General features: G+C 38.3%; 1 protein-coding gene, 1 long non-coding RNA gene and 1 pseudogene across 3 annotated transcripts; all 3 read right to left on the reverse strand.

Annotated features, from left to right (window-relative positions):
• Nucleotides 1-794, reverse strand: part of Gm18199 (predicted gene, 18199) — a 1,836-nt pseudogene extending 1,042 nt beyond the window's left edge.
• Nucleotides 1,048-3,028, reverse strand: LOC108167406. Its single transcript, XR_001778038.1, has 5 exons — nt 2,957-3,028; nt 2,842-2,880; nt 1,565-1,691; nt 1,266-1,404; nt 1,048-1,127 (listed from the first exon to the last, which is right to left on the reverse strand). It is a non-coding gene; the product is annotated as an uncharacterized LOC108167406 (long non-coding RNA).
• A 23,734-nt stretch (nt 3,029-26,762) lies between these two features.
• On the reverse strand, nt 26,763-51,306 carry Gm10302 (predicted gene 10302). Of its 2 annotated transcripts, none has more exons than XM_017312412.1 (6): nt 51,110-51,306; nt 47,968-48,259; nt 39,085-39,897; nt 37,323-37,550; nt 31,563-31,686; nt 26,763-27,517 (listed from the first exon to the last, which is right to left on the reverse strand). In XM_017312412.1, exons 1-6 carry the CDS (start codon nt 51,304-51,306, stop codon nt 26,763-26,765), a joined length of 2,409 nt encoding a protein of 802 aa, XP_017167901.1. The 2 variants fall into 2 exon arrangements, with proteins under 2 accessions (XP_017167901.1, XP_001479019.1); XM_001478969.2 differs by having other exon boundaries at nt 26,763-27,667.
• Between the last annotated feature and the right edge of the window lie 14,300 nt (nt 51,307-65,606).

The raw sequence follows: 65,606 nt of genomic DNA on the forward strand, positions 1-65,606 counted from the left end.
TAGAACAAGCAACCATGTTGGAAAGTGACATCTAATTAAGAGTCAGGCAAAGTGATAAATCAGAGAAATATTTGACTAAATGAATCAGCGATGAGACAGGAAAGTGAGTCTACTTCAGAGCAGACAGAGTGTTCAGATGAAGTTTTGACCCGAACATTTTGACAGGCAGGTTCCAGAGAGAACAAACTAGATAGAGGTGAAGACAGAATGAACCAGAGAATGAGAAGCCAGAAGATTAGTACAGATTGCTAGAGTTACTTTGAGACCAAACAGAGCAATTGAGTCAGAGTGTAAAAGAAGCCAGTTTGAATCGAAGGAGTTTGAGCCGAAATAGCTGAGTTGAACATCCTGCCAGAGTTCAGAAAAAAGGTAGAAGAGGTGAGCTTATTCAACAGTAAGTCTCCATGGTTGAATCCACTCTAGGCCTTGATTAGATTGTACACAGGCTAGAAGCTTCCAAGACTAGGCCTTGCTTACCATTTGGAAGCTCACTGTCTCTGAGATGACAATTACATCAGGCAAATAGGAGTTACATTTACAATGCACACCATTACAATACAGGAACAGCTGTGTATCACAGGGTTGCAAGGCAATAGGCAAAACATTCAAGACTGACACCCAAGGGACAGTTCTGTTTCAGAATTAATACCTCCAAACATCAAAAACCACCACACGCTATGTACCTATAACATACCTGGAGTCAGGAATCTCAATGCAGGCACAGAGGGCTCTCCCCAAGACTCCAGCTGAGTCATGTCATGGATCCCAGAAGATATAAGTCCTAAAGTACATGATTCAAAAAAATGAGAGTTCTGCACTAAGTGATGCAACCCATACAGGAGAGAAGAATAAAGCCTAGTGAGAGTAATCCTTTTAAGGGTGTCTTGTAAAAATAAAATAAAATAAAATAAAATAAAATAAAATAAAATAAAATAAAATAAAACAAAATAAACTGAACTTACCAGTGCCAAATTCCTGTTACATTCAAACATAAGGCATGTCACCAGAAGTACTTGAGTCGCAAACATCCCAAATATTTAGAGTGTCATCAAGTCAGAGGGAATCTGACAGTGTTAAGTCTCTTGACCCCAGGCCAGATGTGTTTGTTTAGTCCATTAATTTCAACTCTCAAAAGATACAGCAAGAAGACCTTGGTAAGTCAGAGGACAGCCAGGTCTACATAGCACATCAAGCACAGCTAGGATTCTAAAGATAGACAGAAGTCTCAAACTACACACAAAAAATTTCTAACCCCAAATTGATACCTGTGTGCCTTTGATGCAATTGAGAGAAATAGAGCTGTTGTGAAACTTGACTTGGTTTTTAACCTGTATTTTATACTCCAAGACTGTGGCAGAAAGACTTGGTATTCATAGGCCAGCTGTCAGAAAGATGCGGCTCTCTCTAAAAAAACAAACATACAAACAAAACCAAAACCAAACCAAACCAAACCAAACCAAACCAAACCAAACCAAACCAAACCAAACCAAACCAAAACAAAACAAAACAAAACAAAAACCAAACGAAAGTCTAGACATGCTCATAAATGATGGTAGGGTCTTACCCATCAAAGACATGAGTGTTCAGATCTCTGACATCACAGTCTGGTGCAGGATCTTTTGAGAGTCATCAAGCAGTGTTCATTCCTCCCAGGAGAAGTACACAGCCACATCCTCAAAGGATAAACAGTCCTGAACAGTTCAACAGAAAGTTGAAATTATATGAATCCTCCTTGTCAGGTATTCCTGGTATCCTTATGTCATTCCCACTGAGCTTCCTACCTCAGAGGGTACCAGGCTGTGAACCTATTCTACTGATACCTAGTCTGTCCTTGAGGTCCCACCGACTACTGTGCTCATCACTTAGCAACAACAGTTGACATAGTGGCTTAATTACTTTTCTATTACTGTGAAGAGACACCATGACCAAGGCAACTTATGATAACAAGGAGTTTATTGGGCCTAACACCTCAGAGGGTCAATCTGTAACCTCCATGTCAGGGAGGATGGATACAGGCAAACACAGCACTGGAACATTTGCTGAGAGCTTACATCCTAATCCATAGTACAGTACCAGGCAGAGAGAGTTAACAGGGAATGGCAAGAGCTTTTGAGATGTACTAGCCCAACCCCAGTGACACACCTCCTCCAACAAGGCTATACATCATTAATATCTCCAAAGTGTTCCACCAATAAGGAACAAGTATGCAAGTCTATGACTGTTTGGAGGGTGAGTTCATTGAAACCATCACAGCTGGAGTCAATCCAAGCGAGAAGAATGTCCCTCCTTTCAATCTGAGAATTCACATGGACTCCTTCCAATCAGACACTAACATGGATTCCTCCCAATCATCTGTTTCACACAGACTACATTTGGGGCACTGTTGTCCACTCTGTCCCTGGCACAAAGGCCAGGAAGCCATGTGTCCATGACCTCAGGAAACACACTTCAGTCTTCACACTGAGCTTCCATTCAATCTCAGTATGCAGACTTAGCCCACAGATGTTGTGCTACTACAATTCCTACCTTCCACTAAAGCCAGCTGATCTCATGCATGCCTGAGCATTTCTAATCATCCCCAACCCATCTCACTTCCAGACCTGGTCTAATGTCATCACTGGAGATTTAAGACCTTTGAATCTTCAGCCAATGGTTACCATAAAGGGAAGCCTGTCCATGTAATCCCTGCTGTGGACGTGGGGACCTTTCATTCTGAGCATGTGCCAGGGAAATCCAATGGAAGGACAGAGACAATTCTAGCACAGAGTCCCAGGACTCCACAGTCCCAGAGTCCCTTATGTGTTAAGTGAGGAGTGTGATTCCTGGGCATCCTCCACTTACCTTTTCCTGGTTGGCAGGTTTCACTGAATACTGGGAAACCTGTAGAAAAACAAGATTGTGAGTAATAAGCAAGAGTGTTGGTATCCCAAAATTTCACCCAAGTCCCCTCTCATACATGCTGTCAGGTACCCACTGGGCTCCATCCTTTAATGGTGTCTCTTACTGGGTGACCTTGGACAAAGATTCAATCTCTTCTGTTTGTTATCTGAGGATAAAATTTACTGTTTTATTGCCGTGAAGAGACATCATGGCCAAGGTATTCTTACAATTAAAAGAAAGCATTTAACTGGGTGCTAGCTAACAGTTTCAGAGTGTTCATCTAGGATTAGCTTGGTGGGGAGAAGAGAGGCTTGGGGCCAGGGCAATACCTGAAGACTTTACATTCTGATCTACAGGCAGTAGCCACACACATACACACACACACACACACACACACACACACACACACACACACACATGCACTGGATTAGGTGTGGGCTTCTGAAACCTCAAAGTTCACTCCCAGCCACGATGTTTCTCCATCAGTACCTCACCTCCTAATCCTTCCAATTCTTCTCAAACAGTTCCACACCCTGGGGATTGAGCATTGAAATATCTAAGCCTATGGAAACTGTTCTCATTAAAACTAACATACCTTCCTATTCCAAAAAGAGACTCATTGGTCTGGAGAGATCACCCTCTTTTGGTGTTTTTGAAGATAGCAACTGTGCACTCATATACATAAAATAAATAAATCTTTAAAAAAACAAACAAAAGAGAATCACAGTCTCAAACTCAGTCCTATGTGTGAAGTATTTGGTACAGGCTCTTCCTGAGCACATGATTAATGCTTCTTTAAAAAGTTTCACAAATGGGTACATATGATTTCAAAATGTTGTTTTGTCTACCCACATTGAATTAAGACTTTGGAATTAGCCTTTATACAACATTTGCAAGGCAGAAGCAGGCAGACTTTGTGCGTCTGAGGCCACCACGATGTATATAGGCCAGCTAGAGTCATGGAGAGTTTCAATGGGGAGAGGGAGGATAGCTAATAACAAGGCAGACTACTCAAATGCTGAATGCAATCACACAATGGTAAAATCTTTCAGTAGTACTTAAAATTAGTAATATTAATTTTAATTACTAATATATCTTCGTAATATTATTTAAAAAATAAAATTTATTTTTCATTTAATTTTCCCCCACAGCTACACTTAGCTCAGCAGCACATCCTGATGCCTGAGTTTTTAAAATTCACTGGAAAGGTAGGTGTGTTTGGCTTCGATTAGGGCGCTTCCACCATGAACCAGAGTTCAGTTGGCAGCCCTTACCCAAAGGAGACCCTAACCCTCAAGAACGCAAATCTCTGTGAATTCGAGGCCAGTGTCGTGTAAACAGTGAGTTTGAGCCAAGATTAAAAATAAATAAATAAAGTAAAAATATAACAAAGTGTCCTTTTTCTCATCAATTGGGAGTTAGAGATAGAAGGATCTCTTTGAGTTTGAAGATAGTGTGGTACATAGAGAGACAGGACAGCCATGACTACATAGAGAGACACAGTCTGAGGTAGAGGTAGGGGGAGCGGGAGGGGGAGCGGAGAGGGGCAAAGTGAGAGGGGAGAGGGAGGGAGTGCATGAGCTCACAAGGCCCCCTGTGGGGGGCAGCAGTGGAGGAAAGTACAGAGAGGGTTGGAAATGGGCATACTGAGAGAATAAAATAACTCCATCCAAGATTTTAACACCACCATCACCCACCCTACTGTCATGCCCCCTTAGCCAGCAAGGAAGAAACCACACGGTGGGATTCTTCTCAACAGCCTTTATTGCAGGAATGCCTAGATGCCACTACAGAGACCACGGGAACCCTGGGAGGACTGCTTATATGAACCACAGCACAGGAGAAGCCTCTGTGTCCCCGTGGGATTTGTCAGTCTGCAGGCACCTAATTTGCATGCACCCGCTCCAGAAGGGTTGGTACCAGATTTGGGCTAGCGCCTGAGCAGTGGTGTTGTTTACCACAAAGGACACTGGAAACCGGCGCCATCTTAGAGTTGGCTTCCTACATCGTTCTCTTTTTGTTTAATAAAATGAGGCTGGTCTAGGCCTGGGCAAATCTGTCCATTGGCCATGGCTCCTGTCTTAGGTCCTACCTCTAATATCACTGCCTTACCAGTCATAGGGTTATCCTATCACTTCCAGGCCCCTTGTCTTAGGTTGGTCTGTGCACGAAAAAAGGTGCCCGTCTCTGGATACCATGAATCTGTGTGACTACAACTGCCAAATGACCTAGGGCAAACTCTTACTTTTTTAAAGAGACCAGCCAAATAGTGGGAGATGTGCCATCTGCAATTGCCAACAAAGTTTGGTAGACCACTGCTTTATGCTGAGCATGCTCTCTTTTTAGTTGACACAATAGCCAGATGCAGAAGACACACCCCATGAGGACCAATGCTCCCCAGGCCAACATTCCTGCCCACTCCTTAAAAAAAGAGAAGGCATTGGTGATCCAGGAGGTGAAGTCTCCCAGGGTAACAGGTCGAGTCAAGTGCCATTGAGTTTGGCAATCTGGAGGAGCAACTTTCTGGACAGCTGCTCTGCCTTGGCTGACCAATTTCCTTTAAGATAAGGAATTTTTGTGTCAGCCTTTCTGGTACCCAAATCGGATATTCTTTATCCTGTGGAAAAACACAAAAAGCTCCCCTAAATTTCAAAATAACGGGATCTGGGCCATGCCATTTACCACTTAAGACATCCTTCCATTTTACATCATGCTGAACTATAGGTGAAATCATGGCATGTCTGTCTGCAGCCGAGCGACCATGATCATTGAAAATTAAAAAAATTGACTCGAGCCCCAGGCTTCCTTGCCAGCGGAGTTGCCAGACATGTGCAAGGGCCCACACAGTATTCCCCACGGGATCCTAAGACCTCCGGTGAGTGGAACACAGCGCCAGCCCCAATCCAATCGCGCGGAACCTGAGACTGCGGTACATAGGGAAACAGACTACCCGGGCCTGACCCGGGGCAAAAGCCCCTACCGCTCCACTCGAGCCTCGGGCTTCCTTACCAGCGGAGTTGCCTGACACCCGCAAGGGCCCACACAGGATTCCCTACGGGATCCTAAGACCTCTAGTGAGTGGAACACAACTTCTGCCAGGAGTCCGGTTCGAACACCAGATATCTGGGTACCTTCCCTGCAAGAAGAGAGCTTGCCTGCAGAGAATACTCTACCCACTGAAACTAAGGAGAGTGCTACCCTCCCAGGTATGCTTATAGAGGCTAACAGAGTCACCTGAAGAACAAGCTCTTAACAGAGACAACTATAACAGCTAGCTTCAGAGATTACCAGATGGTGAAAAGCAAACGTAAGAATCCTACTAACAGAAATCAAGACCACACACCATCATCAGAACGCAGCACTCCCACCCCACCTAGTCCTGGGCACCCCAACACACCGGAAAATCTAGACCCAGATTTAAAAACATTTCTCATGATGATGCTAGAGGACATCAAGAAGGACTTTCATAAGTCACTTAAAGAATTACAGGAGAGCACTGCTAAAGAGTTACAGGCCCTTAAAGAAAAGCAGGAAAACACAGCCAAACAGGTAGAAGTCCTTAAAGAAAAACAGGAAAACACATCCAAACAGGTAATGGAAATGAACAAAACCATACTAGAACTAAAAAGGGAAGTAGACACAGTAAAGAAAACCCAAAGCGAGGCAACGCTGGAGATAGAAACCCTAGGAAAGAGATCTGGAACCATAGATGCCAGAATCAGCAACAGAATAAAAGAAATGGAAGAGAGAATCTCAGGTGCAGAAGATTCCATAGAGAACATCGACACAACAGTCAAAGAAAATCCAAAATGCAAAAGGATCCTAACTCAAAACATTCAGGAAATCCAGGGCAGAATGAGAAGACCAAACCTACGGATAATAGGAATTGATGAGAATGAAGATTTTCAACTCAAAGGGCCAGCTAATATCTTCAACAAAATAATTGAAGAAAACTTCCCAAACATAAAGAAAGAGATGCCCATGATCATACAAGAAGCCTACAGAACTCCAAATAGACTGGACCAGAAAAGAAATTCCTCCCAACACATAATAATCAGAACAACAAATGCACTAAATAAAGATAGAATATTAAAAGCAGTAAGGGAGAAAGGTCAAGTAACATATAAAGGAAGGCCTATCAGAATTACACCAGACTTTTCACCAGAGACTATGAAAGCCAGAAAGAAGAGCCTGGACAGATGTTATACAGAAACTAAGAGAACACAAATGCCAGCCCAGGCTAATATACCCGGCCAAACTCTCAATTACCATAGATGGAGAAACCAAAGTATTCCACAACAAATCCAAATTCACACAATATCTTTCCACGAATCTAGCCCTTCAAAGGATAATAACAGAAAAGAAGCAATACAAGGACGGAAATCACGCCCTAGAACAAGCAAGAAAGTAATCCCTCAACAAACCAAAAAGAAGACTGCCACAAGAACAGAATGCCAACTCTAACAACAAAAATAAAAGGAAGCAACAATTACTTTTCCTTAATATCTCTTAATATCAATGGACTCAATTCCCCAATAAAAAGACATAGACTAACAGACTGGCTACACAAACAGGACCCAACATTCTGCTGCTTACAGGAAACCCATCTCAGGGAAAAAGACAGACCCTACCTCAGAGTGAAAGGCTGGAAAACAATTTTCCAAGGAAATGGTCTGAAGAAACAAGCTGGAGTAGCCATTCTAATATCTGATAAGATTGACTTCCAACCCAAAGTTATCAAAAAAGACAATGAGGGACACTTCATACTCATCAAAGGTAAAATCCTCCAAGAGGAACTCTCAATTCTGAATATCTACGCTCCAAATGCAAGGGCAGCCACATTCATTAAAGACACTTTAGTAAAGCTCAAAGAACACATTGCACCTCACACAATAATAGTGGGAGACTTCAACACACCACTTTCATCAATGGACAGATCGTGGAAACAGAAAGTAAACAGGGACACAGTGAAACTAACAGAAGTTATGAAACAAATGGACCTGACAGATATCTACAGAATATTTTATCCTAAAACAAAAGGATATAACTTCTTATCAGCACCTCACGGGACCTTCTCCAAAATTGACCATAAAAATGGTCACAAAACAGGCCTCAACAGATACAAAAATATTGAAATTGTCCCATATATCCTATCAGACCACCATGGGCTAAGACTGATCTTCAATAACAACATAAATAATAGAAAGCCAAAATACACGTGGAAACTGAACAACACTCTTCTCAATGATACCTTGGTCAAGGAAGGAATAAAGAAAGAAATTAAAGACTTTTTAGAGTTTAATGAAAATGAAGCCACAACGTACCCAAACCTATGGGACACAATGAAAGCATTTCTAAGAGGGAAACTCATAGCTCTGAGTGCCTCCAAGAAGAAACGGGAGAGAGCACATACTAGCAGCTTGACAACACATCTAAAAGCTCTAGAAAAAAGGAAGCAAATTCACCCAAGAGGAGAAGACGGCAGGAAATAATCAAACTCAGGGGTGAAATCAACCAAGTGGAAACAAGAAGAACTATTCAAAGAATTAACCAAACGAGGAGTTGGTTCTTTGAGAAAATCAACAAGATAGATAAACCCTTAGCTAGACTCACTAAAGGGCACAGGGACAAAATACTAATTAACAAAATCAGAAATGAAAGGGGAGACATAACAACAGATCCTGTAGAAATCCAAAACACTATCAGATCCTTCTACAAAAGGTTATACTCAACAAAACTGGAAAACCTGGACGAAATGGACAAATTTCTGGACAGATACCAGGTACCAAAGTTGAGTCAGGATCAAGTTGACCATCTAAACAGTCCCATATCACCTAAAGAAATAGAAGCAGTTATTAATAGTCTCCCAGCCAAAAAAAGCGCAGGACCAGATGGGTTTAGTGCAGAGTTCTATCAGACCTTCAAAGAAGATCTAATTCCAGTTCTGTACAAACTATTTCACAAGATAGAAGTAGAAGGTACTCTACCCAACTCATTTTATGAAGCCACTATTACTCTGATACCTAAACCACAGAAAGACCCAACAAAGATAGAGAACTTCAGACCAATTTCTCTTATGAATATCGATGCAAAAATCCTCAATAAAATACTTGCTAACCGAATCCAAGAACATATTAAAGCAATCATCCATCCTGACCAAGTAGGTTTTATTCCAGGAATGCAGGGATGGTTTAATATACGAAAATCCATCAATGTAATCCATTATATAAACAAACTCAAAGACAAAAACCACATGATCATCTCGTTAGATGCAGAAAAAGCATTTGACAAGATTCAACACCCATTCATGATAAAAGTGTTGGAAAGATCAGGAATTCAAGGCCCATACCTAAACATGATAAAAGCAATCTACAGCAAACCAGTAGCCAATATCAAAGTAAATGGAGAGAAGCTGGAAGCAATCCCACTAAAATCAGGGACTAGACAAGGCTGCCCACTTTCTCCCTACCTTTTCAACATAGTACTTGAAGTATTAGCCAGAGCAATTCGACAACAAAAGGAGATCAAGGGGATACAAATTGGAAAAGAGGAAGTCAAAATATCACTTTTTCCAGATGATATGATAGTATATATAAGTGACCCTAAAAATTCTACCAGAGAACTCCTAAACCTGATAAACCGCTTCGGTGAAGTAGCTGGATATAAAATAAACTCAAAAAAGTCAATGGCCTTTTTCTATACAAAGAATAAACAGGCTGAGAAAGAAATTAGGGAAACAACACCCTTCTCAATAGTCACAAATAGTATAAAATATCTTGGCGTGACTCTAACTAAGGAGGTGAAAGATCTGTATGATAAAAACTTCAAATCTCTGAAGAAAGAAATAAAAGATCTCAGAAGATGGAAAGATCTCCCATGCTCATGGATTGGCAGGACCAACATTGTAAAAATGGCTATCTTGCCAAAAGCAATCTACAGATTCAACGCAATCCCCATCAAAATTCCAATTCAATTCTTCAACGAATTAGAAGGAGCAATTTGCAAATTCATCTGGAATAACAAAAAACCTAGGATAGCAAAAATTCTTCTCAAGGATAAAAGAACCTCTGGTGGAATCACCATGCCTGACCTAAAGCTATACTACAGAGCAATTGTGATTAAAACTGCATGGTACTGGTTTAGAAACAGACAAGTAGAGCAATGGAATAGAATTGAAGACCCAGAAATGAACCCACACACCTATGGTCACTTGATCTTCGACAAGGGAGCTAAAACCATCCAGTGGAAGAAAGACAGCTTTTTCAACAATTGGTGCTGGCACAACTGGTTGTTACCGTGTAGAAGAATGCGAATCGATCCATACTTATCTCCTTGTACTAAGGTCAAATCTAAGTGGATCAAGGAACTTCACATAAAACCAGAGACACTGAAACTTATAGAGGAGAAAGTGGGGAAAAACCTTGAAGATATGGGCACAGGGGAAAAATTCCTGAACAGAACAGCAATGGCATGTGCTGTAAGATCGAGAATTGACAAATGGGACCTAATGAAACTCCAAAGTTTCTCCAAGGCAAAAGACACCGTCAATAAGACAAAAAGACCACCAACAGATTGGGAAAGGATCTTTACCTATCCTAAATCAGATAGGGGACTAATATCCAACATATATAAAGAACTCAAGAAGGTGGACTTCAGAAAATCGAACAACCCCATTAAAAAATGGGTTCAGAACTGAACAAAGAATTCTCATCTGAGGAATACCGAATGGCAGAGAAGCACCTGAAAAAATGATCAACACCCTTAATCATCAGGGAAATGCAAATCAAAACAACCCTGAGATTCCACCTCACACCAGTCAGAATGGCTAAGATCAAAAATTCAGGTGACAGCAGATGCTGGCGTGGATGTGGAGCAAGAGGAACACTCCTCCATTGTTGGTGGGATTGCAGGCTTGTACAACCACTCTGGAAATCAGTCTGGCGGTTCCTCAGAAAATTGGACATAGTACTACCGGAGGATCCAGCAATACCTCTCCTGGTCATATATCCAGAAGATGCCCCAACTGGTAAGAAGGACACATGCTCCACTATGTTCATAGCAGCCTTATTTCTAATAGCCAGAACCTGGAAAGAACCCAGATGCCCCTCAACAGAGGAATGGATACAGAAAATGTGGTACATCTACACAATGGAGTACTACTCAGCTATTAAAAAGAATGAATTTATGAAATTCCTAGCCAAATAGATGGACCTGGAGGGCATCATCCTGAGTGAGTTAATACATTCACAAAGGAACTCACACAATATGTACTCACTGATAAGTGGATATTAGCCCCAAACCTAGGATTCCCAAGATATAAGGTACAATTTGCTAAACACATGAAACTCAAGAAGAATGAAGACTGAAGTGTGGATACTATGCCCCTCCTTATAATTGGGAACAAAACACCCATGGAAGGAGTTACAGAGACAAAGTTTGGAGCTGAGATGAAAGGATGGACCATGTAGAGACTGCCATATCCAGGGATCCACCCCATAATCAGCATCCAAACACTGATACCATTGCATACCCTAGCAAAATTTTATCGAAAGGACCCAGATGTAACTATCTCTTGTGAGACTATGCCGGGGCCTAGCAAACACAGACGTGGATGCTCACAGCCAGCTAATGGATGGATCACAGGGCTCCCAATGGAGGAGCTAGAGAAAGAACCCAAGGAGCTAAAGGGATCTGCAACCCTATAGGTGGAACAACATTATGAACTATCCAGTACCCCGGAGCTCTTGACTCTAGCTGCATATGTATCAAAAGATTGCCTAGTCTGCCATCACTGGAAAGAGAGGCCCATTGGAAACGCAAACTTTGTATGCCCCAGTACAGGGGAACGCCAGGGCCAAAAAGGGGGAGTGGGTGGTTAGCGGAGTGGGGGTGGGTGGGTATGGGGGACTTTTGGTATAGCATTGGAAATGTAAATGAGCTAAATACCTAATAAAAAATGGAAAAAAAAGAATTGGGAAAAAAAAAGAAAATTAAAAAAATTAAGGTAAATAAAGCTAAAGATAATTGTTCTTTGGGTGCTCGTCCATAGGCAATTCCCTCCTTTTGTTTTTGTAACAGTTCTTTCAAGGTGCTATGTGCTCTTTCCACAATATCTTGGCCTTGTGGGTTATAGGGAAGGGCTGTGGTATGACTAACTTCCATAGTTTCGCAGAAGACTTGGAAGGATGTTGATGTATATGCAGGTCCATTATCAGTTTTTAAATTAGATGGTTTTCCCCAAGCTGCCCATGCGTCTAAGCAATGGCTAATAACATTGCAGGTTTTTTCACCAGACATAGGGGAGGCATACATGATACCTGAACAGGTGTCAATAGAAACATGGACATATTTAAAATTTCCAAAGGCTGGAACACGTGTAACATCCATTTGCCGTATTTTTAGAGGTATCAATCCAAGAGGGTTAATCCCAACATGGGGAGGGTGATGAAAGTGCACGAATTGTGGGCATTGCAATACAACAGTTCGGGCTGAGGCCCAGAAAATATTAAATTTTTGCTGCAATGTTGCAGTGGGGACATTATACAATTGATGAAAACCTTTTGCAAGCTCTAATGGAGTAAAATGAAAAATGAATTCCATATGAGTACTTGCATCTACCAGGGTATTCCTTTCAGTCATAGGGCCTGGCAGAGTAGAATGAACCGGAATATGCTGGATAAAAAATTTACTTTTCCTATTCCAACAAGTTTTGTAATTCTAATAAGATGGTGTACACAGGGCTGGTGGGTCTATTGGGTCCCTCAATTTCTTTTTTTTTCTTCCATTTTTATTAGGTATTTAGCTCATTTACATTTCCAACGCTATACCAAAATTCCCCCATACCCACTCCCCTCACTCCCCTGCCCACCCACTCCGCCTTTTTGACCCTGGCGTTCCCCTGTACTGGGGCATATAAAGTTTGCAAATCCAATGGGCCTCTCTTTCAAGTGATGGCCTATTAGGCCATCTTTTGATACATATGCAGCTAGAGACAAGAGCTCCAGGGTACTGGTTAGTTCATAATGTTGTTCCACCTATAGGGTTGCAGTTCCCTTTAGTTCCTTGGGTGCTTTCTCTAGCTCCTCCATTGGGGGCCCTGTGGTCCATTCAATAGCTGACTGTGAGCATCCACTTCTGTGTTTGCTAGGCCCCGGCATAGTCTCACACGAGACAGCAAAATCTTGCTAGTGTATGCAATGGTGTCAGTGTTTGGAAGCTGATCATGGGATGGATCTCTGGATATGGCAATCACTAGATTGTCCATCCTTTCATCACACTTCCAAATTTTGTCTCTGTAACTCCTTCCATGGGTGTTTTGTTTCCTATTCTAAGAAGAGGCAAAGTGTCCACACTTAGGTCTTCGTTCTCTTGAGTTTAATGTGTTTAGCAAATTTTATCTTATATCTTGGGTATCCTAAGTTTCTGGGCTAATATCCACTTATCAGTGAGTACATATTGTGAGAGTTCCTTTGTGATTGGGTTACCTCACTCAGGATGATGCCCTCCAGGTCCATCCATTTGCATAGGAATTTCATAAATTCATTCTTTTTAATAGCTGAGTAGTACTCCAGTGTGTAAATATACCACACTTTCTGTATCCATTCCTCTGTTGAGGGGCATCTGGGTTCTTTCCAGGTTCTGGCTATTACAAATAAGGCTGCTATGAACATAGTGGAGCATGTGTCCTTCTTACCGGTTGGGACATCTTCTGGATATATGCCAAGAAGAGGTATTGCTGGATCCTCCGGTAGTACTATGTCCAATTTTCTGAGGAACTGCCAGACTGATTTCCAGAGTGGTTGTACAAGCTTGCAATCCCACCAACAATGGAGGATCATTCCTCTTTCTCCACATCCTCACCAGCATCTGTTGTCACCTGAATTTTTCATCTTAGCCATTCTGACTGGTGTGAGGTGGAATCTCAGGGTTGTTTTGATTTGCATTTCCTTGATGATTAAGGATGTTGAACATGTTTTCAGGTGCTTCTCTGCTATTCGGTATTCCTCGAGTGAGAAATCTTTGTTCAGTTCTGAGCCCCATTTTTTAATGGGGTTATTTGTTTTTATGGAGTCTACCTTCTTGAGTTCTTTATATATATTTAATATTAGTCCCCTATCTGATTTGGGGTAGGTAAAGATCCTTTCCCAATCTGTTGCTGGTCTTTTTGTCTTATTGACGGTGTCTTTTGCCTTGCAGAAGCTTTGCAATTTTATGAGGTCCCATTTATCGATTCTCAATCTTACAGCGCAAGCCATTGCTGTTCTATTCAGGAATTTCCCCCCTGTACCCATATCTTCGAGGCTTTTCCCTACTTTCTCCTCTATAAGTTTCAGTGTCTCTGGTTTTATGTGGAGTTCCTTGATCCACTTATATTTGATATCAGTACAAGGAGATAGAAATGGATCAATCCGTATTCTTCCACAATATAACTGCCAGTTGTGCCAGCACCACTTGTTGACAATGCTGTCTTTTTTCCATTGGATGGTTTTAGCTTCCTTGACAAAGATCAAGTGACCATAGGTGTGTTGGTTCATTTCTGGGTCTTCAATTCTATTCCATTGGTCTACTTGTCTGTCGCTATACCAGTGTCATGCAGTTTTTATCACAATTGCTCTGTAGTACAGCTTTAGGTTAGGTCAGGCATGGTGATTCCACCAGAGGGTTTTTTTTTTTCTTTGAGAAGAGTTTTTGCTATCTTAGTTTATTTGTTATTCCAGATGAATTTGCAGATTGCCCTTTCTAATTCGTTGAAGAAATGAGTTGGAATTTTGATGGGGATTGCATTGAATCTGTAGATTGCTTTTGGCAAGATAGCCATTTTTACTATGTTGATCCTGCCAATCCATGAGCATGGGAGATCTTTCTATCTTCTGAGAACTTCTTTAATTTCTTTCTTTAGAGACTTGAAGTTGTTATCATACAGATCTTTCACTTCCTTAGTTAGCATCACACCAAGGTATTTTATATTATTTGACTATTGTGAAGTGTATTGTGCCCCTAAATTCTTTTTCAGCATTTTTTTCCTTTGTGTAGAGAAAGGCCATAGACTTGTTTGAGTTAATTTTATATCCAGCTACTTCACTGAAGCTGTTTATCAGGCTTAGGAGTCCCCTGGTTGAATTTTTAGGGTCACTTATATATACTATCATATGTTCTGCAAAAAGTGATATTTTCACTTCTTTCTTTGCAATTTGTATCCCCTTGGTCTCCTTTGTTGTCGAAATGCCCTGCCTAGGACTTCAAGTACTATATTGAATAGGTAGGGAGAAAGTGGGCAGCCTTGTGTAGTCCCTGATTTTAGTAGGATTACTTCCAGCTTCTCACCATTTATTTGATTTTGGCTACTGGTTTGCTGTAGATTTATCAGGTTTATATGTGGTCCTCGAATTCCTGATCTTTCCAAGACTTTTATCATGAATGTGTATTGGGCTTTGTCAAATGCTTTCTCAGCATTAAGGAGATGATCATGTGTTTTTTTTCTTTGAGTTTGTTCATATAATGGATTACGTTGATGGATTTCCATATATTAAACCATTCCTGCATCCCTGGAATGAAACCTACTTGGTCAGGATGGATGATTGTTTTGATGTGTTCTTGGATTTGGATAGCGAGATTTTATTGAGTATTTTTGCATCGATATTTATAAGGGAAACTAGTCTGAAGTTCTCTATCTTTGTTGGGTCTTTCTGTGGTTGAGGTATCAGAGTAATTGTGGCTTCATAGAATGAGTTGGGTAGAGTACCTTCTATTTCTATTTTGTGGAATAGTTTGTGCAGAATTGGAATTAGATCTCCTTTCAAGGTCCGGTAGAACTCTGCACTAACCCATCTGGTCCTGGACTTTTTTTTGGCTTTTTTTTTAAAGGACTGCTTCTATTTCTTTAGGTGATATGGGACTGTTTAGATGGTCAACTTGATCCTGACTCAACTTTGGTACCTGGTATCTGTCTAGAAATTTGTCCATTTCGTCCAGGTTTTCCAGTTTTGTTGAGTATAGCCTTTTGTAGAAGGTTCTGATGGTGTTTTGGGTTTCTTCAGGATCTGTTGTTATGTCTTCTTTTTCATTTCTGATTTTGTTAATTAGGATGCTATCCCTGTGCCCTCTAGTGAGTCTGGCTAAGGGTTTATCTATCTTGTTATTTTTCTCAAAGAAATAGTTTCTGGTTTGGTTGATTCTTTGAGTAGTTCTTCTTGTTTCCACTTGGGCGATTTCGCCCCTGAGTTTGATTATTTCCTACCATCTACTCCTCTGGGGTAAATTTGCTTTCTTTTGTTCTAGAGCTTTTAGGTGTGTTGTTAAGCTCTAGTGTGTGCTCACTCTAGTTTCTTTTTGTAGGCACTCAACGCTATGAGTTTTCCTTTTAGAAATGCTTTCATTTTGTCCCATAAGTTTGGGTATGTCGTGGCTCATTTTCATTAAACTCTAAAAAGTCTTTAATTTCTTTCTTTATTCCTTTCTTGACCAAGTTATTATTGAGAAGAGTGTTGTTCAGTTTACACGTGAATATTGACTTTCCATTATTTATGTTGTTATTGCAGATCAGCCTTAGTCCATGGTGATCTGATAGGATGCATGTGGCCATTTCAATATTTTTGTATCTGTTGAGGCCTTTTTTGTGACCAATTATGTGTTGAGTTTTGGAGAAGGTACCATGAGGTGCTAAGAAGAAGGTATATCCTTTTGTTTTAGGACAAAATGTTCTGTAGATATCGGTTAAATCCATTTGTTTCATAACTTCTGTTAGTTTCACTGTGTCCCTGTTTAGTTTCTGTTTCCACAATCTGTCCAGTGATGAAAGTGGTGTGCTGAAGTCTCTCAATATTATTGTGTGTGGTGCAATGTGTGCTTTGAGCTTTACTAAAGTTTCTTTAATGAATGTGGCTGCCTTTGCATTTGGAGCATAAATATTCAGAATTGATAGTTCCTTTTGTAAGATTTTATCTTTGATGTGTATGAAGTGCTCCTCCTTGTCTTTTTTGATAACTTTGGGTTGGAAGTTGTTATTTTTAGATATTAGAATGGCTACTCCAGCTTGTTTCTTCAGACCATTTGCTTGCAAATTTGTTTTCCAGCCTTTCATTCTGATGTAGTTTCTGTCTTTTTCCCTGAGATGGGTTTCCTGTAAGCAGCAAAATTTTGGGTCCTGTTTGTTTAGCCAGTCTGTGTGGAGAGCTGTGCCTTGAGCAATTGCATGCGTGCTGTGAGCAATCGCCATTATAAGATGGTGCTGGCTTCCACTGTGCCTAACTAGTAAATAAGCCTTATGCGCAAGTGCAAGAGTGAAATCACGCCTAGTCACTGCCCATCTCGCGGCTAGTAATGGGTTGATGGGTGAGCAACGAATCAGGAGCTGTCACGCCACATCAGGTGCTGAAACGTCATGCTGCGGGCTATATAAGCAGCGCCATTTTCCCGGTTCGGGGTCTTCCCTCCTAATAAGTAAGCAATAAAAGCTTTGCCGCAGAAGATTCCGGTTGTCCTGAGTGTGTTCTTGCCAGCGGGGACAAAAGCTCGGGATAAGTCTGTTAGTCTATGTCTTTTTATTGGGGAATTGAGTGCATTGATATTAGGAGATATTAAAGAAAAATAAATGTTGCTTCCTATTATTTTTTTTTTTTTTTAGAGTTGGCATTCTTTTCTTGTGGCTGTCTTCTTTTAGGTTTGTTGAAGGATTAATTTCTTGCTTTTCTAGGGCTTGGCTTTCATCCTTATATTGTTTGTTTTTTCTGTTATTATTCTTTGAAGGGCTGGATTCATGGAAAGAATATATGAATTTGGTTTTCTAGTGGAATACTTTGGTTTATCCATCTATGGTAATTGAAAGTTTGGCTGGGTATAGTAGTCTGGGCTGGCTTTTGTGTTCTCTTAGTGTCCGTATAACATCTGTCCAGGGTCTTCTGGCTTTCATAGTCTCTGGTGAAAATTCTGGTATAATTCTGATAGGCTTGCCTTTATATGTTACTTCACCTTTTCCCCTTACTGCTTTTAAGATTATATCTTTATTTAGTGCATTTGTTGTTCTGATTATTATGTGTCGGGAGGAATTTCTTTTCTGGTCCAGTCTATTTGGAGTTCTGTAGGCTTCTTGTATTTTCATTGTCATCTCTTTCTTTTGGTTTGTGAAGTTCTCTTCTATAATTTTGTTGAAAATATTTGCTGGCCCTTTAAATTGAAAATCTTCATTCTCATCTACTCCTATTATCAGTAGGTTTGGTCTTCTCATTGTGTCCTGGATTTCCTGGATGTTTTGAGTTAGGATCTTCTTGCATTTTGTAATTTCTTTGATTGTTGTGCCGATGTTCTCTATGGAATCTTTTGCACCTGAGATTCTCTCTTCCTTCTCTTGTATTCTGTTGCTGATGCTTGCATCTATGGTTCCAGATTTCTTTCCTAGGGTTTCTATCTCCAGCTTTGCCTCACTTTGGGTTTTCTTTATTATGTCTAGTTCCCTTTTTAGGTCTAGTGTGGTTTTGTTCAATTCCATCACCTGTTTGGTTGTGTTTTCCTGTTTTTCTTTAAGGATTTGTAACTCTTTAGCAGTGTTCTGTATTTCTTCAGTGAGTTATTAAAGTCTTTTTAGATGTACTCTACCATCATCATGGGATACGATTTTAAATCCAGGTCTAGCTTTTCAGGTGTTTTGGGGTCCCCAGGACTGTGCAAGTTGGGAGTGCTGGGTTCTGATGATGGTGACTGGGCTTGGTTTCTGTTAGTAAGGTTCTTACGTTTGCCTTTTACCAACTGATAATCTTTGAAGTTAGTTGTTATAGTTGTCTCAGGTTATAACTTGTTCCTCTAGTGATTCTGCTAGCCTCTATCAGCAGACCTGGGAGACTAGATCTCTCCTGAATTTCAGTGGTCAGAGCACTCTCTGCACGAAAGGTCTCCTCGTGAAGGGAAGGTGCACAGATATCTGGAGTTCGAACCTGCCTGCTGGCAGAAGATGAAGGCCTGAAACAGGGCCTGTCCCAGAAGCTGTTAGCTTCTGTAGTCCACATTCTCACCTGCACAGACTAGTCTTGGAGAAATCTTGGAACCAAGATGGCTCCCTGAGGTGCTCTGGCAAAACCCTCCCTGGTAGGGCGAACACCTCTCCTCTGGCATGAAGTTGTCCAGATGTCTGGTGTCTGAAACCGTGTCTGTCTCAGAAACTCCGTGGCTTCTTCCTGTCTCAGAAGCTGTTAGCGTCTGTAGTCCATGCTCTTACCTGCGAAGACTTGTCTCAGTGGAATCCCACAGGACAGTGTCCTAATTGAGAAAGTCAGAAATGAAATGGGAGACATAACAACAGAATCTGAGAAATAAAAAAAAAAAAATCATCAGATGCTTCTACAAAAGCTTATATTGAACAAAACTGGAAAACATGGATGAAATGGACAATTTTCTAGATACATACAAGATACCAAAGTTAAATGAGGATCAAATTAACAATGTAATATTCCCATATCCCCTAAAAAAATAGAAACACTCAGTAATAGTCTCCCAAAGGAAAAAACCCCAGGACCTGATGGATTTAGTGCAGATTTCTATCAGACCTCCAAGAGGACCTAATTTCAATACCCCTTAAACTAGTCCACAAAATAGAAACAGAAGGTACTCCATGCAATTCATTTTATGAAGCCACAATTACTCTGATATCTAAACCACACAAAGACAAAACAAAGAAAGGGAACATCAGACCAATTTCCCATATGAATATAATGCAAAAATACTCAATAAAATTCTTACAAACAGAATCTAAGAAGAATCTAAGTACACATCAAAATGATCATCCATCATGATCAAGTAGGCTTCATCCCAATGATGGAGGGATGGTTCAATATACAGAAATACATCAATGTAATCAGCTATGTAAACAAACTCAAAGACAAAAATGACATGATCACCTCCATAGAGGCTAAGAAAGCATTTGGCAAAATCCAACACACATTAATGATAAAAGCCTTGAAAATATCAGGAATTCAACGCCCATACCTAAACACAATAAAAGTAATATACAGCAAACCAATAGTCAACATCAAACTAAATGGAGAGAAAATTGAAGCAATCCCACTAAAATCAGTCACTAGACAAGGCTCTCCACTCTCTCTCTACCTATTCAATACAGTACTTGAAGTCCTAGCCAGAGCAATCAGACAACAAAAGGATATTAAAGGGATACAATTTGGAAAGGAGGAAGTCAAAATATCACTGTTTGCAGATGATATGATGGCATTTATAATTGACCCCCAAAATTCAGCCGGAGAACTCCTAAAACTCATAAACAATTTCATTGAAGTAGCTGGATGTAAAATTAACTCTAACAAATCAAGTATCCTTTTTCTACATAAAAGATAAGTAGACTGAGAAACAAAGTAGGGAAACAACACCCTTCAAAATAGTCACAAATAATATAAAATAACTTTGTGTGACACTATTTAAGGAAGTCAAGTTCTGTATAATAAGTTCAAGTATGTGAAGAAGGAAATCAAAGATGATCTCTGAAGATGGAGATCTCCCATGTACATGAATTGGCAGGATTAATATACTAAAAATGGCCATCTTGTCAAAAGCAATTTACAGATTCAATGCAATTCATATCAAGTTCCAACTCAATTCTTCAGAGTTAGAAAGGGCAATTGAAAATTCATCTGGAATATCAAAAACAAAACAAAACAAAACAAAACAAAACAAAAACAACCAAACAAACAACCAAAAAAATGAGGATAACAAAAATATTTTCTTTTTTAAAATTTTTAATATTTTTTATTATGTATTTTCCTCAATTACATTTCCAATGCTATCCCAAAAGTCCCCCATACTGTCCCCCCACTTCCCTACCCACCCATTCCCATTTTTTTTGGCCCTGGTGTTCCCCTGTACTGGGGCATATAAAATTTGTGTGTCCAATGGGCCTCTCTTTCCAGTGATGGCCGACTAGGCCATCTTTTGATACATATGCAGCTAGAGTCAAGAGCTCTGGGGTACTGGTTAGTTCATAATGTTGTTCCACCTATAGGGTTGCAGATCCCTTTAGCTCCTTGGGTACTTTCTCTAGCTCCTCCATTGGGAGCCCTGTGATCCATCCAACAGCTGACAGTGAGCATCCACTTCTGTGTTTGCTAGGCCCCGGCATAGTCTCACAAGAGACAACTATATCTGGGTCCTTTCAGCAAATCTTGCTAGTGTATGCAATGGTGTCAGTGGCAAAAACTATTTTCAACAATAAACAAACCTCTGGTGGAATCACCATGACTGACCTCAAGCTGTACTACAGAGCAATTTTGATTAAAAACTGCATGGTACTGGTACAGCGACAGACAGGTAGATTCGTGGAATAGAATTGAAGACAAAGAAATGGACCCACACATCTATGGTTACTTAATCTTTGACAAAGGAGCTACAATCCTCCAGTGGAAATAATACAGCATTTTGAACAAAGAACTGGTATAACTGGCACTTGTCATGTAGAAGAATGTGAATTTATCCATTCTTATCTTTTTGTACAAAGCTCTATTCTAAGTGGATCAAGGAACTCCACATAAAATCAGAGACAATTATCTTATAGAGGAGAAAGTAGAGAAGAGTCTCGAAGATATTGGCACAAGGGAAAACTTCCTGAACTACAGAAATGGCTTGTACTGTAAGATCAAGAATTGACATATGAGACCACATAAAATTGCAAAGCTTCTGTTAGGCAAAGTATAATGTCAGTAAGACAACAAATGGCAAATGTCAACAAACAGATTGGGAAAAGATCTTTACCAATCCTAAATCAGATAGGGGACTAATATCCAATATATATAAAGAATTTAAGAAAATAGAGTCCAGAAAACCAAATAACCCCATTAAAAATGGGGTACAGACAGAGTTAAACACAGAATTCTCAATTGAGGAATACCGAATGGCTGAGAAACACCAAAAGAAATGTTCAACATCCTTAATCACCAGGGAAATGCAAATCAAAATAACCCTGAGATTCCACCTCACACCAGTCAGAATGGCTAAGATCAAAAATTCAGGTGACTGCAGATGCTGGGGAGTATGTGGTAAAAGAGGAACACTCCTCCATTGCTGGTGGGATTGTGAGCTGCTACAACCATTCTGGAAATCATTCTGGTACTTCCTCAGAAAATTGGTGGACATAGTACTATCTGAGGATCCATTAATACCTCTCCTGGACATTTACCCAGAAGACGTTCCAACTCGAAATAAGGACACATGCTCCACTATGTTCATAGCAGCCTTATATATAATAGCCAGAAAATGGAAATAACCTGGATGCCCCTCAACAGAGGAATGGATACAGAAAATGTGTTACATTTACACAATGGACTACTACTCAGCTATTAAAAACAATGAATTCATAAAATTCTCAGACAAATGGATGACTCTGGAGGATATCGTCTTCAGTGAGGTAAACAAATCTCAAAAAGAATTCACTTGATATGAACTCACTGATAAGTGGATATTAGCCCAGAAGCTCACAATACCCAAAATACAATTTGCAAGACATATGAAATTCAGGAAGAAGGAAGATCAAAGTTTGGATACTTTGATCTTTCTTAGAAGGTGGAACAAAATAACATGGGAGGAGTTACAGAGACATATTTTGGATCAGATACCATCCAGATACTGCCCCACCTGCGGATCTATCCCATAAAAAACCACCTATGCCAGACACTATGGCAGATTCCAACAAGTGGTTGCTGACTGGAGACTGGTATAACTGTCCTCTGAGCGGCTCTGCCAGTGCCTGACTAATACAGAAGGGGTGTTCAGTCTTCCATTAGACAGAGCACAGGGTTCCCAGTTGAAGGATCCAGAGTTAGTAACCAAGGAGCTGAAGAGGCTTACAGCCTTCTTGAAGGAACAACAATATGAACTAACCAGTAACCCCACAGCTCCCTGGGACTAAACCACCAATCAAAGAAAACACAGGGAAGGATTCGAGTGTGCATATGTAGCAGAGGATGTCCTGTTCAGTAATCCATGGGAGGAAAGTCTCATGGTCCTGTGAAGATTCTTTCCCCCAGTGTATGGGAATGACTGGGTCAGGAAGCATGGGTGGGTGGGACGGGAAGCAGGGGGAGGGAGGAGTGTATAGGGATTTTTGGAGAGTAAACTAGGATAGGGATAATCTTTGAAATGTAAATAAAGAAAATATCTAATAAAAACATAACAATTTTATAATAGTTGTATAATAACCTGAGGAAGGACTCAAGTCATCATATTTAATGTTAAGGGATTTAACTCCTTATCTATCATGCTGGCCACAAATGTTCGTTAAAGACATTGATTTCCTTACAAATGATTACAGGCTAAATCTATCAGTCTCTCATTTATGTGTAGCCAAAGGTAAACAAAAATCTTTAGGGTAATATTGGTTTTGTAGTTTACAACACAATTTGAATAAATGTGCAATAATGTTTTCACCCATTAAAATGCAGCATAATAAACTGGATGTGTTTAGAAATACCAAATACAGCATTCATCATATTCTATAAGTAATGTATCAAAAATTATCCCCAAATTTTAGATATCAAGTCATGTGAATTTTAGAAATGGAGGTGTCCAGATCATGAATGAAGTCTTAAGTCACTTCCTTAGCTGGATTCTTTTAATGTTACAAGTCATCATTTGTCCTCTTCATTAATCTAACAAAGGTTTCAAACCTTGATTTCCACATCCAACTCGTACTCTCCTGTTGACCTTTGCCATTTTCTGTTCTCCACTGGATCCTGCACTTACATGGTGACTAGAAAATATACAGGGACATATACTTAAATGTAAAAGAGAATAAGTAAATATTATTAAAATTCAAGATTGGAATATAGAATAAATGTTATTTTAGAGGAGATCAGTTATTAGAATACATTTTCTATATCCATTCCTCTTTTGAGGGGCATCCAGGTTCTTTCCATTTTCTGACTATTATAAATAAGGCTGCTATGAACATACTGGAGCATGTGTCCATATTACAAATTGGAAAGTCTTCAGGGTAAATGCCCATGGGAGGTATTGATGGATCCTCGGTAGTACTATGTCTGCCAATTTTCTGAGGAACTACCAGACTGATTTCCAGAGTGGTTGTATCAGCTCTCAATCCCACCAGCAATGGAGGAGTGTTCCTCTTTTACCACATCCTCGCCAGCATCTGCTATCACCTGAATTTTTGATCTTAGCCATTCTGACTGCTATGAGGTGGAATCTCAGGGTTGTTTTGATTTGCATTTCCCTGGTGATTAAGGATGTTGAACATTCTTTTATGTGCTTATCATCCATTTGGTATTCCTCAGTTGAGAATTAGTTGTTTAGCTCTGTCTGTACTACATTTTAAAATGGGATTATTTGGTTTTCTGGAGTATAGCCTCTCGAATCTTTATATATATTGGATATTAGTCCCCTATCATATATAGGATTGGCAAAGATCTTTTCCCAATCTGTTTGTTGCTGTTTTGTCTTACCAACATACTGTGCCTAACAGAAGCTTTCCAATTTTATGAGGTCTCATTTGTCAATTCTTGATCTTACAGCACAAGCCACTGCTGTTCTATTCAGGAATTTTTCCGCTGGAAAATATCTTCGAGGTTTTTCCCTACATTCTCCACTACAAGTTTTAGTGTTTTTTACGTTTTTATAAGACACTATTTATTATATATATAAACATATATTTATATATTTTACATTATATATTATTATATATTTATATTATTTCTATATTATACTTTATATAGGTTATATGTTATATATTATAGTTAAATAATTATATATTTATATTATTTTTATATTAAATGTGTATATATTCTATATAAGACTTTAGTATATATATTGTATATATTGTATATAAGTCTTTATATGTTTATATATATTTTCTATTATACATTTATATTATTTGTATATTATAATTTTATATATTATATATTTTAATTATATAATTATAGAAGTATATATTTATATAATTTTATATTAAATATTTATATATATCATATAAGGGTAAGTTTTTATAAGCTTTTATAATTCACTATTGCCTATGCTAGCAACAGTTTCTGACAGGACCGTGATATAGCTGTCTCTTGTGAGGCTCTACCAGTGCCTGGCAAATCCAGAAGTGGATGCTCAGTGTCATCTACTGTATGGAACACAGGGCCCCCAATGAAGGAGCTAGAGAAAGTACCCAAGGAGCTGAAGGGGTCTGCAACCCTATAGGAAGAACAACAATATGAACTAACCAGTATTCCCAGAGCTTATGTGTTTAGCTGCATATGTAGCAGAAGATGGGATACTCTACCATCATTGAGAGGAGAGGCCCTTGATCTTGTGAAGATTATATGCCCCTGTAGAGGGGAATGCCAGGGTCTGGAAGCAGGAGTGGGTGGGTTGGGGAGCAGGGTGGTGAGAGTTTATAGGGGATGGTATTTGAAATGTAAATGAAGAAAATGTCTAATAAAATAATAAAAAATTAAAAAAGAATACATTTGTGAAGAATCCATTAAACGGGAGTTTGAATATCAAATCTTTCTTGAAACAATGCCATCTTCCACGAATTTTCAATGAGTAAAATGTAGATGTTAATGAAGAATGTGTTCCTTAAAGGGACAGTGCTAATGATCATATTTCTATGAAGACTGACTTAGGGAAGTGATTGTTTTGTTAATGCATTTTAGACCCATTTGGTTTCCCTTTATATAATGAGAATTAATAAATGTGAAATATTTAGTGTAGCCGCAAACACTCAATTGTCTGAAAATGTCATTTTCTAGAAAGCAGCGTAATTAAAGCATCTGGCTCTCATTCTGTTTTCCAGAATTTTCTGAGTCCAGGACCTCAATCAGAACTGCACACAGAGGGAAATCTCTGAAAGAAATTAGGTTCATGCAAATGTCAGTAGTTTTACTTATCCCTTCCATAACTACAATATGAATAGCATGTTGACATAGCTACAAGCTTATTTCATTGTATTTTTTATTTATTATTATTCAATATTTTTTTACAGTCTAGTGGTTATCCCCCTCCTGGTTTGCCCCCTGACTCTTCCTCATCTAACAACTCCTCCCCCATCTCCAAGATGATATCCCTACCTCCCCAACGCCCAGCCCTTCCCAATCCCTGGAGACTTAAGTCTCTCTGGGGTTAGGTGTGTCTCTCCCACTGATGCTAGACCAGGCAGTCTTATGCTGCATATTTGTTGGGGGCTTCACATCAGCTAGTGTATGATCTCTGGTTAGAGGCTCAATGTCTGAGAGATCTTGCTTGTCCAGGTTTGTTGAGAATGCTGGTCACCCTCCTCCTCAGCTTCTTCCCAATATTCCCAATTCATCCAGAGAGTCCCTGGGCTTCTGATCATTGTTGGATATAATATATTTTTATTTGACAGCAGAAAAGGAACATTTCCTCCTTAGACTATTGGCCAGTAGATTGAAGAACAGATGAAAAAAGTAAGTATTTTCTTATGTGTGTGCTCTTACTGGAAGTCAGAAAATATGTTCTGATTTCATCTTTGCTGATTATTTAGTTAGTCTGTGTTTCTCATTGATTATTTGATTTGGTAGATGGTTTTTATGTGTAACCCTGTCTTCCTAGATCTCATTTTTCTACACAAAGTGGTGGATTCAACTGCCTTATCAACATTTTTTGGCTGTTACCAGAGGGCCATCTCCATGAAAGCAAAATAAAGAATAAAATTGTAATAATTAGAGAGTTTAGTTCTCTGAGAGAAAATGAAGAAAGTGAATGAGTGCAAGATTTTATGGACACTGTAGGGAAGTTCAGTAGATATGATACTTCCTGATATCACTAGAGCAACCAGTGAGAGTGATTCTAAAACTAGACACATGCACTATAACCCAATATTTGGTGGGTATGTACCAACTTTACATTTGACAGAATTCCTAAATATTTGTTCAGAAATATGATTTTTCCCTGATCTTTTGGGTAGAATTTCTCTCTGGTCGCATAAAAATGATATAAATCTTGGGTACAAAAATACATCCAAGGATCCCTGCACTGGATGCCAAGATGGAGAAGATCTCCACAGCAACCATGTGTTTGCCCTTGGTGCTATGGTAGACAGGGAGGAAGGTGACCCAGACACTGCAGAACACTAGCATGCTGAAGGTCAAGAACTTGGCTTCATTGAATGTGTCAGGCAGATTCTTGGCCAAGAAAGCCAGAGAGAAGCTTCCAAGTGCCATGCAGGCCAAATATCCCAGGATACAGTAGAATGCAGTATCTGAGCCCTTGTTGCACACAATGATGATGTGGCCATGGAGAGTGTGTTCATCAATATCAACAAAGGGAGGAGAAACTGCTAGCCAGATTGCACACAGAACACATTGGAGTAGGGAACATATAGGAATAATGTAGTTGGGTGTCCCTGATACAAGGAAGTTCCTCAATCTTCTCCCTGGGTCTGTGACTTTGAAAGCCAGAACCACAGTGACTGTTTTGGCCAGAACTGTGGAAACAGCCACAGTGAATACAATTCCAAATGTGATTTGCTGTAAGACACAGATGGCTCTGTTTGGAAGGCCAATGAAGAAAAAGGAGCACAGAAAACAGAACATGAGTGACATGAGTAATAGGTAGCTGAGGCTTCTGTTATTGGCCTTCACAATAGGAGTGTCATGGTGCTTCACAAAGACACAAAGTACCACAGCTGTGAATGCAGAGAAGCAGAAGGCCATTAAGGCAAGTGCCATCCCCAAGGGGTCTTCATAGCTTAGGAAGGTGACACCTTTCTGAATACATTTGTTCTGTTCTGTGTTGGCATATTGGTATTCTGGACAATTCACACATTGATCCATATCTGATTTCCAAAGGAAAGCTTAGTTAGGTCTGCTTCAGAAATTTTATTGTCAAGGTAATTCAAGTAAGGGTAATGAAAGAAGCCTTGCAATGCTGCCTTTGATGCTGATATGTAATGTGAAGGATGCTGTTGCCGAGCATTGATTTCAATTCATAATGTTCATAAAGATTTAAATGAAATAAAACAAAGCAATTTGTTCTTTGTATACTTAACTTCATTGAATCATTTATGATGTTATTTGAAAGGGGTTTGTGGTGTGTGGGCAGGTGAGAGGGGAACCGATCTCTGAGGACCAGCAAAAAGAATATAAACAGGCAACCTCAGGTAATAGGAGGGTGGGTGGACCCACCAAAATGCACCAGAGACTTGGGAGGTCAGAGACCTTAGATGAAATGTACTACAGTAGATAGTGGGAACTTAAAGAGCCCACCTCCAGCGGGAAGACAGGACATCAAGTGAGTGATGGGATTCCCATCCCATAGTCACATCTCCAGCCCATAATTGTTCCTGTCTGAATGCAAGGATGAAATGGAGAGGAGCCTGAGGAAAAGAAAGTCCAATGACAGGCCCAAAGTGGGATCTAGGTCAAGAGGAGGTCTTATTGCCTCACATTTTACTGAGGCCCTGGAGCACTCACAAAAAGCATCTATCATTACTACCCTCCTAAATACAGTTATTTGCACCCAACCAGTGTACAGAAGCAACTAATTCCTGAATTAGGGAAGGCTGAAAGTAGTTGAGGATAAGGTAATCTTACAGGCAGACCAACAGTCTCAGTTAATCTTGACCCCAGAAATCTCTCAAACAATGTACCACCAAACAGACACCATACACCAGCTGGTATGGGTCCCCCAATACAGTAAAGGGCTTCTGGGTTTGTGTTCATTCACAGAAGGTGCACCTAACCCTCAAAGACTGAAGGCCCCAGGGAGTTTAGAAGACAGGTGGTGTGGGGCATTGGTCTATGCACAGACAGGCTGGTCTCCAGTCGAGCTGGGATTCAGTGGTCATAATTTACCTACAGAGAAGGGAAGGAGTTCTATCATGGTCCTGGAACACTGGCTCCTGCCTAAGTTACCTTCCACTACAGCCCCCACAAGAGAAACAAGGCTAGAAGTCATGTAGGCAATATCCCAAGCTTTTGACCTTCAGGCTAAACTCCTCCCCAGTTACCTAGCAACAGAAAAGATAGCATATTTTAAAGGGGTTGTTTGGCCATTCCTTGCCCCCCCCTCCTTTGTTTGCTTGTTCTTATTCTCCTCTCAATCTCTCCCTCTTACTCTCTCTTTTTTTCTACCCCCTTCCTCTCTCCCACATTGTTTCGTTCTCTTGGACTTTGTAAAATAAAGCTCTAAAGGCATAGACAGTCTCTCATCATCAAGGCTGTGCTCACTCTTGCCAGTGTGGGAACCTGACTTCCCTCTTCCCTCACTCCCATAACCCCTGGGCTACAGGGTGTTGCCCCAGGGCCTCCAGGTTGGGCTGCCCCTTGTCCATCCCCTGTTGAGTGAGTCAGAGGCTTGGATGCCCACCCAGAGCTGAATGGAAAGTGTCTGGCAACCCTCCCTAGTCTGCCTGTCCAGGGCATAAGTGGAATTCTAGCTGGACATGGGTCCTCACTCCCCCCTCTTTTCCCAGGCCCCCTTTTAGTTCCTATAAGGTGGTGTGGGGGATGGGGGTTCAACGTGAAGAGTTTGGGTTGGGGAGAAGGTGTGGGATGTGGAGTATTCAGTCGGTGTATGGGGGGATGGGTAATGGAATATGAAATGTAAAAAATAAATAAAAAAGAAGTTATCAGAAAGCTAAGATTTCCTAAGCCATTTTTTTAGTTCTATGTTAACATCAAGTAGATTATTTATTTCAGAGAAGATACATTCATAAACCACAATGTGGTTGGGTATATTTTATAAATACAAAACCCTATACTCACTGTTTTCTGAGATCAGTGACTATTTTATCAATTGATTCCCTATGACACATTGAGATTCTGACTTCTACTGGGAAAAGCTGTATAATAGCTGCTGGAGAATTTACTAGCTCAAACTTGTTGACACAGAAACAACACAAAATTGAACAGGTAGGCTGTATGTATATATGTGCGTTCATGTGAAGGTAGATATTGCATTATTGTATTTAAGTGATTCCTGTCATAAGTCATATAAGAAGGTGGGATATGAGAGGAAATATAATGTTTATGTTTGAATAGTAGAAAATATTAATGAAATAAGCCCTAAGATGTTTCCTCATCTGGCAATAATTAGTCAAAAGTTCTGGTTATTGTTCATGATGTGCACTAATTTTAGCACTGAAGGAAAAATATCTCTGTAGATACTTTGTACTAAAAGTTCCTTCACCTTGATTCCTTCTTCATATGGAAAGCTGAGCACTTTAATTCTTTCCTCACCTTCATTCATATGAGAATCAAGGATGAAATCAGTGTTGTGATACAGAATCAGCAAAATAACAAAGGAATCTTCTGGAAAGGGTGGTAACCCAGATAGGTTGTGTTAAGCAATTATACTCCATTCTGAAATTGTAATCCCCAACTCGGTAACAACATGAACAGTGATTGTAATTGCACTTAATTTACAAGTCATTTCAAAGAATGTTGATGTGCTTCCTTGGTTTTCAGAATTCTCATCTACAACAATGCATTTGTGGACAGATATTATTTGATAAGTTGCCTAAGAGTCTAAGAAGGTGGATTAGATATAAATAGAATATGTTGTTCTACCAGAGAATCTGAGTTCAGATCCCAGTACCCATGACAGATATCTCACAAATAAATATAAATTTAATGACAGCAGTATTATTTGCTCTTATGTGCACCTGTATATGTGTTATCCACTCCACACACTTAAGCAAATAATGCAATAAAATATTTTATGGAATTTTTGTATTAAATTTTGATGTACATATTAATTTTTTTACATCTAATACAATTTTGTATACTTTAAATTTGTTTTCAAGTACAGTATATGTTAAAATGTATGACTTCAAAAGACAACTTAGTAGATTGCTTGGTTTTACTCCATGCATCATGGGAATAAACTCAAACTGTAAGCCTTAGCAACAAATGATTTAACTGTTTAACTGTCTCACAGGCATAATATGTCTTTTAAGAATTTTAATTCATTATGTAGAAGGAAAGGCAAAATATTTGAAAAGGTAACCATAAACTTATTGCATTTTGCCAACCCTAAAAAATTATTTTAATAATGGGTGTAGTATGTAATATAATGAATATGACTCTCATGGTATATTGCAATTGACAGGTCAACTCTTATCCCCTACATCCTGGATTCTTACTACATCTGGGTTTGAACATGGCCCTCTTAATATCGCATACTTAGCATTTTTTCATAAATTTGCAAATACTTTTGTCTTCTATATTAATCTTACAGAGAACATGGATTTTGCACCTAGTCATCTCATGATCTAATCCAGTAGATTAAATATAATATTCAGTTTTTCATGGGCTCTTATATGTACATGGTGTGCATAATCATATTTAGGATAGATAGATTCATGAAATATGAGTAAATCAATACTAACAAAATTAGTGACTAAAATCTAAATGTACATGTAGTTTTATAATAGATTATCTGTTTGGAAAATCTTGTGCAGTATTCCTGCAAATTGCAGTTATATTTTCTAAAGTATTTGTGAAATAAAATCTTCCATGAATTTTCAATGAGTCACTATGTGGGTCAAGGCTCCAGGCATGTTTCTTTGCTTTTGCAACATTTTGTTAAGGATTTTTGTATCTACAAGTAGTAAATTTGATAAGTAATATACTTTATATCTGCAGTTGCCTTTTAGCTGACTTCATTATTCCAGGGTGATGGAAGAGAAATACATATCTTCAGAATATATCAGAGCAGCAAACACTCACTTGTCTCATTAGAAATTTCATTTTCAGGGCAGGGGCTGCAAACAAAACAGCAGGCTGCCATTCCCTCCTTCCATAATCTTCTGAATCCAGGACTACAATCTGCACTGCACACAGAGGATGGCATCTGAGAAAAATTACACACATATTGGTAACGAATTTTAGAAGGTTCTTTTATGTTTTAGATTAGCACTTTAAGATTTCAATAAGCTCATTTCATTCACACAATCTGATTGACATTTATTTGTTTGGTCTTTTTTGTGAGTGTGTTTTGAGGCAGGGTTTCTCTGTGTAGCCCTGGCTGTCCTGGAACTCACTTTGTAGACCAGTCTGGCCTCAAACTCAGAAATCCACCTGCCTCTGCCTCCCAAGTCCTGGGATTAAAGGTGTGTGCCACCACCACCAGGCCCCTGATTGACATTTTACAATGTCCATTATTTAATGGCCAGAACTGAATATTGGAAATGCATTGAAGAAATGTTGCATATTATCTGAGTGTCTAGTAATTTAGGAAAAAGAGCTGATATTGAGCTGTATGTGAAAACTACAGAAGTTGCAACCGGATGTTTTTTAGTTAAGTATTTTCAACTTGGTACTAAGTGCTATGGAAAGAGGAAACTTAATTGAAATATTTTCTCAGCCAACACTAGCCTGTCCTCATATCTTTGAAGCATTTTCTTCTTTGGTAATTGATATAAGAATGCCCATCTTACTGTGGACAGTTGATCCAGTAAGTAGTGTTCTTTTAAGATCTCTTGGAAAAAAAAAAAACAGCCTAAAGTAATGTTGGCAGTTTTTCCACTAATGGGAGAATCAGAAAAATGTTCTGGGAAACTGATATTAAAAGATTTTGCCTTGCCTTATCATAAAGAAAAAAATCTATTCTTTAGTTCTTTTCCTGATATCCACACCCGTCTTTCTATAACTATAAGGCATATGTCAAGTCACACCTTCCTCCTCACTTTCCTTATTATCAAAGTTTAATTAAATCAACAGAGAAGCAAGTTAGTATTTGAAGAAATTTGTAATAGGAAAAAATATATCCTTCAGTCACAGATAACAAATATGACCTCAAATAAATTACTGTTGCAAAGCAAGAGAAAATGTATATAAAAATAGTGGAGTATGCAGACACTGGTTTAATATGGTTGGAGATGATAAATTAATCCGTAGCGACCTTGAATATGGAGTATTCCATGACGTCAAAATGCTCTATAGTGGCTTCACATATTGGAAAAAGCTGGATAAATATTAGATTGTTTAAAGTTAATTGATGATTTGAAGAATTCTTTCTATATTTTTGATATTGTTGAAAAGGGTCTTACACTTTCCCATCAAATATCAGAATATATTTCCCCTGTCCATCATTTTCTTTCTTTCTTTCTTCCTTTCTTCCTTTCTTCCTTCCTTCCTTCCTTCCTTCCTTTCTTTCTTTCTTTCTTTCTTTCTTTCTTTCTTTCTTTCTTTCCTTCTTTCTTGCTTGCTCCCTTGCTCCCTTCCTTCCTTCCTTTCCCTTTCCCTCTTTCCCTCTTTCTTTCCCTCTTTACCTCTTTCTTTCCCTCTTTCACTCTTTCCCTCTTTCACTCTTTCCCTCTTTCCCCTCTTCCCCTCTTTCTTTCTTTCTTTCTTTCTTTCTTTCTTTCTTTCTTTCTTTCCTTCCTCCCTCCCTCCCTCCCTCCTTCCTTCCTTTCCTTCTTTCTTTATTTTTTTTTTTCGAGACAGGGTTTCTCTATATAGCCCTGGCTGTCCTGGAACTTTCTTTGTAAACCAGGCTGGCCTCGAACTCAGTAATCTGCCTGACTCTGCCTCTCAAGTGCTGGAATTAAAGGTATGTGCCAACATGCCTGGCTCCCATCATTTTTTTTAACTGTATATTAACCCTTTGTTATATTTGAAAGACTATTTTGTGTTGGAGTATGGAAAGTCTGCATACTTTTGTACTTTATGATAATTTATATTAAGGTAGTGTCTCCATATCACACATGGCTGTTTTGGACTCACAATATAGGGTAGACTCGGAAGAAACAGACAGAGATTTTCAGATTTTGTCTCTAAAGTGCTTGGATGAAAACATGAATCACAAAAACAACCTGACATTTTTTCTGACTTTCATAGATAAAATTTTCTCTGCATGTATTATAGTATTGTGAATAGTTTTGTGAAATAAAATGTCCTAATATCAATATAGGTTCCTGCTGTTCTATCACTATTTTTGTTTCTTTATCTTTGAATTAATGTTGGAGTTGTCTAAGAGCCATTTCTGAAGGCTTTTGGAAAACAATGTAATTCTATATTTTGTCTTTTATTGCATTTAATGGAACTGCATATATTGAAGTATGCTTGCATCCCTGAAATAAATTCTCCCTTAGAGGAAGGAAACAGGGGGAGGGGGGAAATAGGAGCAGAATCAGGTATGGTAGAAGATGGAAGATGTGTACACAGGTCAGGAAATTGAACAGAGGTGTATAGCAATCAGGGATGGGTTCTTTGGGTAGCAACCAGAGAGTCCCATATGCCAGGAAATCAAGAGAATCCCAGGAACCCACAGGGATGATATTAGCTGAAATATCCTAGAATCGGGAGGAAGAATCTGTTGATACCATAACCAGAGGTTATACATGCCCCCCCGCCCCCAGTTGAGGAATAGGGCCACCCACACATCCACAAAATTTTAACCCAGAATTGTTCCTGTCTAATGGAAATAATACGGATGCTCACATTCAACCAATGAACTGAGTACAGGGACCCCAATGGAGGTGTTAGGGGAAGGACTGAAGGAGTTAAAGTTTCCTATCTGGCAACAATTGGAGGGGAGTCCTTTGGTTCTGTGAAGGCTTGATGCCCCAGTGTAGAGGGATGCTTAGGTGCTGAGGAAGGAGTGGGTAGTTGGGTGGGAGAGCATCCTCAAAGAAACAGGGTAAGGGGGGATGGTATAGTGGCTTTGTGGAAGGGAAACAGGGTAAAGGAGTAACATTTGAAATGTAAATAAATTAAATCTCCTATTTAAAAAATTGAAAAAAGCCACAAATAGCAAAATCACAATAAAAATGGGAGTATAATTCATGGGTAGCTTTTAGCCTAACACATACTAGGTTCAATCTTCAACTCTAAGAATATAATAAACAACAGTAAAATAAGAGCAGGTATTTTTTTATTTTTTATTTTTATTTTTTTGTAAAGGCTTTATATGTCTTACTTTTATTAAGTCAAAGGCAGCTGGGCAGTGGTGGCACACACCTTTAATCCCAGCACTTGGCAGGCAAAGGCAGGCAGATTTTTGATTTTGAGGCCATCATGGTCTACAGAATGAGTTCCATGACAGCCTGATAATAAATATAGTTTTTTGTTTTGTTTTGTTTTGATTTTTCTGTTTTTGATTTTTTTTTTGGCTTTAGTCTGTTTTATACCAGTTGAATGTTAGGAATATGATTGCAAATTTTCCCCATAAAAGCCGTACTACATATCAGGCCCTATTCAAGGCACAAAGGTAAAAAATAATAAATTTGTGTGTGTGTGTGTGTGTGTGTGTGTGTGTGTGTGTGTGTATACATATATATATATATATACATATATTTAATATTATATAAACTTGTATTAAAGTATACTGCGATTAATGATACTTATATTTTCATGCATTGCGCCACATAGATACATATGAGGAGTATCTAACACTCATTTATTGCCATGTAGTGCTTCCTAAATATTTTATAAGTAGCACAGCTCCAAAAATAACAATTTTCAGAGTGAATGATAAAGAGTTGACAAAAATCCAAAGTAGAAAAAAAGAATGAGCAAGCCAGGATTATCAGCAGTTGTGGAGGTGTATTAACTCTGATTAGTTTGCAAGCAACGCTGAGAATTAGTCTCATCCCACAAACCTCAAGAAATCCTGTCTACAATAGATTGAATAGACAAGTGGAATCAATGAGTTGGTCTCATTTGGGCTCAAATATCAATGTGATTATATTTTCACATTGTCCTGAGTACATTCAGTTTATATAAGATTAATTTCGAGGTAGGAGAACAGGGCATTTGTGAGTCACAAAAATTTTCCTACTGTCCCTTGTATTTGGTAATTATGCTATGGTTAATCAGTGATAAAAGAAGGTACCAACAGTGTTTGACTACCAGATTTTTATGTTTTGGCTGGCTTTGAAAAGGACAGTCTATTTCAGGGTGTTTGTGTAGAATTCCCATTTATATATAACATCACTTTGTCCAAGGAATTCCTTTTGCAGTTTGACATTAATAGTTTATAGGTGCTTCTTCTTATGTTTGTTCACATGCAAATGTGGAATAAATAATTTATATCAGTAGTTCCAGATGTTCTGATTGTCAAATTGACAGTTAGAATTATATTTTCAAAATAAAATATTCTTAGTACTAAACTGGGAATAACTGTCACTCAATTGTCTATCACTAACTCATGCTTCATTCACTACTATTCGTATGAGGTATGAAATAGTATTTCGTGGTCTTTTCATCTAGCTCAATTTCATATGTCTAGGTACCAGAATGTGTTATGAAAATTTTGTTCTATTATGATGGATTAGATTTGTTTAAACTTGTTGTATTTTATTATTCTCTCATAGAATCCTGTCATTTTCTAATGAGTGACATAAAGAGGATCTGATAATAAGGAAAGGAAATAGGCATATTAACTATGATATATTTGCCAGTAAAACTGACAATTGTTCATATCCCAATAGAAGGAATGGAAACTGTAATTAGGATATATTATGTGAGAAATACAAGTTATTTTCAATCAATAAAACAATTAAAATTTTAAAAAATCTCCCTGTTCTCAGAGAATGATCTTTCTGTTGTGTGTGGTGTTCTTTTGGTAGGTGTTTTTGTAAAGAATTATTCCACACATATCCATCAAATATATTGTTTTTGAATTACCTTTTTCCCTCTTATTAAACATTATACTGTTTTCCTCCATTTTTTAATAAAGAAAAGTTCTCCTCTTGTATATGAATGTGTCTTCCTACCCTCTGCAGGCAACTTAGGAATGTCTTAAAAAAATCCAGTTTTGTTGTCTTTGATTTCATTTAGAGAATGTTAACAAAAAAGTTCAATTATAACTGAAAATTATTTGATGATTTTGTCTGGTTGCTGTTATTGCTGTACTTGAGGTGTGTTAATAACCTTTATTTTTTCTGTTGTTCTAGTGCTGTCTATAGGTTCCTTTGACCTTGTGGTCATCTTATGTAAAAGAGTGAATGGAATCTTTAAATTTACTAAAAAGTCTTGTTTCTATGAATATGATTTTCTGTAATTGTGTTCATTAGTGAATGTGTTGAATGTCCTTTTATTATATGGTAAACACTTTTGGATATAATGACAAGGGATAGCAATTATGACTACTGGTGTTTCATAACTGTAACATTAGCCTATTTCATACCAATACCTGTTCCAGTAGTTTAAGGTAAGGGAGGAAATTACTGTTTCATTAGAGCAATTATGTGAAGAAAAATTTGTTTAATTTAAAGGAAAGAATATCAAACTGGTGAAAAACAGGTTTTTTTCATTTATTAAATTTCAAAAAATGGTTCTGGTATGACAAAGGTATATTTTATGCATGTTTGAAATCTTCAAATAATTGGTAAAAATGTGAAAACTGAAAAATGAAATATCATACAGGAGACTAGAAATTGGTTCCTTATGTGACTAAATTGTTCATTTCAATGTGTTGCCGTGTATTCATCTGACACTGTTTACTGCTCTGTATTATAAACCAGTAAGCTAGCACACACTTACCTTTCTTCTTCCTGTGGCCAACTCAATCATGTCTACATATAAGTGAGAGTGTCGACCATGTGGTAAATATGGGCTGAACTTTCCTAACTTCATCTTAATCCCAAGGTGTTGTGAGAGATTCCCAAAGTGAATAATATCATATTCATCCTGCATTATTACTCTTTGCTTCATAAACACTTTGTCCCCAAGAGGATTAGTGAAGCAGGTCCTTCTTAGAAAGGAGTTTACCTAAAATACAAGCATTGCACTATAATGTATGTATCATTCCTTCAAGTCATAAAATTCATTCTGATTTCATAGCAAAGGCAAATGTATTTAAAGAAAGAAAGGAAGAGAGGAATTACAACAAATGCAATTGCATAAATGAAATTATCAGAATATTACAAGAATTTCAGTTTTCTCAGTGAAGAATTCCAAACACAGTGAAAAATGCAGATCCAAACACAGGTATGCAACACACACACACACACACACACACACAAACACACACACACACACACACACACACACACACACCAAACACACGCACACAAACACACGAATATACACACAGACACCTAGAGTGGCTCACATCTTTTCCATGTCACACATATAATACATCTATACATTCATTTACAAACAAATATACGTACATGTTGACACACATATGTAAATATTCATTCACATAAGTGACAATCATATCCACTCAAATAAAAAGACAGATATGAAATCACACAAAATAATACACTGGCACACATACAACTACACATACAGACATACAGACATACACACACACACTCACACAAACACACACACACACACACACACAAACACACACACAGAGAGAGAGAGAGAGAGAGAGAGAGAGGGAGGGAGGCTGACAGCAAAACACGGGGAGTGGTATAAATATATAAGGAACAGCCATGAATAATATTGACACACAGAGAGTTTTATATTCACACCTAAAGACAAAAAGGAAGGCAAAGGCCTTGCCAAGTACAAAGAAATAGGCAGACACATACATAGTAAAGCAGGTACAAATCCATATAAGTACTTATAAACACTTACAAAATACATACATTGTACACAATGAAACCTACTCTATCAAAACCCCAAAGAAACATACACACATATATAAACAAACACTTATAGAAAGAAATTCCTACATAGAAATAATTGTTGCTCAATTCCACTTTCATACAGAGAGATAAACATATATGTTGAAAGTAACACAAATATGAATGCAGATACACAGAAAGAGTAGAAAATATACATATACTCAGTGAGAAGCATACATTCACACATATAAACATATTTCTACAGACAGAAATGAATACCAACACTATTTCTTGTTTAGTTACTCTCAGAAAACCCAGAATGTTCTCCAGAGCCTACACTCTTTGCAGAATCACTGGATTACACTAATGAAAATAATTCCTCCAAATGATTTCCATATAATTGACAAATATAAATAAAAACTCATCTTCTAATCATGGAGAAATTTAATGAGGAAAGACTTTTTATATCCAATATTAGAAGGGGCATGCTAATAGATATTTGTTTGCTCTGTATAAAACCAAACATTTTCATTGCTAATCTGTGATTTCTTTTTTCAATCACATTCATAACAATCTATAGATTTGCTTTTGTTAAGGTAAAATGTTCGGGAAACCTATCTATTTTGGAAAATATTTCTTATTTCTTTATGTCTGGGCATCTGAAAGACTCTAAACAACTATGCAATTGAAGATACCAAACCTCGGCCAATAGAAGAAACTTTTACCTTCAAGCAGTGAGAACTGGCTCCTTTTCCATTGCCTATTGCCTGATTATCAGCCTGTTGCAGATTCATCTCATGGAGGGCATGGGCTATGGCATGCACAGCATTGTATATGTTATGACTATTCTCACTAAAGGTCATGTCAAACTTCTGTTCCATTAGCCAATCAAATGAGGCATCAGATGAATTGTTCTTCAGTATTTTACAATTGGATGCTGAGCTTACATAGTTAAAATAGTTCCACTCTGGCATTACTAAATATAAATCTGTGTTTCTGACATGGAACCATGTCTGTACAAACTTTTTAAAGCCAGAAATCTCACCATGGTGGGGTAGAAAAGTAAGTGATCCATAGAATGTGCCATGACTTATGTCTGTCTTCCTGGTAGGGAAATTCAATTGTTTTGTGGTGATCCATATTCTCTGTAAAATGGGAGGTTCCCACATTCTGAAGATCAAATAAATGAAATTGCGTGTTTCTCCATAAATGATAATAACATTTGTGGATGACATCACAATTTGGTTGTAGTCCATTTCAGTTTTATGTGGAAATGAAGTATCATCAACAGAGATCATTTTCACAAAGGCAAAGCAAATTTCCTTGTTTTCACTCTGTTTCTTCAACTCTAAAAGAAATTGGTTTCCTTGATCGTCATCTGGGATGACAAGGCCAATCCAGTTCCATTTCAAATAAAGTATGAAGGAGACCATTGCCAATGCTAGAGATGTGTCCTTTGGGGCCATCTGATAGAGATAGGGATATTGTTCATCATCACTGAAGATAGAATAGAAAGGTCCATAGGTAAGCTGAAGGATCTAAAACACAGAGAGCAGCATGAGGTGTGGTGCATGTAAAAACACTTGTAATCATATTTACCTGCAAACAGTTGATTACCTGTGACTTTTTCTCTCTGATTCAAATGAGCAAACGTGGAAGCCTGGCACATCCAGTTCTGATGGGAACAGCAAGCATAGCTGTTTGACAAAGATGTTACAAATGTATTCAGATGTTATAATGACTGCCTTTCTGTCTTTCAGTTTTAGTCTTGATATCTCTGTTTCAAATGTTTGAAGGGATTTTTATACTTTTACAATTTGGGGATATTTGATTAATATTTATTAAAAAGACTTTCATGCCATAATCCATAAAACTACTAAAATGAAGAGTAGAGTCCTGTACATAATACTGATACAGCATTTGGAAGAGATATTTTTATATTGTCCTACTTGAAAGTAATATTGTACACTAGATGTTGTGACTCACATAAAGCTGCCAAGATCTTCTTTTTAGGTTTTGTTCTGAATTACTCTGGCAATGTCTGCCTCTGTGCCTCCCCAGGAAACAGACAATAAGATCAAAGTATTTGTAAAAATGTAAACTAGATTTTGCAGCCTAAAAGTGTTAGCAGCAAATTGGATTAGAAAAACTGTTCTTAATATATACCCAGGTAATTCTGGTGCAAAATAATTGGGATTCATAAGTTGTACATCCTGAGGAAAATATATAGAAATGAAGTTAGATTGAATGGTATTTTGTCCACTTTAAAAAGCGATTATAAAATGAGTTGGGTAGAGTACCTTCTACTTCTATTTTATGAAATAGTTTGTGCAGAACTGGAATTAGATCTTCTTTGAAGGTCTGATAGAACTCTGCACTAAACCTGTCTGGTCCTGGGCTTTTTTTGGCTGGGAGACTATCAATAACTGCTTCCATTTCTTTAGGGGATATGGGACTGTTTAGATGGTCAACTTGATCCTGATTCAACTTTGGTACCTGGTATCTGTCCAGAAATTTGTCCATTTCGTCCAGGTTTTCCAGTTTTGTTGAGTATAGCCTTTTGTAGAAGGATCTGATGGTGTTTTGGATTTCTTCAGGATCTGTTGTTATGTCTCCCTTTTCATTTCTGATTTTGTTAATTAGGATTTTGTCCCTGTGCCCTCTAGTGAGTCTAGCTAAGGGTTTATCTATCTTGTTGATTTTCTCAAAGAACCAACTCCTCGTTTGGTTAATTCTTTGAATAGTTCTTCTTGTTTCCACTTGGTTGATTTCACCCCTGAGTTTGATTATTTCCTGCCTTCTACTCCTCTTGGGTGAATTTGCTTCACAACCACTCTGGAAATCAGTCTGGCGGTTCCTCGGAAATTTGGACATAGTACTACCGGAGGATCCAGCAATACCTATGCTGGGCATATATCCAGAAGATGCCCCAACTGGTAAGAAGGACATATGCTCCACTATGTTCATAGCAGCCTTATTTATAATAGCCAGAAGCTGGAAAGAACCTAGATGCCCCTCAACAGAGGAATGGATAAAGAAAATGTGGTACATCTACACAATGGAGTACTACTCAGCTATTAAAAAGAATGAATTTATGAAATTCCTAGCCAGAGAGCTAGGAGAAAAAACCCAAGGAGCTAAAGGGATCTGCAACCCTATAGGTGGAACAACATTATGAACTAACCAGTACCTCGGAGCTCTTGACTCTAGCTGCATATGTATCAAAAGATGGCCTAGTTGGCCATCACTGGAAAGAGAGGCCCATTGGACACGCAAACTTTATATGCCCCAGTACAGGGGAACGCCAGGGCCAAAAAGGGTGAGTGGGTGGGTAGGGGAGTGGGGGTGGGTGGGTATGGGGGACTTTTGGTATAGCATTGGAAATGTAAATGAGCTAAATACCTAATTAAAAAATGGAATAAATAAATAAATAAATAAAATATAACTTCAAAAAAAAGCGATTATAATGATTTAAACATCTTCATGTGGAAAAATACGGAACAACGAGGACACACTGAGAAGACCAAACCTACGGATAATAGGAGTAGATGAGAATGAAGATTTTCAACTTAAGGGACCAGCAAATATCTCCAACAAAATAATAGAGGAAAACTTCCCAAACCTAAAGAAAGAGAATCCCATGAACCTGCAGGAAGCCTACTGGACTGGACCAGAAAAGAAATTCCATTGACATATAATAATCAGAACAACAAATGCACTAAATAAAGATAGAATATTAAAATCAGTCAGCGAAAAAGGTCAAGTAACAAATAAAGGCAGGCCTATCAGAATTACACCAGACTTTTCACCAGAGACTATGAAAGCCAGAAGATCCTGGACAGATGTTATACAGACACTAAGAGAACACAAATGCCAGCCCAGGCTACTATATCCAGCCAAACTCTCAATTACCATAGATGGAGAAACCAAAGCATTCCAAGGCAAAACCAAATTCACACATAACCATTCCACGAATCCAGCCCTTCAAAGGATAATATCAGAGGAAAAGCAATACAAGGACAGAAACCACACCCTAGAAAAAGCAAGAAAGTAATCCCTCAACAAACCAAAAAGAAGACAGTCACATGAACAGAATGCCAACTCTAAAACCAAAAATAATAGGAAGCAACAATTACTTTTCCTTAATATCTCTTAATATCAATGGATTCAATTCCCCAATAAAAAGACATAGACTAACAGTCTGGCTACAAAAACAGGACCCAACATTCTGCTGCTTACAGGAAACCCATCTCAGGGAAAAAAGACAGATACTACCTCAGAGTAAAAGGCTGGAAAACAATTTTTCAAGCAAATGGTCTGAAGAAACAAGCTGGAGTAGCCATTCTAATATCGAATAAAATTGAATTCCAAACTAAAGTTATCAAAAAAGACAAGGAGGGACACTTCATATTCATCAAAGTTAAAATTCTTCAAGGAGAACTCTCAATTCTGTATATCTATGCTCCAAATGTAAGGGCAGCCACTTTCATTAAATTAACTTTAGTAAATCTCAAAGCACACATTGCAACTCATACAATAATAGTGGGAGACTTCAACACACCACTTTCATCAATGGACACATCGTGGACACAGAAACTAAACAGGGACATAGTCAAACTAACAGAATTTATGAAAAAAATGGACTTAACAGATATCTACAGATCATTTAATCCTAAAACAAAAGGATATACATTCTTCTCAGCACCTCATGGTACCTTCTCCAAAATTGACCATATAACTGGTCACAAAACAGGCCTCAACAGATACAAAAATATTGAAATTGTCCCGTGCATCCTATCAGACCACAATGGACTAAGGCTGTACTTCAGTAACAACATAAATATTGGAAAGCCAAAATTCACGTGGAAAATGAACAACACTCTTCTCAGCGATACCTTGGTCAAGGAAGGAATAAAGAAAGAAATTAAAGACTTCTTAGAGTTTAATTAAAATGAAGCCACAACATAACCATACTTTTAGGACACAATGAAAGCATTTGAAGGAGGGAAACTCATAGCTCTGAGTGCCTCCAAAAAGAAACTGGAGAGAGCACACACTAGCAGCGTGACAACACACCTAAAAGCTCTAGAAAAAAGGAAGCAAATTCACCCAAGTGGACAAGATGGCAGAAAATAATCAAGCTCAGGGGCAAAATCAACCAAATGGAAACAAGAACTATTTAAAGAATCAACCAAATGAGGAGCTGGTTCTTTGAGAAAATCCACAAGAATGATATACCCTTATCCAGACTCACTAGAGGGCACAGGAACTGCATCCTAATTAACAAATTCAGAAAGGAAAAGGGAGACATAACAACTGATCCTGAAGAAATCCAAAACACCATCAGATCCTTCTACAAAATGCTATACTCAAGAAAACTGGAAAACCTGGATGAAATGGACAAGTTTCTAGACAGATATCAGGTACTAAAGTTAAACCAGGATCAAGTCAAAGATCTAAACATTCCCATATCCCCTAAAGAAATAGAAGCAGTCATTAATAGTCTCCCAACCAAAAAAAAGCCCAGGACCTTATGAGTTTAGTGCAGAGTTCTATCAGACCTTCAAAGAAGACCTCATTCCAGTTCTGCAAAACTATTCCACAAAATAGAAGTAGAAGGTACTCTACCAAACTCATTTGATGAATCCACAATTACTCTGATACTTAAACCACAGAAAGATCCAACAAAGGTAGAGATCTTCAGACCAATTTCCCTTATGAATATCGATGCAAAAATACTCAATAAAATTCTCGCTCAACAAATCCAAGAACACATGAAAACAATCATCCATCCTGACCAAGTAGGTTTCATTCCAGGGATGCAGGGATGGTTTAATATATGGAAATCCATCAATGTAATCTATTAGATAAACAAACTCAAAGACAACAACCACATCATCATCTCCTTAGATGAGGAGAAAGCATTTACAAAACACAACACCGATTCATGATAAAAGTCTTGGAAAGATTAGGAATTCAAGGCCCATACCTAAACAAGATAAAAGCAATCTACAGCAAACCAATAGCCAACAGATAAGTAAATGGTGAGAAGCTGGAAGCAATCCCACTAAAATCAGGGACAAGACAAGGCTTCCCACTTTCTCTCTACCTATTCAACATTGTACTTGATGTCCTAGCCGGAGCAATTTGACAACAAAAGGAGATCAAGGGGATACAAATTGGAAAAGAAGTTAAATTATCACTTTTTGCAGATGATATGATAATATATATAAGTGACACTAAAAATTTCACCATAGAACTCCTAAACCTGATAAATAGCTTCAGTGAAGGAGCTGGATATAAAATTAACTCAAACAAGTCAATGGCCTTTCTCTACACAAAGAATAAACAGGCTGAGAAAGAAATTAGGGAAACCACACCCTTCTCAATTGTCACAAATAATATAAAATACCTTGGCATGACTCTAACTAAGGAAATGAAAGATATGTATGATAAGAACTTTAAGTCTCTGATGAAAGAAATTAAAGAAGGTCTCAGAAGAAGGAAAGTTCTCCCATCTCATGGATTACCTAGCTCAACATTGTAAAAATGGCTATCTTGCCAAAAGCAATCTACAGATTCAGTGCAATCCCCATCAAAATTCCAACTCAATTCTTCAAGGAATTTGAAAGAGCAATTTGTAAATTCATCTGGAAAAGCAAAAAACCTAGGATATCAAAAACTCTTCTCAAGGATAAAAGAACCTCTGGTGGAATCACCATGCCTGACCTAAAGCTGTACTACAGAGCAATTGTGATAAAAACTGCATGGTACTGTTATAGTGACAGACAAGTAGAGCAATGGAATAGAATTGGAGACCCAGAAATGAACCCACACACCTATGGTCACTTGATTTTCGACAAGGGACGTAAAACCATCCAGTGGAAAAAAGACAGCATTTTCACCAAATGGTGCTGGCACAACTGGTGGTTATTATGTAGAAGAATGCGAATTGATCCATTCCTATCTCCTTGTACTAAGGTCAAATCTAAGTGGATCTAGGAGCTCCACATAAAACCAGAGACACTGAAACTTATAGAGGAGAAAGTGGTGAAAAGCCTCGAAGATATGGGCACAGGGGAAAACTTCCTAAATAGAAAACAATGGCTTGTTCTGTAAGATCGAGAATTGACTAATGGGACCTCAGGAAACTGCAAAGCTTCTGTAAGGTAAAACACACCGTCAATAAGACAAAAAGGCCACCAACAGACTGGAAAAGAATCTTTACCTATCTTATATCAGATAGGGGACTAATATCCAATATATATAAAGAACTCAAGAAGGTGGTCTCCAGAAGATCACATAACCCCATTAAAAAATGGGGCTCAGAGCTAAATAAAGTATTCTCACTTGAGGAATACCGAATGGATGAGAAACACCAAAAAAATGTTAAACATCCTTAATCATCAGGGAAATGCAAATCAAAACAACCCTGAGATTCCATCTCACACCAGTCAGAATGGCTAAGGTCAAAAATTGATGTTACAGCAGATGCTGGCGTGGATGTGGAGAAAGAGGAACACTCCTCCATTGTTGGTGGGATTGCAGGCTTGTACAACCACTCTGGAAATCAGTCTGTTGGTTCCTCAGAACATTCGACATGGTACTACCGGAGGATCCCACAATACCTCTCCTGGGTATATATCCAGAAGATGTTCCAACTAGTAAGAAAGACACAAGCTCCACTATATTCATAGCAGCCTTATTTATAATAGCCAAAAACTGGAAAGAACCCAGATGTCCCTCAAAAGAGGATTGGATACAGAAAATGTGGTACATTTACACAATAGAGTAATACACAGCTATTAAAAAGAATGAATTTATGAAATTATTAGGCAAATGGTTGGACTGGTAGGGCATTATCTTGATTTAGGCAACCCAATCACAAAAGAACTCAAATGATATGTACTCACTGATAAGTGGATATTAGCCCAGAAACTTAGAATACCCAAGAAATAAGTTACAATTTGCAAAACACATGAAACTGAAGAAGTATGAAGACCAAAATATGGACAGTTTGCCCCTTCTTAGAATTGGGAACAAAACACCCATTGAAGGAGTTACAGAGATAAAGTTTGGAGCAGAGACAAAAGAACAGACCATCTAGAGACTGCCATATCCATGATCCGTCCCATAATTAGCCTCCAAATGCTGACACCATTGCATACACTAGCAAGATTTTGCTGAAAGGACCCTGATATAGCTGTCTCTTGTGAAACTATGCAGGGACCTAGCAAATACATAATTGGATGGTCAGAGTCAGCTATTGGATGGATCATAGGACCCCCAATGGAGGAGCTAGAGAAAGCACCCAAGGAGCTAAAGTGATCTGCAACCCTATAGGTTGAGCAACATTATGAACTAACCAATACCCCGGAGCTCTTGTCTCTAGCTGCACATGTATCAAAATATGGCCTAGTAGGCCATCAATGGAAAGAGAGGCCCATTGGACTTGCAAACTTTATATGCTCCAGAACAGGGGAATGCCAGGGCCAAAAAGTGGTAATGGGTGAATAGGGGACTTTTGGGATAGCATTGGAAATGTAAATGAGGAAAATACCTAATAAAAAAAGAAAGAAAGAAATTAAGGATCATACCAAAAAAAAGTGTCTTATAATGATGCAAAATTTTTCATATGGAAAAATATGGAAGAACAAGGTATTGGAACCCCATAACTCCTCTTTCTTAGAAAAGTTCACTTGTGAAGTTCTAATCTTGTATCTTACGGTGTGGAAGCAAAAGAAAAAAAAACAAGATGAAACATAGCAATAAATTCTACAAGGTTTATAATAATATTATATACTGATAATAATATAATAATTTAAATTAATTACTTTAATAATGTCATCATATTATTAAAGAAAATGACTTATTAAAGGTATAGCACTATGGGTGTGAAATTTTTGCCAGCGATCTAATGTCAATTTAAATTCTGACTTTTAATAGTTCGACATACAATCACAGGTAGTCAAATGACTAACTCCACAGACCGGTTTGGAGCTTTTCATCCTTTCTAGTACTACTGAAATGTAATGAGTTGCCAGATTAAGAATGGTATTTTATGCCTTTACAAAAAAAATACTCCAGATAGTTAAAAGGTAAGTTATAGAGAAAATGTTGTTAAAATTTATTTCTGTTCCATCACAGTTTATCTCTGATGACTAAACTTATAACGTGACCATAATTCTGTTATTTCATAGTTTACCAATGATAATTTAATCTTATGACCAAGATGAAGATAACTCCTATCTGGGGACAGAAATAATAAGCTCTAAGTTTTGGAACAGCATGAACCAATCTCTGCTTGCTGATTTTGGTATAAATAATGAAGCATTCTGACTGACAGTCAGTCAAGGCTGTAAGATTCTCTCTTCCATCATGCCAGACTCAATTCTCCATGGCCTCTTCTATTCCTCCGTGCTGGTATTTGTCAACTTCTGGTGGTAGCCTCTAGCAGAAGTCCTATCATGTTTCTAAATAGTAAGTATCCTGGAACTACCTAGATTGACATAAGCATAAGTCCAACCACATCCATTAACTTTCTTAATAGCTATCAAAGTCCCCCCAAAATACATGATGTTAAGAATTCCTGGCCAATGATAACTCACACGCAGAGATAAGAAGCTGTCCAGGTACATCCAGAAACTTAAAGATACATCCCACTTGGGTCCTGAAAGCTGAAATGAACACATAGTCTCTTCATTACAGAAATAATTAGGAATAGGGCTTTGTTTTTTTTTATGAAATAAATATGGTGTAGGTGTTACAGTTTTTCCATCACAAAGGCCCAAAGTGTATCTTATAATCAAAGACATATTTGGTAAAAGATCAGGATTTCTGTTGATTTCATCCATTGCAAACACCAATGCCAAAGCATATTTGTGGTTTTTAGTTGTTTTTCTGTAAAAGAATACAGTGTTTATTATGGACAGATGATTATACATGAGCATTTGTACTCAATAGAAGCACTACACTATACTGGAAGTTTCTGCATCTGACATCTAAAGACGGGAACAAATGGCTTTTGTTATAAGATTGGATTGACAGATGGACCTGGAAAATAGAAAGCACTTTAAAAATTTATGACAGTGTTGGTCCCATAATTAAGAGATGGTATTGACCTCATCCACAGAGATAATTTCCATTTTTGTTTTTGAGTGCTTGATCAGAAGGAAAAGAGATAACCACAGATATTGACAAAACAGTAATTCTGATCATGTCTTCATTTTGAAATTATTGAGCAATAAATGTATTTGTTATTAGAGCCACTGAGTTCATGATATTTTCTCGTGAAATTAACTGAATTGGTTAAGGAAATGAAACCATAGCCAGGAGTGGTGTCATTCTCCTTTAATCCCGGCACTTGGGATGCAGAAGCAGGTGGATTTCTGAGTTTGAGGCCAGCCTGGTCTACAAAGTGAGTTCCCGGAGAGCCAGAGCTATACAGAGAAACCCTATCTCAAAAAAAAAAAAAGAAAGAAAAGAAAAAGAAAATAGAAAAAAGTAAGAAAGAACGAAAGAAAGAGAGAAGGAAAGAAAAAAAGGAAGAAAGAAAGAGAGAAATAAATAAATAAATAAATAAATATATAAATAAATGAAACCATGATTTATTAATGCATAACGGTCTCTCTCTTCAGCAACATTTGATTCCTGTACTTATAATCATTTACAATTAGAGGTCAAAATTCTTGACACATCCCTTCATATCTATCCTCATGCTGTTATTTTTTCAATCTTTTATTGAAATAAAATATTTTCTAAAGTTTTATTTTTAATTAAATTCAAATATCAAAAATGAATTTGGTAATTGATACATGTCAATATATAAGTTTGTATGTATTTGAGCAAGGACTATTTAGGTTATAAGATTGCAATACATCCAAATGTTCTATAAGATACTTTCCTGTAGACTATCCTCAATTCAAATGCACAGATATGCAGCAGTGACAGGTGTTTAGTGCAGAGATTAAGGGCTTGTCCCACCACTAATGTATCATTCTCCTACTTCCTAATTGCAAAGAAATGTGATATATTCACTCTGGGTATTTTATTCATTATAAATTAATTTCTAGGAAACATCTTTGACAACCTTTGTCATTACACTAAAACAGTACTAGTATCCTACTGAGAACTAGGAAAATAAGGAAATATCCGTGATATTTGTATATGCCAGTATTATATGCTTATAATATAGAAGAGCTTTTTTGTGTAAATTTATATGATATATTCATTGTATTTGTAAAAAAAAAAAAGTGGACCACTAGACCATGGGAATGGAATAATACCACATTGGTTTCATTTATGTTTATGAAAAAAATAGTATCTCCTGTTTTATCCTTGTCATTTCATATAATTTTATCAATGAACAATATATGTACACCTACATATTTAATGATTAGAGTGAAGTAAATACAGTCTTTCACTAAAAATTATACAACTCTTGTGTTTTCATTCTATACCCTATAAAATAGGTCATTTTATTATTCTTTACTACCTCACACACACACACATACACACACACAAATCTCAATTAATGTTTTACTAATATACAAAATAAATTTGAGAGTAGAAGTTGTGCAATGCTCAAACTACTACCTATAACTGAAATTTAGGAAACATCAGTTACTTAAGATGTCTGTGTAGCCTAGTTTTCTAAAGGCTGTGTTTTAAAACAATGATCAGCAATCCACAAAAATTGGTATTGATACCAAGTTGGTAACATATGCACTAATATTTACTAAAATTATTGAAATAAGTCCCACAAGATTTAGATATTTTAAAAGGTCAGAGATTAACCAACTCATACATGAATGGAGAAGACATTTTTCTTAAATAATGACAAAAAACTAATAGAAAGCTCCTGTAACACTGTCCTCAAACATTCCAACTATCCCACAATACAATTGTCACCCATGCCAGTGATAAGTGAAATAAGCAGTCACCACTCTTATTGATAGCCTGCTTATTCAAAGAATGTAATCATATCATTGGATTCCATATGTTCCAAATATGGTTTACTCTAAAGAGAGAGTGCCCAATTGAACTTTGCAAAACATAAAAGCCAGTGAATGTACATAAATAGTGTGAAGTACGAAGCCACAGTGCTCTTGGACTTTATCTTTTAAAATACTTCGAAGTCTTGACCCCTAATGAGCAAAATATTCCTTGCTCATATACATACAAAGGCATTCATATGAAATAGGAATTTCTGAGTCCAGGTATCTTCTCTTTCCAAAACTGATGAAGGTTTAGAAGTGAATAAGTGACCACATACAATGACTTTGAGACAGTAAGCTTGTATGTATGTACAGTTTTTGACAACTATATGTGCCATGAATATTACTGGAGCAGCAGACTTATGGAAGGACTGTCAGCAGAATTCATGACCATTTATTTACATGTACTTTGGATAAAACATAATGCAATATTAAAGGATCAATTTCAATAAGTCATCTCTGTCTAGAGTGCAATATAAAGTATCAAAAGGAGGGCTTTATGTTAAAGATCAATGTAGATATTCCTTTATTCCAAAGCTTCCAACCTTTATATTAGAAGCCACCTGGAGGAAAAACAAAACCTCCACTGGATTAATTAAATGGAGAAAATTGGATTAAATCTGTAAAAGATTTAAGGTTGTTTTTCAGACTTAGCACCAGGACAGAAGACTCAAGAATTTGCCTAATCTTCATCCTCAAAGCACTGAAGAAATATTGATGTTCTCATTTCAATTTAAAATACAAATTTACTTACAGAACATTAAGAGTCTTGTTGAAATAATCTTTTTCAGTGGGTGTCTGAACTGCTGCCAGGATGAAAGTACAAGATAATCCCAAATATTCATCCGTTATTTCATCCAAATTTATTCTCCAAAAGCACCTGGGATCAATGAAATTGGCCATGAGAAGTGTAATATTAAGGAGGAAGAAGACTCCCATGAAAATGAACATATTTTTCCTGCCTTAAACTTGGGCAGTGCGGATTTTGAAGTGCCATGCATATCAGCACATCAGATTTCTACCAGCTTTTATTTCTTTGTGCAAAGGTGAGGTTTATTGCATATTCATGACTCATTTTATTTTCAGGTTTCTCCTGAGCCCTGGAAGAAACTTAAATACTTTCTTCTGCAACTGGTGTCCACAGCCCATGTAATAAACACATGTAGGTAAATACTTAGGAGGATAATTCATACTCAGTCTCCATGATATCATTCATGTTTGTGAATCTGTGGAAGGAAGCCCCTGTGTTCAAATTTAGTCCTTGAAAAGTTTCAACAATCTGATTATGTGAACACAGTTAGAAATGATGTCAGTGGATTGTATCACATTATTCACAGTGAGACATCCAGTAATATCAAAACTGGAGCTACTGAGGACATACAGTATACTTTATTACACAGTCCAAGTCAGGGAAACACAGACTCATGTTTATAGTCACTGGGATCCAAAGACCATGTAGAGTGTGGACTATGTCACTAAGTGACAGAAATATCTAAACAAGACCTGTGCTTCCATTATCTTGAGAATCTATAAACAGATCAAATCCAAAGTATATGTAATCCAGCTCTATCTGAAATCATACATTTCTTCACATATCCACCGTTAATTTACATGGTAAAGATTGAGTTTTAAAGGCTCAACAAGACCCATAAAATATGCGATATTTTGTTCTTTATTTCCAATGAAACGAAAAGTCACTCGACTTTCCAAAAATTAATTATTAATGAAAAAGTCACGTTAATATTTGAGTTCCAAACCATTATGTCCCTCCCACGTGCTCAATTTTTTTCAACTTAATATCCTAGGCTGAGCATCTATTCTACATCATATTTGTTTTCCTACATTGCTTTTTGTCATTTTACATTGAGGTAGTGGCTGTTAAGGAATCTTATTTACAAATAGCTATTAAATATCTTAGAAACAAGTAGTGACTATGACGGGACACTGTGGTTCAATGTGTAAACTTTTCCTATACATTCTTTCTACCCATGTATATTTGGTTGCAGTCTAGAGTCAACAGTGACAATCTGAGAATTTACTGAATATTGTACACTTATGAACCTGTTTCATTGGATTTGGACTGAAAACGAGCAGAGTTTATATAGACAGTTCTTCAGTTTGGGCGATGATATGCTCCAATTTAATACTGAGTGACACAAACAAGTTTAGTGTTTTGCATTGTATATTTCTGCATTATGTAAAAGTCACTGTTTTTCCTGTGTATGACTGCTGAATCTCTGATAAATTCAGAGTGCAGAAACTTTTTATGTAGAGGAATGATAATGGAGCAATCTTTCATAAGGATACAGAGTCAATTTGTTTTTCCAGTGAGCAAATGAAATTTTCAGTAGTTCAATTTTTTAAAATAATTTTTGTTTAATAATTATTATTTCCTGTACATTACCGTACATTATTGAGTGTTTCATTTTGGCACAATGACTCAAATGTAGCATGTACTTTGCTGGTATCTGCACCTCCATGGCCCATGTCTGTCACCCATCTGGCCACTGACTCATTCCTCAGTTCAATCCACATTCTTGTCCCTTCAAGACATTCTGTGTCATGCTCAATTTACAACTCAAGAATGATATTTTTCTTTCAAATTTCTGACATAAGCTTCATATTTCCTTTATTCCTTTATGCCTTCCCAATACCTTTATGCCTTTTTAGTCAAATAATTTCTCACTTTCTTCAGTTATTTACTTTTAGATCTATTCATTTATTTTATTTCTATGTATATGTATGTTTTATTAATAATTATTGCTTATTTTATTTATTTGCATTTCAAATGTTATCCTCATTCTTATTTCCCCTTCAAACCCCCACAGCACAATCCCCTCCCTTCTGATTTTATGAGGGTGTATGCCCACCCATCCACCCACCTTACTGCCCTAACTTTTTCTTAAGGAATGGCGTCAAGCCTTCACGGAACTTAGTTCCTCCCCTCCCATTGATGCAGGATAAGGCCACCCTCTGTTATATATGCAGCTGGAGCCATGGGTCTCTCCATATGTATTCTTTGGTTGGTGTTTTAGTTCCTGTGAGTTTTGGGGTGTCTAGTTGGTTGATATCACTACTCCTCCTATGGAGTTGCAAATCCCTTCAGCTCCTTTGGTATTTCTTCAACTCCCCCACTGGGGTTCCTGTACTCATCCAATGGTTGCCTGCAAACATTTGCAACTGTATCAGTCAGGTTCTCATTGTGTCTTTCAGGAGACATCCATAACTGTTTCCTGTAAGCAGGCACTTCTTGACATCAGCAATAGTGACTGGGATTGTTGACTGCATATGGAATGGATCTCCAGGTCGGAGAGTCTCTGGATGGCCTTTCCTTCATTTTCTGCTCTACTCTTATCCCTGCATTTCCTTTAGACAGAAGAAATTCTGGGCAAAAATTTGAGAAGGGGTGGGGGTGGATCCAACCCTCAACTGGTGGCCATTCCTAACCTCTGGATTTGGTCTCTACTGCTCTCTCCCCTTGGTTGGGCATTTCAGCTAATGTCATCACAGTTTTGTCTTAAGAGCCTTTTGCTTTCCTGGCATCAGGGACTTTCTGTTGGCTACCCCCAGTTTCTCACCTCCCCTTGCTACCCACCTCTCATTAATTTATTGATCCTTTGTATATCTCCCCCATCTCCCCTCACACTTGATTCTGCCCCTTTTTTCTTTTCCCCTTCTCTCTTTCTCCCAAATACTTTTCACCCTGTACCTCCTGTGATTATTTTGCTCCCACTACTATATAGGAGTGAAGAATCCACACTTGGTCATCCTACTTCTTGAGCTTTGCATGGTCTGTAAGTTGTATCATGGGCATTTCAATCTTTTTACCTAATACCCACTTATCAGTGAGTATATACCATGTGTGTTCTTTTGTGACTGTGTTACCTCATTCAGGATGAAATTTTCTTGTTCCATCCATTTGCCTGTGAATTTCATAAAGTCATTGTTTTTACTAGCTCTGTAGTACTTCACTGTGTAATTGTACTACCTTTTCTGTATCTATCCCTCTTTTGAGGGACATCTTATTTGTTTCCATCTTCTGGCTATTATAAATAAGGCTGCTATGAACATAGTGGAGCATGTGTCCTTGTTATATGTATAGGATGTGTCCTTCTTATGTGTAGGAGCATCTTTTGGTTATATGACCAGGAGTGCTATGGCTCGGTCCTCAAGTATGACTATTTCTAATTGCCTGAGGAAGCATCAGAATGATTCCAGAGTGGTTGTACCTGTTTACAATCTTAGAGAAATGGAGGAGTGTTCCTCATTCTGCACATGCTCACCAGTGCCTGCTGTCACATGAATTTTTGACCTTAGCCATTCTGTCTGGTATGAGGTAGAACCACAGTATCATTTTGATTTGCATTCCCTTGATGACTGAGGATGTTGAATATTTCTTTAGGTGCTTCTTTGATTTTAATTACGTATTTATTTCATTTACATTTCCAATGCTATCCCAAAAGTCCCCCATCTGCTTCCCCACCAACTCCCCCACATACCCACTCCCACTTCTTGGCCCTCATGTTCCCCTGTACTGAGGCAGATAAAGTTTGCATGACCAATGGGACTCTCTTCCCACTGATGGCCGAGTAGGCCATCTTATGATACATATGCAGGTAGAGACACGAGCTCTGGGGTGTACTCGGTAGTTCATTTTGTTGATCCACATATAGGGTTGCAGATTCCCCCAACTCCTTAGGTACTTTCTGTGGCTCCTCCATTGGGGGCACTGTGATCCATCCAATATCTGACTGTGAGCATCCACCTCTGTGTTTGCTAGACCCTGGCATAATCTCACAAGAGACAGCTATATCTCCGCAAAATCTTGCTAGTGTATGCAATGGTGTCTGCGTTTGGAGGCTGATTATGGGAAGGATCCCTGGAAATGGCAGTCTCTAGATGGGCCATCCTTTCTTCTCAGCTCCAAACTATGTCTCTGTAACTCCTTCCATTGGTGTTTTGTTCCCAATTCTAAGAAGGGGCAAAGTGTCCACACTTTGGTCTTCGTTCTTCTTGAGTTTAATGTGTTTAGCAAATTGAATCTTATATCTTGTGTATTCTAGTTCGTGGGCTAATATCCACTTATCAGTGAGTACATATTGTGTGAGTTCTTTTGTGATTGGGTTACCTCACTCAGGATAATGCACTCCAGATCAATCCATTTGCCTAGAAATTTCATAAATTCATTTATTTAATTGATGAGTAGTACTCTATTATGCAAATGTACCACATTTTCTGTATCCATTTTTTTGTTGAAGGGCATCTGGGTTCTTTCCAGCTTCTGGCTATTATAAATAAGGCTGCTATGAACATAGTGGAGCATGTGTCCTTCTTACCGGTTGGAACATCTTCTGGATATATGCCCAGGAGAGGTATTGTGGGATCCTCTGGTACTACTATGTCCAATTTTCTGTGGAACCTCCAGACTGATTTCCAGAGTCATTGTATAAGCTTGTAATCCCACCAAAAATGGAGGATTTTCCTCTTTCTACACATCCTTGCCAGCATGTGCTGTCACCTGAATTTGTGACCTTAGCCATTTTGATTTGGGTGAGATGGAATCTCAGGGTTGTTTTGATTTGCATTTCCCTGATGATTAAGGATGTGGAACTTTTTTTCAGGAGCTTCTCAGCCATTCTTTATTCCTCAGGTGAGAATTCTTTGTTTAGCTCTGAGCCCCAATTTTTAATAGGGTTATTTGATATTCTTGAGTCCACCATCTTGATCCTTTATATATATTGGTTATTAGTCTCCTATCTGATTTAAGATAGGTAAAGATCCTTTCCCAATCTATTGGTGGCCTTTTTGTCTTATTGACGGTGTCTTTTGCCTTGCAGAAGCTTTAAAATTTTATGGGGTCCCATTTATCGATTCTCAATCTTACAGCACAACCCATTACTGTTCTATTCAGGGATTTTTCCCCAGTGCACATATATTTGAGGCTTTTTCCTACTTTCTCCTTTATCAGTTTCAGTGTCTCTGGTTTTTATTGGAGTTAATCCACTTAGATTTGACCTTAGTACAAGGAGATAGGAATGGATCGAGTTGCATTCTTCTACATGATAACCACCAGTTGCGCCCACACCATTTGTTGAAAATGCTGCCATTTTTCAAGTTGATGTTTTTTGCTCCCTTGTCAAAGATCAAGTGACCGTAGGTGTGTTGGTTCATTTCTGAGTCTTCAATTCTATAACATTGATCTACTTGTCTGTCGATATACCAGTGCCATGCAGTTTTTTTTTTTTTTTTTTTTATCACAATTGCTCTGTAGTACAGCTTTAAGTCAGGCATGGTGATTCCACCAGAGGTTCTTTTATCCTTGAGAAGAGTTTTTGCTATCCTAGGTTTTTTGTTATTCCAGATGAGTTTGCAGATTACCCTTTCTAGTTCGTTGAAGAATTGAGTTGGAATTTTGATGGGGATTGCATTGTATTTGAAGATTGCTTTTGGCAATATAGCCATTTTTAGTATATTGATCCTGCCAATCCATGAGCATGGGAGATCTTTCCATCTTCTGAAAACTTCTTTAATTTCTTTCTACAGAGACTTGAAGTACTTATCATACAGATCTTTCAATTCCTTCATTAGAGGCATGCCACGGTATTTTATATTACTTGTGACTATTGAGAAGGGTGTGATTTCCCTAATTTCTTTCTCAGCCTGTTTACTCTTTGTGTACAGAAAGGCCTATGACTTGTTTGAGTTGATTTTATATCCAGCTACTTCACTGAAGCTTTTTATCAGGCTTAGGAGTTCTCTGGTAGAATTTTAGGATCACTTATATATACTGTTATATCATCTGCAAAAAGTGATATTTTGACTTCTTCCTTTCCAATTTGTGTCCCCTTGATCTCCTTTTGTTGTTGAATTACTCTGGCTAGGACTTCAAGTACAATGTCGAATAGGTAGGGAGAAAGTGGGCAGCCTTGTCTGGTCCCTGATTTAGGTGGGATTACTTCCAGCTTCTCACCATTTACTTTGATGTTGGTTTCTGGTTTGCTGTAGATTGCTTTTAACATATTTAGGTATGGGCTTTGAATTCCTGATCTTTCCGAGACTTTTATCATGAATGGGTGTAGGATATTGTCATATGCTTTCTCCCCATCTAACACTATGATCATGTGGTTTTTGTCTTTGAGTTTGTTTATATACTGGATTACATTGATGGATTTCCATATATTGAATCATCCCTGCATCCCTGGAATGAAACCTACTTGGTCAGGATGGATGATTGTTTTGATGTGTACTTGGATTCTGTTTGCAAGTACTTTATTAAGGATTTTTGCATTGATATGCTTAAGGGAAATTGGTCTGAAGTTCTCTATCTTTGTTGGGTCTTTTGTGGTTTAGGTATCAGAGTAATTGTGGCTTTATAGAATGAGTTGGGTAGAGAACCTTCTGCTTCTATTTTGTGGAATAGTTTGTAAAGAACTGGGATTAGATCTTCTTTGAATGTCTGATAGAACTCTGCCCTAAACCCATCTGGTCCTGGGTTTTTTTTTTTTTTTTTTTTTTTTTTGGGCGGGGAGAATATTAATGACTGCTTCTATTTCTTCAGGGGATATGGGACTGTTTAGATCATTAACCTGATCCTGATTTAACTTTGATACCTGGTATCTGTCTAGAAATTTGTCCATTTATATCCAGGTTCTCCAGTTTTGTTGAGTATAGCCTTTTGTAGAAGGATCTGATTGTGTTTTGGATTTCTTCAGGATCTGTTGTTATGTCTCCCTTTTCATTTCTGATTTTGTTAATTAGAATGCTGTCCCTGTGCCCTCTAGTGAGTCTGGCTAAGGGTTTATCTATCTTGTTGATTTTCTCAAAGAACCAGCTCCTCGTTTCAATGATTCTTTGAATAGTTCTTCTTGTTTCCACTTGGTTGATTTCACCCCTGAGTGTGATTATTTCCTGCCTTCTACTCCCCTTGGGTGAATTTGCTTCCTTTTGTTTTAGAGCTTTTAGGTGTGCTGGCAAGCTGCTAATGTGTGTTCTCTCTAATTTCTTATTTGGAGGCACTCAGATCTATGAGTTTTGCTCTAGGAAATTCTTTCATTGTGTCCCATAATTTTGGGTATGTTGTGGATTCATTTTCATTAAACTCTAAAAAGTCCTTAATTCTATCTATATTACTTCCTTAACCAAGTTATCATGGAGGACATTGTTGTTTAGTTTCCACGTGAATTTTGGCTTTCTATTATTTATCTTGTTATTGAAGATCAGCCTTAATCCATGGTGATCTGATATGGGACAATTTCAATATATTTGTATCTGTTGAGGCTTGTTTTGTGACCAATTATGTGGTCAATTTTGGAGAAGGTATCATGAGATGCTGAGGAGAAGTCATAGCCTTTAGTTTTAGAATAAAATGTTCTGTAGATATCTGTTAGATCCATTTGTTTCTTAACTTCTCTTAGTTTCACTGTGTCCCTGTTTAGTTTCTGTTTCCATGATCTGTCCATTGGTAAAAGTGGTGTGTTGAAGTCTCCCACTATTATTGTGTGTGTTGCTATGTGTGCTTTGAGCTTTACTAAAGTTTCTTTAATGAAGGTGGCTGCCCTTGTATTTGGAGCATAGATGTTCAGAATTGAGAGTTCCTCTTGGAAGATTTTACCTTTGATGAGTATGACGTGCCCCTCCTTGTCTTTTTTGATGACTTTGGGTTGGAAGTCGATTTTATTAGATATTAGAATGGCTACTCCAGCTTGTTTCTTCAGACCATTTTCTTGGAAAATTGTTTTCCAGCCTTTCATTCTGAGGTAATGTCTGTCTTTTTCCCTGAGATGGGTTTCCTGTAAGCAGCAAAATGTTGGGTCCTGTTTGTGTAGTCAGTCTGTTAGTCTATGTCTTTTTATTGGGACATTGAATCCATTTATATTAAGAGATAGTAAGGAAAAGAAATTTTTGCTTCATATTTTTTTGTTATTAATGTTGGCATTCTGTTCATGTGGCTGTCTTCTGTTAGGTAGTTGAAGGATTACTGTCTTGTTTTTTCTAGTGCTTGGTTTCTGTCCTTGTATTGGTTTTTTTCTGTTATTATATTTTGAAGTGCTGGATTTGTTGAAAGATAATGTGTGCATTTGGTTTTGTTATGGAATGCTTTGGTTTCTCCATCTATGGTAATTGAAAATTTGGCTGGGTATAGTAGCCTGGGCTGGCATTGTGTTCTCTTAGTGTCTGTATAACATCTGTCCAGGATCATATGGCTTTCATAGTCTCTGGTGAAAAGTCTGGTGTAATTCTGATAGCCCTGCCTTTATATGTTACTTGACCTTTTTCCCTGACTGCTTTTAATATTCTATTTTTATTTAATGTATTTGTTGTTCTGATTATTATATGTCGGGATGAATTTCTTTTCTGGTCCACTCTATTTGGAGTTCTGTAGGCTTCTTGTATGTTCATTGGCATCTCTTTCTTTATGTTTGGGAAGTTTTCTTCTATATTTTTGTTGAAGATATTTGCTGGCCCTTTGATTTGAGAATCTTCATTTTCATCTACTCTTATTATCTATAGGTTTGGTATTCTCATTGTGTCCTGGATTTCCTGGATGTTTTGAATTATAATCTTTTTGTATTGTGGATTTTCTTTGGTTGTTGTGCTGATGTTCTCTATGGAATCTTTTGCACCTGAGATTCTTTCTTCCATCTCTTTTATTCTGTTGCTGATGCTGGCATCTATGGTTCCAGATTTCTTTCCTAGGTTTTCTATCTCCAGCGTTGCCTCACTTTGGGTTTTCTTTATTGTGTCTACTTCCCTTTTTAGGTCTAGTATCGTTTTGTTCATTTCCATCATCTGTTTGGATGTGTTTTCCTCTTTTTCTATAAGGACTTGCAACTCTTTAGCAGTGTTCTCCTGTATTTCTTTAAGTGAGTTATTAAAGACCTTCTTGATGTCCTCTACCATCATCATGAGATATGCCTTTAAATCTGGGTCTAGGTTTTCGGGTGTGTTGGGGTGTCCTGGACTAGCTGAGGTGGGAGTACTGGGTTCTGATGAAGGTGAGTGGTCGTGGTTTTTGTTAGTAAGATTCTTTTGTCTGCTTTTCGTCATCTGGTAAACTCTGGAGTCAGTTGTTATAGTTGTCTCTGGTTAGAGCTTGTTGCTTTCGTGATTCTGCTATTTTCTACCAGGATACCAGGGAGACTAGCTTTGTCCTGAGTTTCAGTGGTCAGAGCTCTCTCTGTAGGCAGGTTCTCCTCTTTCAGGGAAGGTGCACAGATATCTAGCGTTCACACTTGCCTCCTGGCAGAAGATGAAGGCCCGAAACAGGACTGGTCCTAGAAGCTGTTAGCTTCTGTAGTCCACACTCTCACATGTGCAGAGTAGTCTCGGTGGAGTCTTGGATCCAAGATTTCTCCTGCAAATGCTCAGGCAAAGCAATCCCAGGCTGCTCAGACACTTATCCTCTGTGCAGAGTAGTCTCAGTGGAGTCCGGGATCCAAGATGTCTCCTGAAATTGCTCAGGTAAAGCCCTCATGGGCCGGGCAGACACCTCTCCTCTGGTAGGGCAGACACCTCTCCTCTGGTAGGGAAGGTGCCCAGATGTTTGGAACTCGAAAAGGGGGCTGCCTCAGAAGGTCTATGGCTCCCGCCTGTCCCAGAAGCTGTTAGCTTCTGTAGTCCACACTCTCACCTGTGCAGAGTAGTCTTGGTGGAGTCCGCGATCAAAGATTTCTCCCGCAGATGCTCTAAAACCTTTAAATTTTAAGATGTGGTATATAGTATTACTCCCCGGAGGTCCTCAATATTTATACGTTTGCATTGATGGCTCAACTTAGTATCTTGGAAGTTTCTAGTTTCCTCTTGCTTTAGGAAAATTAGATTGATGTATATGCTGGTTTGAATGAAAGTGACTCCCATAGGCTGGTATGTTTGCATTCTTAGTCCACAGATTGGAGATATGTTTGGTAAGGTAGAAGAGAACTGATGTTGTTGGATATGATCTCTTACTGCACTGAGATGTGAGTTATTACATACTTATACCTAAATTTGCCAGTTTTTTCAATTGTATTTTTGGTCCAAAAGGAGAGCTCTCAGCTGTTCCATCTGTTCTGCATGTACTCTAACCCACTGACACTGTAAACCAAATTAAAGGCTTTCTTTGATAAATCAAATTATTCATTGGATTTTATCACAGTAATATGAAAGGAATTAGTACATGAAATCATATGTAGCTTATAGAAGAAGTGATATCATATACTGTATATTATCTTCAAATATGCATTCAGCAGATCTACTTGTTATTCAATTCTCTGTTGCTAATGCTGAGAGAATACAAAAAGTTTCTGATTCTTATTATTTGAGAAATTTGCTCTGTAAACCCCAGGGTGGCCTGGAATACAATATGTAGTCCAGGGATGTTTCTATCTCAATGCATCTGCCTGATCCTAACTCCAAAGTGTTGGTATAAAGTGCCACTCAATGTGTGGGCTGTATCCCCTTTGGGGTTGCATATCAGTTATTTACAAAATGATTCATAACAGCAGCAAAATTATAGTTGTGAAGTAAAAGCAGAATATATTTGTTGGGGATCACCACTATATGAAGCTTACAGTTTTAGAAAGATTGAAAGAACCACTTTATTACAAGCTTGTGAAGTATATCCATCTGTTTTATAGGTGCTTTATGTACAAAGCCATTCTTTGTCAACCCACAATAAATACCTAATAAAACCCACCATTTGTATAAACTGAAACATTCAGATATGCAGCAGAATCTTCATGTGGGACCCCTACCAGCTGGAGTAGTAGCTGTCTTTGACTTTGATGCCTGTTCTTGGATTCCTTTCCCATAATTGGGCTGGCTTGTCAGCTTCAGTAGGAGAAATTTACCTAGTTTTACTGCAACTTGATATGCCAAGGTGGATTGATATCAATGAGAGGCCTCCCATTTACTGAGGAGAAAGGGAAGTGTAGTGGACAGTGGAGGGGATGAAATGAGAGGACTGAAAGGAGGAAAGGCAGGAGAGGCCGCAATTGGGATGTAAAGTAAATAAATAAGATAAGGCAATTACTATTACTATTACTACTAATAATAAGAAATAGTAATAATACAGGGCTAATATCTAACAAAACAATGTGATGGAAAATAAAATCAGGATAAACATAGTGAGATGGTTTGAATTTTTAGCCTTAGGGAGTAGTGCTATTTGGAGTTGTGGCCTTATTGGAGACCTTGTAGGATGAAGCATGTCACTGCATAGGTGGACTTTGAAGCCTTCTACATGTAAGCTCTGATTAGCGTAGAAGAGACCATCATCCTGGCTACCTGCAGAAGACAGTCTCCTTCTTTCTACCTTAAGACTGCTGGAGACTCTTGATTTCTAGAGTACCAAGTCTGCCAGAATGTTGCCACGCTTCCACGCTTCCACCATGATCATAATGGACTAAATCTTGGAAGCAGTAAGCCAGCTCCAATTAAACACTGTACTTTATAAAAGTTGTCTTGATTATGGTGTCATTTCACTCCATTTACACAATAGAGTACTACTCAGCTATTAAAAACAATGACTTCGAGCACCGGGTCACCTCGGGTGCAGAGTCAGCAGACACCCCCCAGGTTACCCTAGAGGATTCTCCATGCCATCTTAGGACCACCGGTGAGTGGAACACAACTTCTGCTCCAATCCAATCGTTCAGGACCTGAGACAGCATTAGGGAAGCTGAAAAGCCGGCCTGACCAGGGTCACAAATCTCTTCTGGTCAGTGCCAGCAATGGGTCTGCTAGTTCTGGGGACGGCAGACACCCCCAAGATCCCTAGAGTACAGCTTCTGAGGCAGACCCCATTTTGGGCTCCAGACATCTGGGATCCTTCCCTGCCAGAGGAGAGGTGTCCGTCCCACCCAGGAGGGCTTTACAGGAGTATCTGGGGGTGCTATCTTGGTTCCCGGATCCTTGAGACTAGTCTGCACAGGTGAGAATGTGGACTACAGAAGCTAACAGCTTCTGGGACAGGCCCTGTTTTGGGCCTTCATCCTCTGGCAGGAGGGAGGTCCGAATACCAGATATCTGTGCACCTTCACTGTAAGAGGAGAGCTTGCCTGCAGAGAGTGCTCTGGCCACTGAAACTCTGAGGAGAGAGCTAGTCTCCCAGGCCTGCTGATAGAGGCTAACAGAATGACTAGAGGAACAAGCTCTAACCAGACACAACTATAACACCTAACTCCAGAGATTACCAGATGGTGAAAGGCAAACACAAGAATCTTACAAACAGAAACCAAGACCACTCACCATCATCAGAACACAGCACTCCCACCTCGCCCAGTCCTGGGCACCCCAACACACTCAAAAAGCTAGACCTGAATTTAAAAGCATATCTCATAATGATGGAGGAGAACATCAAGAAAGACTTTAATGAGACATCCAGGCACCTTCTCTGTCAGAGGAGAGGCTTCGTCCAGGCCCAGGAAGCCATTGACTGAACATCTGCCAGAGACATCTTGGTTCCCAGATCCTGCCAAGACAAGTCAGCAGAGGTGAGAGTGTGGACTACAGAACCTAACAGCTTCTGGGTCAGGCAGGAGCCACAGAGCTTCTGTGGTAGATCCTGTTTCACACTCCAGACATCCAGCACCTTCCCTGCCAGAGGAGAGGTGTTCACCCCTCCCGGGAGGGCTTTGCCTTAGCATCCTTGGGAGCCATCTTCCTTCCTGGATCCCACCAAGACTAGTCTGCACAGGTGAGAGTGTGGACTACAGAAGCTAACAACTTCTGGGACAGACCCTGTTTCAGGCTTTCATCTTCTGCCAGGAAGCAAATCTGAACAACAGATATTTGTGTACATTCTCTGCAAGAGGAGAGCTTGCCTGAAGAGAGTTCTCTAACCACTGAAAATCAGAAGAGAGCTAGTCTCTCAGGTCTGCTGGTAGAGGCTAACAGAATCATGATAGGAACAAGCTCTAACCAGAGACAACTATAACAACTGAGTCCAGAGATTACCAGATGGTGAAAGGCAGATGAAAGAATCTTACTAACAGAAACCAAGACCACTCACCATCATCAGAACCCAGAACTCCCACCTCAGCCAGTTCTGGGTACCCCAACACACCCGAAAACCTAGACCCGGATTTAAAGGCACATGTTATGATGATGGAAGAGGACATCAAGAAGGACTTTAATAATTCACTTAAAGAAACACAGGAAACACTGCTAAAGAGTTATAAGTCCTTAAAGAAAAAGAGGAAAACACATCCAAACAGGTGATGGAAATGAACAAAATGATACTAGCCCTAAAAAGGGAGGTAGACACAATAAAGAAATCCCAAAGTGAGGCAAAGCTGGAGATAGAAACCCTAGGAAAGAAATCTGGAACCATAGATGCGAGCATCAGCAACAGAATATAAGAGATGGAAGAGAGAATCTCAGGTGCAGAAAATTCCATGGAGAACATCGGCACAGAAATCAAAGAAAATACACAGTGCAAAAATATCCTGACTCAAAACATTCAGGAAATCCAAGACACAATGAGAAGACCAAACCTACTGATAATAGGAGTGTGTGAGAATGAAGATTCTCAACTCAAAGGGACAGCAAATATCTTCAACAAAATTATAGAAGAAAACATCCCAAACCTAAAGAAAGAGATGCCCATCAACATACAAGAAGACTACCGAACTCCAAATAGACTGGAGCAGAAAAGAAATTTGTCCTGACACATAATAATCTGAACAACAAATGCACTAAATAAAGATAGAATATTAAAAGCAGTCAGGGAAAAAGATGAATTAAAATATAAAGGCAGGCCTATCAGAATTACACCAGACTTTTCACCAGAGACTATGAAAGCCAGTAGATCCTGGTCAGATAATATACAGACACTAAGAGAACAAAAATGCCAGCCCAGGTTACTCTACCCAGCCAAACTTTCAATTACCATAGATGTAGAAATCAAAGTATTCCACTAGAAAACCAAATTCACACATTATCTTTCCACAAATCCAGCCCTTCAAAGGATAATAACAGAAAAAAAAACCAATACAAGGACGGAAACCATGCTCTAGAAAAACAAGAAAGTAATCCTTCAAAAAACCTGAAAAAAGACAGCCACAAGAACAGAATGCCAACTTTAACAACAAAGATAATCGGAAGCAACAATTATTTTTCCTTAATACCTCTTAATATCAATGGACTCAACTCCCTAATAAAAAGACATATACTAACAGACTGGCTACACAAACAGGACCCATCATTTTGCTGCTTACAGGAAATCCATCTAAGGGAAAAACCCTTACACCACTTTCACCAATGGACAGATC

Source organism: Mus musculus, chromosome 7, assembly GCF_000001635.26.
Source record: "Mus musculus strain C57BL/6J chromosome 7, GRCm38.p6 C57BL/6J".
Lineage (NCBI taxonomy): Eukaryota > Metazoa > Chordata > Mammalia > Rodentia > Muridae > Mus > Mus musculus.

What these genes read in the sequence shown, in the direction of transcription:
- Gm10302 (XM_001478969.2), bottom strand. Translation starts at nt 51,306, where the DNA reads ATGTTCATTTTCATGGGAGTCTTCTTCCTCCTTAATATTACACTTCTC. An exon ending in TGGCCACAGGAAGAAGAAAG is followed by an intron (nt 31,687 to 37,322) that starts GTAAGTGTGTGC and finishes AATTTTTCTCAG; the next exon opens with ATGCCATCCTCTGTGTGCAG. An exon ending in TGAAATTTCTAATGAGACAA is followed by an intron (nt 27,668 to 31,562) that starts GTGAGTGTTTGC and finishes TTTGGAAATCAG; the next exon opens with ATATGGATCAATGTGTGAAT.